Source organism: Meleagris gallopavo, chromosome 1, assembly GCF_905368555.1.
Source record: "Meleagris gallopavo chromosome 1, MGAL_WU_HG_1.1, whole genome shotgun sequence".
In the NCBI taxonomy this organism is placed as follows: Eukaryota; Metazoa; Chordata; class Aves; order Galliformes; family Phasianidae; genus Meleagris; species Meleagris gallopavo.
In genome coordinates this window covers 26,067,253-26,139,341 of record NC_139404.1, presented here as the reverse complement: position 1 = coordinate 26,139,341, position 72,089 = coordinate 26,067,253, and the positions used below count along the sequence as shown (strand labels likewise).

Genomic DNA, 72,089 nt, shown 5'->3' with positions numbered 1-72,089 from the left:
AGAAATACCGAGGGGGGAGGGGAAAGGGAATGCCATACTCTCATTATACTTACCTTATGGTTAGTTTTTTTTACTGGCTAGCATGCCAATCTGCCTTGTGTAGTCTTACCAGTTTGAAGACTTACTTTTTTCTCCCATTGCTCCCTGAGAAAAATAGTCATCTATTTTGAAAATTTGGAGCTGGATCTGTTAAGTAGAGAATGAAAACTGTAACATTTGCTTAAATGTAAGCTATGCTGAATTCTAAAGCACCCAAAAGCATCTCTTCAAACATTTCACTGATATCAATAGCCCAAATACTTATTAATATAACTCCATATAATTTTTGTTGATGTTACAGAATTCCCACATTGCAGAAATGCTCCTTTTGCATGTAAACCTGCATTATTTTGGACTAGATTCTCATTCTTGTTCAAATTAACGTGGATCTGCAATATCACTGGCTAAAACACACAAATTGCTCAAATTTACATGCACCAATTAATAGCAGAACCTTTTTGTTACAAACATACTTGCTGCAAGAGATTTCCTGGCATTGATATGCAGCACATATGCTTCTTCTAAGAATAACTAAGAAACAATCTGCCTAGAAATTATCTACTCCTGGCTCTGTAAAGCACTGTTCATCTCTACTACCAAAAATGACAGCTGGTTTGAGCCTATTTACAGAAAAAAAAACACCAATCCAAGCCCACTATTTTCATTAGTGTTGCTGTCATTGTACAGACACTTAAAAGAATGCAAACGCTATCAAAGAACCAGCTTACCATAACCATCCCTGTAATGAAACATTATAATCTTGGATAATTTTATGTAAACTACATGATGAATCTGTATAACAAAACCAGTACTTATGTCCATTGCTGACTTTATAAATAAGTACTTCATACTCATCTCTCGCATGTGTGCTTTACAACAAAAATGCCACCTGCCACCTGTAACAAAAAACTGTCATGTATTTTCAGATCTATAGTGACACCCACATGTTTACTTGCCATTACATTTGCCTCCATATTTTCAATATACTATGTGGGCCTTTTTACACATTTGCTGTCTTATCTAAAGACCCTAATTTTCCACCAGCAAAATTCTCTTTACAAGTAAATTACTGACTCTGGAATGACATACACACCAATCATATCATCATTGTACCAGTCTGTTTCCTGCCAGCACATCTCAATAACTGTAGTTAGATAAGGCATAAAACAAAAGTGCCTGTGGAGACCCCAGCTCACTTTTCTTCTTTGCCTAAGCTGAAAGAGAATCCATTTTAATATCAGCTTTCTACTTTCAAAAGAATGATGCTAAGAAATACATCTAGTTATTTCTCCTGCTTGTACCTCAAAGAAAGAAACGTTAATTGATCCAGGGAGACAAATGAGGAATTTGACATAATGGAGCATTTTTGTCAGATGGAGGCATCTTAGATTTGAGTCCCCACTCTGGTAATTTTTATACAAAAGGAAACCACTTCTACAAGAACAACAAAGATAGATTTTCTTTATATGTATTATAGCTCCCAGGAGATTTTCAAAGAAGCAAATTCTAATCTTTTCTCCAAAGCAGACAAGTTAGGATGTGAGCATGATTTTCTATTATCATACATAAGCAGACAACTGGGTAAAAGGCAAAAGACAGGAGCAAGTAAAACCTTCTGTCTGTGTTTGAGGTGAAAAAGGATGGATATAGATTAGAGGTTATGGTGTGGGATCTGAGGACTTCACTGATGCCATGTTGAGTTGCTTCTTCCCCTTGGCTATCTAGTGTCACAGCACCTTACTGAGGCACGTAAATTAAGCATGTAAAGAAATACTGCTCAGCTAAGAGAAGTACAAGGCAGTATGACATCCTTAGAGAGAGATGTAGCAAACCCACAGGCAATGTTGAAAAAGAAAAATTTTGCTCATAACATCTTTTATCTTCTTCTCTCACCTTTTTTCCATAAATCTGAAAATAGATGCTGTACCAGTTTCTTGAAGAACTATATTTATCCCCTCATTAACTCAGACTAAGTTCTGCTGTGGTTAACTCATTTTGGAGAGCCACCCAAGGAAATTACATTGTGTAGATTCGCTTGATATGAATTATCTTGAAGCCAAGAAAATGAAGGCAAGTATAAAGCAGAGAAAGATCTGTTTCTCTGTGTGCATGAAGAATTGTCCAGACTATTAGTAGAAAGAATGTTAGCATAAAAGGTGGGACCCAATTAAAGTATCTAAAAGCTTACAGTTTGCATTTAAGCCACAACCCTAGACTCCCTTTGTAGTTAGGAGAATGGAATGGAGCCCTTTAGAGAGTGACTTCTACACTGGATGCTCAGGGAAAGATTCACTTCTTGTAACGCGATCATCTACTGTCACTTCTGGCACTTCAGGTAACAAGGATGCACAGCAGAGGCATGGGTCTCCTAACTATCCTGCACTACATCTGCCAATCAAATGGAAATATTTGGATCTCAAAAGACTTTATCTATTTGGTGGATCCTGATTCTTTTTTTTTTCTGACAACGAGATGAAATGTCTGATGAAGGGACTTATTTGTTTCTTCTGATTATAAAATAAATTTATGATAATCTATGGCTTTGAGCTAGATGCCCAAATTTCAGAAGCCTAAGTGGAGGCAGATGAATCTCAACTCCCAAAACCTTAGCCATGAAATAATGATGTCAAATGAGTATAGACATGCACAAAGTTTGCTGGTTTTTTTTTTGTTTTTTTTTTTTTTGGTATACGCAATACAAGAAGATAATATTTTGACCAATAATGTGGCATTTTATTTTATTTTATTTTATTTTATTTTATTTTATCTAAGATGTGCTTGCAACATCTTAAGAGATCATAACAATCTTCTTTCCCAGTACCTTCTACAGTCATTTTCAGAACCCTAGTTTGGTGTTCTGTGATGTATTCTGACATGACCTGGATGTGGAAATGAATGAAGAGTTTTTACCTTATCCCTGTTTAAAATATAGAGGACTAGGATAGTGTTATACTTCTATTTGAAAGTCATAGAATATTACAATACTTTATTCAGCACTGATTGCAAGCAACAACCTTAGAATCATGCAATTTTCAATTTATGTCACTATGTGACAGAAAAATCTTTTCTGTGTTAACTTTGCTTTTTCAGTCTCAATATCACATGTTTCTTAACCTTGGACTGTATCTCAGCAGTATTGATTACTTTAGTGAATACTTCATTGCCACTTGCATAGATATTCTGTTCATTATAGCACTTTCACACTATAGGCAGGTCAAAGAAACATTTATTACATATGCACAGATAGTGAGAAATGAAGTTGTCAGCATCATTCAGTACGTCACATAAATATTTCCCTTAAGAATTATCTTCTTCTTTGTGGAGTTCTTTATTTGTATTCATAAGTATGTCTTCCTTCTGATAAAAAACAAGATTATATAAATTCTGTTTTCCCCCAGTGTCTGCAAAACATTCTAATACACAGTGCTCTGCAGTTTCTCTATTATGTACTTCCTTTACTGCTTTCTGATTCTCACCAATGTTTATTCCCACTTTTAAATTACTTTTTCCCACTCTGATGCACAAACCTTGGATTGCCACATTTTTTTGTTGTCTGCTTCTGTTCTTTCAGTCTCTGCAGAATTGCAAGTTTAATTAAAGTAAAAAGAAAAAAAGTCAATATTTAAAAAATGGTCTAAGTTCTGGATGTGTTGATTTCAAGATTGATACCACATTAATTACATTAAGCAAACTATCATTTTATTGGCTGTTCTGACTCCACATTTTTAAGTATTTAAGTCGTAGGTTAATGTTTGTTCATAAAATATGTGCTTAAAATAGAGAGCAAATAAATTGCTCCAATTTTGCAATCCGTCCTCTTAAGAACACCTTAAGATTTTTTGTCCTTTGTTAAGATGGCCACATGAATTGGATTTGACTCAAAAGAAGCTTTCAAGGAGGCTTTATCTGCTACAAACAATGTTCCTGATGGCATATTGTGGTCTCCTCCCTTATCTCTGAAGAGCAAAGGTAATTTGGATCAATTTATTGGAATATTCCCATATGTTTATACTTATCTGAAAGCTAAGATATGACAAAACCAATTGGTCAATTCCCCGCCCATATTTTATGTAAAGAAAAACATTCAAAAAATAAAGTGAACAAGCATGAGTGAAAAATAATAGCCTCTTTTCTTTCTTGTATGTTAATTTCCCTGCATGAACTACTTCTCTTCAGTCTTTTGGGAACTTAGGTAGCCAAAAACATAATGTGATCGGAATACCTTGCTTCCATTCCTTGCTGGTTTTGCAGCCTGCCATTTGAAGCTTACTAGTTTCTGCAGGTGTCTGTCATTTGGTTTGTTCATATCTTTTAGAAACAGAAAAAGAGCCGAATGGTTCCTGCATCAGGAACATTAATGCAGAAATAAAGTTAAAAAGCTCATCACATTGCCGTAGCAACAAGGCTTGGAGTTCCTGAACTGTCCTGTAGCAGGATAAATACAATTTGTAAATGAAGAGGCTTCAAAATTAAATACTCCGGAGCTCAAGTAAAGAAAAATGAAATAATAATTTAAAAAGCTAGACTGGGAAGAGATGGCAGCTGTGGGAAGTTGTACCTTGTCAGTACCTTATATCCCTGCCCAAAACCCGCTGTCACACAGTGAGGCTATTCAAAAGTACTGTGCAGAGGAATGCCCTAGCTTACCCAAAATACACTCTGCTTTTAAAATAAGTTTCTGTTGTTATCTGGGAGATCATGGTCACCAAATTGATGTCCACAGAGGTTCATACCACACTGTTTCAGAGCACTCTCATTACAGAGTGCTGCATTATTAGGCGTATATAAAGGATACAGCTGAATATCTACCGGCTACTTAGATTAATTATTGTTACTTAGCAAACAGCTGCTAGATAATCTAGACAGTATAAAGAGCAATGCTGGACCACTTTCAGTGTGGGAGATGGATCTATTTGCATTTGGCTCCTGTTGTGGTTTCTTAGTATGGTTCTTGCTTGCTTGCTTGCTTGCTTGCTTGGAGTGTAGGTTTATGTTTCCTCTGAGAACAACAAATTATGCTTCTAATAGGTAAATCTGGAAGTGTAATTTTTAGACCCACTGAGTGAAATACTCACTTGTGTGCAGAGGCACTTGGCCTTCTTTACAGAAAGAGAATCAAGCATTTCAGAAAAGGATGTAAACAGCAAGGAGTTCCTAAAGCATAGCACGATATTTGTAGTGGTGTGCTTGAAAACCTGTTTCTCTCCAGAGCCCAAGTTCCCTAGAGAGGCCTAAGGCTAAGGAACCATCACTCGGGTTTTGGAATTGAAAAAAACCCACTATTTTTTCAGTAGCACATTAATAGTATTATCCTTTTAAAAAGCCTAAACAGGCTGATTTTTTATTTTTTTTTTTTTGAAAGGGGTGGTGTGCACCATTTATGATAACCTTGTGGCTGAACCTAGGAAAGGTGAGTTTGATTTCCCCCTCCTTTCTTCTGAAAGACTACCTCAGCCACTAGAGTTTCTCACATATTCCGACAAAGAGGCATTCAATTCTAGCACTAGAAAATTAATGTATAAATGGCCTTATATGCATTGTTATAGTCAGAAATGCTTCTTGGAATGCCAGGACATTATGCCGTTGTGAGTGTTTGACTTCATCCTGCATCAGATAAACAGAACTTATCTGCTGCAAAATAGTGATCAACCTTAATTTTGTCATGTGGCTTTTATGTTGGGATGTAAAAATTGTGCTCCAAGAACTCAGCTTTTCCTCCTTAAATATAGTGTCATGGGACAGAAAATCTTAGTAAAACCTTAGTAAAAACCTCCTCCCACTTAAACAGAGATTTTTTTCTGTATTTTTTAACTGTGAAGCAGCTAGGATGCTGCAGATGTCACAGGATAAATGATTAATAATAATCATCATGAGTAAGAGCAAAAGGGCAAATGATGGCCCCAGATCAGTTCTGGATCCTATTTTTGGCTGACAAAAGCAAGTCATATGTCTGACAGGTTTAATAAACTGGTATTGGTGTTGAAGATTTTTTTTCAAGATTGTTTCAGCTGGATAGAGAAGTATATGTATTTTACAAAAAAATAGCCAATAAAAGGCAATAGACAATAAAACTCAGTGTCTGCAGGCTTTATTGGAATCTACATACTCAAAAGGAATCAAAGCAGGATTAGAGATTAAAATTGGTATTAATAAAGTCTGTATTGTGCTAGAAAAAAAAAATGGAACATTAGACTGCTTCAGGACTGGTATGAAGCATACTTGTGTTCAGCACGAGCAGCCAACAAGAAAGCGGAGTTCCCACAGCTTCATTTTTCTCTTCTTCCTGAGTGTAAGTAAGGCCTTTCACAACCCACATTTATTTTTAATTTCTGATTATTAAAAGCCTTAAATATGTGATCACTGGGCACTGTGTCTGGCTAATGGCAACACTATGATGCCAGACTGCAAGGTATTGTGGAACAGGTACAAGAAATGCATAAAGTCACTGAAGGAAAAGGTTAGATATTCAAACACCTGAGGAGAAGCTCTCTTTATGTTGGCTTTTTTGCCTTCCAAAGTCACTCCAGTCATAGTCATAATCCAATATGTAGCACCTCATTAAATCAACTATACTGATCTGGAGGACATCCTAGAATTTTCCACTTGATTCCTCACAGTATATCACGTGTTTCATTAGTTAAATTTTAATTACAATGCTTATCAAGACAAAAATAACATATTATGTGTAGATTTAAGATTTAATTGATGGCTTTCACAAACAGTAGAAAACAACTTTTCACATCCAAACTGATAATTTAAACAAGCTCCATCTAACCAGGACATTGCATTAATCTTCTCTGTATAAGTATAAACCAGCAGTACCAATTTTCAGGTATGTAATTATGTGTTTGTCACTAGCTTCTGTTCAAACACCTGGAAATACAGACCTGAATTTAAAAACTGAAAAACAGAAAAGTGGTTTGTAATAAACAAGTAATTGAAAACTCAACTATTCAAATCAATACTTCTTGTTCCAACATAATCTGCATTATTGAATATCAATATAGACGTGCAGAAAAGGACCCAAAAAGTGCTGTTTAATTATGAACAAACTTTTTTTTTTCTAAAGTTCCATACACAGCAATAATATTCTTAAGCCACATTTCTCAGAACATTTTAAAATTGAAAATTCCTGCTAACAGTCACTTTTAACCTACATCACTCATGTTCAAGCACATAATCATTCTATACAAAATATATGGCAATGCATCCATCTTCATGGATATATGTACACATTTAAAGGATCCTGAGCTTGTACAGAGCCAACAGAGCCGCTCCTGTATTATCTCCACCTTTGAGGCTGCTGGAGAAGAGAGCACTTAGAAGAAAGGATAATGGCTCAGGAAATTCAGGGTCCAGGAATTGTCAGAACACAAGGGGTCAGACAGTGGGCTAAAGTTAGAGCAGCTCTCATACTGCTTTATATAACGTTTTACATTTTGTCCAATGATAAAAACTTTCCCTGATTACAGGATCTTCTGGCTTTTTCAGTCTTCAGTATTCTAGAATAATGAACATTTATGTAAGTCTCAGAATGATGATGAATATATTCCCTTCTGTTATCAGAACTGGCTGAAAAAAAGCATCTTTGATTAGCCTGCTGGGTTGGACAATGAAGCTTCTGTGAGAATCATTAGTGGCCAGGTAAGTGGAGGCTTTTTCTGAGCTGTCTGCCAAGCAAAGAGAGTAAGAATTTTACCCTTCCAAATTGGAACATTTTTCATTAAGATTGATACAACTTAAATTTTGGTGTTTTTTTCCAGCCACAGCCTCTAAAGCAGAATGAATTTTTCAGTCACACTTTTAATGTATGGCACAGTTCAGAAATGGATATAAATCAGAGCCAAGGCCATAGTGCAGTTGGTTTTAGATGAGTGAACAAAGAGAAGAGGCAGCATCTGGGACATGTCTGTCTCAGTATCGAGTATAACACTCTGTAGTATGGGTTATACTTAAAATTATTAACACAACTACAACGAACCAGAACATTCTCTTGTACTGTCTGGGACTCAGCCCTTTTCATTTTTTTTCCTTCAGAGCAGTTTTGTGGTTTTAAGGGGTGTCTCACCTTGTCCCTGTGGCCTGCACAGGCCTGCGTTTCTGTAGTCAACACAAGGAAGAATTAAAAGCTTATATAACAAGCAAAACGGAACAGATGAATAATTTGAATGCTACACTCTCCAGAGCATTAGCTGCCTAGAAGAAATTTCCTCCAGTCTAAACATTTTTATACCTCTTTGAAACTGAAGAGATTCTACAGGTGCTGTTAGCTGATAATTGTTTATAAAAATCTAACTTAAGGTGATAACTTGAACCAACAATGTCTCATATTGCTTAGATACAGAAAGAAAATATTAACATAAACATATGTGGTCTGATCAAGACATGATCCTTATTAATGGCTTCTCAATTTCTCTTCTGCCTCATTGAGTAACACACTTCACTACAATGACTGTGCAACAATTTGGAATGGCAGTAGTATAGTGAACCATGCCTATTTTTGGATGCATGTCTGTAAGTGTCATTCTTATGCAAATCTAGTAGACACATACCAACAGTTAATAATGTTTAATCAAAAGGGATTCACCAACACATGAAGTTTGTGCTTTGTTGTACACAATAAAAATACGTATCTTTTGCAGTGATAATGTTGAATCCATCATTATTAAACATTTCAAATAATAATGTTTTAATGAATTTCTAGAAGCTCAACTGAATCAATAATTCAAGTATTTAGCCAGCTAAAAGTATATTCTATGTGCTTGCATCAAACATAAATCTACTGATCACAAAACGATAATCAGTTCCAACACTGGTATTGTTTTCCAGTGTCATCCAGCACTCTTTTCTTTTACTTGGTTTTATATTATGTTACATAGTCTGCTACATGCTTGTATTTTGATATTCCCTTGAAAACTCCACACTGTAAAATTATTTGCTTTAGAGATGTAATATGCAGAGCCCATCCATATTCTGCCAGATGAAAATCTGGGATCCCTGGTGTGGTGCTGGAACGAGGCTGAAGCTAGGTCACATTTTAATAGCTGAGCGAGTGCATGTGTAACTGAGTGTGTGGGTGGGTATGCCATTCCCTGCCTGCACTGTTGAAGGTCATTTCTCAATGTTAAAATATATTTTAAAAAATATCAAACTTCAACATTAGGAATATTACGGAGCCAATTTTTCATCTAGATGGTTAAAATCAATGAAACAATGACAATTTACTCCAGCTAAGAATTTTATCTTTTGAAATTAAGATGATTTCACCTAGAAATTCCTCTTACCTTTTTCAGTTTGGTTTTGTATTGAAATAATCATGTTGGAAACAACAATTAGAAATTCTTTTTTTTTTTTTTTTAATGAGCAGCCCAGCAGTTATGTAGACCAAAACAAACAAACAAACAAACAAACAAACAAATTCCCAATTTTATAATTTGACTTCTTCATCTTCCAATCTGTTTTTTGTGAAATGTGCATTTATGTCAAGCACTTTTTGGATCTTATCCCAATATTTTTACTTCAGTTCACATGAAGACCTGAGGAGATGTAACAGCAATATAAATATATTTGCAAAGACAGTCTTTCTTATAGCAGAAATGCTTGGAAGTTCTATTTTTATACTCCACGGTGAAGAAGATTTCTGATTCTGACTGTTTTGGGGAAAATTCTTTTAGCCATAAACATCAAAAGAATGCTTTGGCACATGCATGGAATCAAAGTCACTACCAGATGTGAGCAAAGTAACAATATTGTAGTGATGAAACTGAAGTTAGAGCAAATAATTGCACAGTACTGCAAAATTACTGGAAGGAAAGAAGAAAAAGTTCTTTGTAAGATCTGGAAGCAGCTATATCCTCCTCCTGGTTTGATCGATCAGCCTCCTGTTTGTCCAGGTGATGTATAGTAGTATTTGTCCTATTAGATTTAGATCTGTTCATAGACAGTCTCTTAGCCAATAGGATTTATGTTTGAACAAAGACTTTTTGGTGAAGACTTCTTTTACTCTTTGGCATCTAATATATTTGGACTGCACTGTGCCTTTATATGAAATGTAGACTATTAACACAAACTGAAAACAGCTATTATTGTATTCTGTCTTTGCAGCTTTTATCTCACTTTGACATCAGTTTATCATCCAGACAATATCCACTGCAAAACATTTCCATGATATGCTCTTCATGTGCTCTTTCCCTCTCTTCTCTGCAGTATTGATTCCTTTTTCCTTTCTTGGAAGCACAGCTCGACAGGTCATTCTTCTGAATCCCAGTGCTGCAGTACTGAGGCTATTTTTTATTGGTGGTCAGGGAGCATGAGTTACTGCTTCTCACTGGACAGACCTCTGCTGAAGAATCTTTTGGAGTACTATACTACACTCATACAATACAGTAAAGACTGTGCATTGATTTCTGAAATAACACTTGAAGCAAATTACTCACAAATTCCTTAGCCAGTATGAAGGTTTCCAGGTTAATATCCTCACACCTGGAACTGAGGTGTGAACACCCAACATTTATTAGCATCTAATAAAAAGTTTCCACTTACTTACCAGAGGGATTTGACATTAGTAGCTTACAATGGAGAAAATAATCCTGAGTATCAGCACATTGCTTGATCCAACTTGAAATATGATGGGGGGTCTACAGATGAGCCCTTAATGATCTGTTCAGGTTCTAATTATTAATTGTTATAGACTACAGTTTATAACCCATTGAGATGATGGGGTGTTCCTGCTTTGCTACTTTTAAAGACTCTCGGGTTTAAATTTCCACACAGAAAGAGTTTTGAAGTCATCATCATCATCCCTTCCTGAGACTTACTTATTCTTACTTTTACTTAGTTACACCTAGGTTTATCTTTTTCAGCAGACCTTTTGTAATTTTGTTATAAACAAACAAATATACAAAGCCATAATTCAATTCTGAAGAAAATGCTACTAATAACAGTGGTCTTCTTTACCATACGCTAGATCAACATCTACCCATTTTATACAGTTTTCAGTTTCCAGAGAAACTGCATTTAACTTGTGAAGTACTCCATCATGTACTGATGAGCTTAGGCAGGAGAATATGAACCTGTCATCTTCCAATCCAGTATGCTCTCCAGCCTTTCCAGAAGTCAGCTTATTATTTGCTGATTCTGCATGCTTGACTGAAATTCAGTTTCTGTAGCTTTCTTGGGCTTATGCAGACCCCAGCATTACATGAAAGACTGAAAAATAATACAGGAATGAATGCTTAGAAAAAAAGCTCTAGAGCATAATAAAGAGAATACAGAAGTGTCAACTTTATTAATCTTACATTTGTCAACAAATTTAGCTGTACATAGCAATAAATGATATAGTCGTTTTAAGTACTGTGATTCATTGGCTGACAAAGATCAAAGATTCAGAAAGAAATCAATCCCTCTAAGAACCATCAAACCAATTACAGCTGCAACTGCAAAATCTTAAGGGAGTCTAAAGCTTGATTTATCTCACTATTTCTATACCTTAGATGAAATGCTTGTACTGTCACATGCAATGCTATTTCAACTGTACACATTTCACAACCAAATCTTTCTTCTATGCTGATGACATTAAAATGATTGCTCCTCAGTGAAAGATTACCAGTTGATTTTCTACTGCTTTTTTCAATTCTAAAAAGGCGATTACTTTTCCTTAGGAAGGACTAAATTTTATTTATGGTCTGTAGAGCCATAATATTCTCTTTGTAGCATACTGAGTGATAACCTAAAAGATTTTTACATGGTCACAATAAGATTTCATTCTTTTGGTTATCTGTGAAAAAGATTATCTTGAAGCAGATGTCTGAATACATCTTTGTGAATATGAAAGAATAATACATCTGAGGGTCCATTTAGAAGAGTTTAGAATACTTAATATGAACAAATTTTTGTCAAGACCTTATGTAACACAAGCACAGTATGTAAATTCATTGAAGGATGAAATGGAAATACTTAGGTGCAAGTCAAAGCAGCTTGATAATACATAATCAAATTCTAATCAAAATAGGTACTGAATTGTTAAATAAGATTCAGTCGTTTATATTGGGATCACTCCATTTTATTTTGGGGCAAAAATTTTGTGCAAGGTAGGCAAACAGCAGTTTGCTATTCCTTTAAAATAACGTTTGTTATTCCTTTAAAAGATTATTTTTGCATGGGTTCAAATTTGTTCTTACCATGCTGAGTGAACGTAGTATAATACTAAAAATGGGAAAGCTGTGATTTGATGCTTCAGAGATGCACTAAAACAAAGTTCAAATATAGTACTGAACTAAGAATGACAACTTTTTATTAAGAATCAGACTGGAGGCAACCGTTAATGGAAAGGCACTGTGGAACAGAGTCCATCTCTTATGGCCTTATGATTAGGTTATCACTAAATTTCATCATCCTTCGTGTTAAAATCCTCTGTTCGTTATCTCTATTTTAACAGAAGACAAAAGCAGAAACAACTTGTAATCTGTAAATTAACCTGTTTTTCAGACACATGGCTTCAGTCACATGGCTTTGAATCCTGCTTGTAGAAGGAGCTCTGCAGGACACTCTCCAGGACACAAGAAGGTTAATTCCAAGACTGTCTGTTCTCTGTAAAGCACTGACAATTTCAATTTTAATAGAGAGCTGGCGTGTATACTCTTTGAAAGTAATTTCTTACTGTATTTGTATTATACTAACACACAAATACAATTAGAAGCCAGTAATTTGCATCAGTAACCACACGTGGACTGTGCAATTAGCAGTCTGATGAGCCATTTTACATTCCAAATGAAGCAAAGTTATTGTGTCCTAAAATGTGTAAGCTCAGGTCTATAAGCATTTTATAAATGGTTGATAAAACAAAGCTGTTGGACAATAAATTCTGAAAATACGCAAGTGGAATGAGAGATATTCCTAGACTGCACAATTAGATGGCAAATATGGTGTAGTAGGCATTCTTTGATTTGGTTTATATTTCTGTTTGTCTTATTTCTGCAGTTTATGCTACTTCATTTGCACTTACCTGTTAGAATCATGTTTTGACAAGTGTCTGTGTGTGGGGTTTTTTCCAATCAGAACTAAGAGGATAGGGGAGGCTCTCATGGGTGCAAATGAAGAGCACTCAAATCCTCAGAGATCATTCTAGGATTTCTGTGCTCTATCTGTCCTTTCAGATGAGGATAACCTGATACTCATTAAGTGCTTAAAAATACAGATCTTCCCTTTATAATTCAGGACCTAAAAGATGTATCTCAATTGAAAGAGAAAACTTATCTTCAGAGAAGACCTTAGAATGGCTGTCAGTTATGATCTAAGATGTGCCAAACTACCACTCAAACAAAAGATACAGAACACTTAGAATGCATTCTGAAGCTTGGCAGTGAGGCAAAGGTCTCCAAATCCTATTCATAAAGACTAGTACAGAATCACAGAAACACACAGAATCACAGAATGGCCAGGGTTGGAAGTGATCTCAAGGATCATGAATCTCCAACCCCCCTGCCATATGCAGGGCCACCAACCTCCCCATTTAATACTAGACCAGGTTGCCCAGGGCCTCATCCAGTCTGGCCTTGAACACCTCTAGGGATGGGGCATCCACAACCTCTCTGGGCAGCCTGTTCCAGCACCTCACCACTCTCTCTGTAAAGAACTTCCCCCTGATATCCAACCTAAATCTTCCCTCCCTCAACTTAAAACCATTTCCCCTTGTCCTGCAGTTATCTACCCTTTCAAAGAGTTGATTCCTTTCCTGTTTGTAGGCTCACTTTAGGTACTGAAAGGCTGCAATGAGGTCACCCCGCAGCCTTCTCTTCTCCAGGCTGAACAAGCCCAGCTCCCTCAGCCTGTCTTCATAGGGGAGGTGCTCCAGTCCCCTGATCACCTTCGTGGCTCTCCTCTGGACCCTCTCCAACAGCTCCCTGTCTTTTTTGTACTGGGGGCTCCAGACCTGGATACAGTACTCCAGATGGGGCCTCACAGGAGCAGAGTAGAGGGGGGACAATCACCTTCCTGTCCCTTCTGGTCACCCCTCTTCTGATGGAGCCCAGGATACCATTTGCTTTCCGAGCTGCAAGAGCACACTGCTGGCTCGTGTTAAGCTTTTAATTCATCAAGACCTCCAGGTCCATCTCTGCAGGGCTGCTCTCAAGGACCGCTCCTTTCAGTCTGTATGAATGCCTGGGATTCCTCCAGCCCAAGTGTAAAACCTTGCACTTTGCTGTGTTGAATCTCATCAGGTTCACCCTGGCCCACCTTTCAAGCCTGTTGAGGTCCCTCTGAATGGCATCCCTTCCTTCCATTGTGTCAACCGCACCACTCAGCTTGGTGTCATCAGCAAACTTGCTGAGGGTGCACTCGATTCCATCATTGATGTCATTGATAAAGATGTTAAAGAGCACTGGTCCCAAGACAGACCCCTGGGGGACGCCGCTCATTACCAGCCTCCACCTGGACATAGAACCATTAATCACCACCCTCTGCCTGCGGCCTTTCAACCAATTTCTTATCCATTGAGTGGTCCATCCATCAAATCCAATCCCTCCAATTTGGAGATAAGGATGTGGTCGGGGACCATGTCAAAGGCCTTGCTCAAGTCCTCAAGACATCGGTCTCCTTTCCCTTGTCCAGCAATGCCATCACTCCATCATAGAAGGCCACAAGATTGGTTAATCTTGTGACTCTGTGTGATAGCCTTGATGGCTTGGTCCTTTGGCCTTACTGAGTAGGTCACTGTGGGTTCCTCCAACACCTGAACATCTGAAACACGAACTTCACATGTAACTATAAAACCTTCACTAATATGAAGATGTCATGTAAGATGACATGTACATAAGATATAAATTTCTTTACCTCTTCTTCAAACTACCTATCCAAAACTACCAATCCAAGGTTGCTTAGATGGTACCTTTTTTACTCTGAACAACTGATAACTTGGGCAAAAGACATGTTCTATCATTATCAATTCACATGCAATTTATTGTAATATACTGATGAAATGAACTCATTTTATGTTCACACAGCTGTCACGTGTGTTGCCAGGAGTGTTATGTTCTAATTTAGTACTAGTCAACAGGCGTAATAAAGATGTTACTCACCGTATCTTCAGCGTGCTATATTTGTGTATCCTATGCTGCAATCAAAGCCCAGAAGACATGTAAACATCTTCACATTGATATTAACATGCTATAATTTCATGACACCTTTAATGTCTATGCATCATGAAGATAAACAAGTACAAGAGAATAATTCATTAAATAACATTTTATTGTTAACAGGAGCTGAACTTGGTATTACGCTTTCACTTAAATTGTATCCATCTGATTTGCATTATAGAGAAAATTAGAACTAGAAGTGCTCTAAGAAGAATCAGCTTCATGTCTTTAGCTTCTGTATGCTTCTTGTTTCTATGAATTACCTAGTTATCCTGAAAACTTTTTAAAATGTAACACATATGGACAAAGATTGCTTAGCTCTTCTTTAATAAAATAACTAGTGAAGGAGGAACATAATCAATTAAAAATATGTTAAACAATTCTCGCAGTTCTATGGTTTACCACAAAGACTGGCTTTGCAGTATGCCCTTATGGCACCAAATTCAATCTATTTCATATCCAGGAACAATTAACAAATTTGGGAGTCAGGCAGTCCCTGAAGCACACTGACATTGTTCTAGACCTCTGGTTCAGATATAGCACTTGGTTGTGACTGATGATGAAAACACAGCAGAAAAGCCATCCAAGACCTGACAGTCCATGTGTGATTGTAAAGTGGAGGTGTGATGGAGCTTATTAAATTAAGATTAAGACACAAACTGAATTCATATCTATCACTGATTTATCAGATATGAAGTGAATATCAGATTACCCAAAGAATGGTTTATGCTGTTATACACATAACTCTGAATAACCTGATGGATATAAAATTAGTATTATTCATGTAAAATAAATCATTGGTTGTCTTTAGCTGTGAATTCTAAGCAGAAAAGAGAGACAAATCACTAGTCTGAATTGCAAAATGGTCCTTGTGAAAAATGTTGGATGTTTTTGGCATAAGAAAATGAAGTATCCCACATAAATTAATTGTATTTGTTAATTTTGAAATAATAGATCCCTGAGGGGAAGATGTTAATATAGTTATGCCATTATGTATTATTAAATATTTAAATGTAGTTTGGTATACGAGGATACAGTGTCCCCTGAGAAGTCTGTAGTCAATCACCCCAAGCTCAGTACTAAAGCAAAATACAGTAGAAAATGAATGCCAACGTTTGGAAATGAATTCTTTACAGCCCGCAACTGAGAAGGGGTAAAAAAAAAAAAGTACATAGTATTTTTAAGTGAGACAAATGATTATAAAGACTTGATTAAAACCTACCGCAATGCATTGTCCATAGAGAGCATTCAGAGAAAGATGTAAACCCAGACAAAACTGGTGGAGCTTAAGTCTCTCCATCCAGCTGAGCAATCAAAAATGCCTTTTCTGCAGCACTGTCCAGCTAGTCAAGTACCTGTCAAAACTCATTAACCATGTCATTGAACATAGCATGGAGGTTTCTGCTAGGAACCATTCTGGACAACTGAACACCAGCCACAAGCTGCCTGGGTAGGGCTGGGACAGGCCCGCTCAGGGCTAACACAGCAGGGACAGTGGAGCAGTGCAAAACACAGGAACTCTGGCCTCCTTCACCTAGCTGAGCATTGAGGTCTGGACTCTTTATGTCAGAAATCTTGCCAGAGCCCTGCCTGCAGATGAAGTTAGAGAGGAGCAATTTCGAACCAGTTCACAGATATGTGCTTGACTAGGCTACTAGCTAATATACACCATGAGAGCTCTCCTCTGGAAGCTGTGCTACTGTACTGCTGCAAATGCAAATAGCCTTGAGAAAAATTGAGAGCAAACAAATAGTTGTAGGACTCTGTAACCTAACAGTCACTGTGCTTTGCACTGTGGGATCAGAGTCATGTCCCTTGTCATAGTTTGCCTATGTTGTAAAAAGTAGCTCAAAAAGTGGAAAAAAAATACAAGAAGATTCACCCTTAACCTACAGAGTCAGAATGACTTTCTCTCCTTCGTTCTTGTCTACGGAATGGCTCAGGTTGAGAAAAACAGTGAAGTGTTGCTCATGCTTCACAGGTTATGCCAGAAGACTATTCCAGGACTTTTACCAACACCAACTATGTTAACAGCAAGCAGACTCTGTGGATCAAAACTTGGAATTCTCCACATTCCCCTCTGCCGTTTGGGTTAATTGCCCTTCTCATCCCAATTACATGCATACTCATTAATTTTCTGTCAGACTGCAGTGAACAAGATAATTCTTTCTGAGAACTGATGTCAATGAGTTCTATTCTCTAGAGAAACTCCTGGATGTGGACCATGCCATGTCTCCTTTATACAAGGCTGGGCAAACCTTTACTACCATTCTATCAAAGCACCCTTGGACACGCTGTCTGTGTGCTGCACCTTTGCACACATGCTAATTGCTCATGGCACATTAGTAAGACAAAACATAGTGCACGGAAAAAGTAACCTCATTATCTCTTTTAAGTTTCTCTTACTTTTTTTGTTGGTGGTTTTCAACAACAAGAATAATGATGCAAAACGTAGAGGGATTCATTTGGGATTGCAGAGAGCAGGGCACAGACCCTGTCATAACATAAATAATGGTATGTCATATTCATAACATCACACACTTCCAGTCTCCTTTCCTGTAGGTGTTTATTTGCAGTGATTTCCTCCTGAGATAGCAGAGATGGTTTCAAACAGTGCAGTCTGAATGAAAACAAAAAGCCAATACCCTCTGACCAGTGAAGATGGGAAAAAGGCATCCTAATTAATGCTGTTACTTGTTTCCCTAAAAGCAGATGGGAATTTAATTAGTTCTGTAACTTGTTAGTTTTGATGGATATCTCCCCTTTGCCACAAAGCAGCTGTTATCTCACCTCCAGCTGCTTCTTGCATATCAGCAACTCCCAGTCTTTTCTGGAGCAAGCTTCACTGCTGCCTGACTTGCCTTCTCCTTCTGACTGAAGCTCAGCAGCTTTTACCAGTCTGGATGCTGATCCCTTCATCCCTCTAACATCCCCACTTCTCCCTTACTCCAAAGGCCTGTTCAGCCTTGCATTGCCGTGCCCCTTCTTTCTGCTGATACTCTGGTCTCTCCCAGTTGACTTTTCACTCCTTTTCCACTGATATTTAATGCAGTGATGGTAACACAGTGACCCTGCCAACAAGCCCAGCCTGGCTTATGAAACCAGGGTCAATTCTGTTTTTTTTTCCCTTACCCTGCTGCTGCAGAGCAGACAAGGAAAAGCCAGAGAATTGGGCTTGATCAGCTTATGCAGAGTGATTCACCACACACACACACACACACACACACACACACACACACAAGTATACTTAGAGAGATATATATATATATAAACTAGATTAATTTGAGAAAGTGAAAGACAAAATATTTGCTTTATCTCACTGTAATGAAAACAAAAGGGGAAGAAAAAAAAGAATTCAATTAAATACTTAATTCAGTCCAAACCAAAGTTTTCATTTCATTTGGCTGTGTAATCCTTTTAAAAGTGTTTGACTAAATTCAAAACAAAAATTATTTAAGCTGTTCTATTTTCAAAAGTTTTTAATCTTTCTTTTTTTGGACCTATCAAAGCTGTTCATGTTCTAGTCATTATAATTGTCTCTAAAGTGCAGTTTTCTGGAAATAAGTCATTCACATTAACTCTACTCAAATCTGTCCTTAACCATTTTACCTCCTTCCTTGTCCTTTGGTGTACTCCTAAAATAGGTAGTCTTGGAAATGAACATGATTTTTCACTAAACTGGGACACTGCTTGGAGCTTGGGTAAGAAATGTTTTTTTCTATATCAGTACAAGAAATGGAAACTATAACAAAAGGATTGTCCTGATTTTTATATTTCTTGTTCTGATGTTTATATTTCTGTAAAATTTTTAAAAAATCAAGAGATTTCATGTATGGTCAAACAAGCCTGTGCTTTCTCGTCTAACTCTGTTAACATTACTAAAGTTTTGTTCTTATGACTAGCATTAAATTTGAGTTGATTTTGCTTAGGTGCTTGAGATTTTCATATAACAGGCACAAAAACTTTCTCAAGAATAAAAGAGAATTTTCTTGTAAGACTATATCTAGAATGGAAATAGTATTAGTCCCTTTTTCTCAAATGTTTTATTTCTTTTTTTTTTTAATGATCCAAAATCTGCCCTTGTCAACCACAGCACAGAGGAAAGCATTTTAAGTTGTTTTACTGGGGTGACTGTGCTCACAAAGTCATTTTTCACAGATTTTATCAGACCACATACTAATAACATATGCATACTCACTACCAGCTTGTCTGGGACAAATGATAATTTTGACACTCTCTAATGCATCACTTTCACTGTGTTTAAAGATTTATTATCCTCAAAATGTTCATGGGCACTGTAAGGAAATCAGATCCTACAGCTTTTTCGTAATTTTCTGAAATCTCTTCTTTAATCAACACTTCTGTTCTTCAGAAGTTAGAGGGAATCTCGAAGTTAAAAACAAAGCAATAAGGAACACTCATATGCAGACTTTTTGATGAATGTTTTTGCTGAATATCTTTTTCTTCTTGTGTATATTTCTATATCTCACCTTCAAAAAAGTAGAAGTCCATGAGGATCCAAATACTGCTCATATGGGCACCTGTGACCCAAATACAATATTTTCTGGGGTAATGAGATCTGACGTCAGGTGGCCAAGAGGCTGTTGTCAGCCATTTGAATATTTCACATTTAGCCTCAGCACATTTTGTAATGCTCAGTCTAATCCAGTTGCTACTAAAAAAATGTATTATCCTTAGTAAGTCCCATGATGATGAAATTTATGAACTGTTCTTTCACATTGCTGTAAACTACGTCAGTAGAAATAGCCATTTTTTCCTTGAATTTTTGATATTTTGGTTAAAATGAACTTCTTAAGAGATACCGGTGAGGGCTGGATCAAACCTCTCTCCAAAACTGGAAGGCTGGCTTATTTTTCTGCAAAACAAAACTTCACTCTTCATTCTTCAATCTTGGAAAATCAGTAGTGTGTGGATGCTGTTTGAGAAGGGACGTAGCCTGCACAGTCTGAGGGGCAGAGAAGGGCATACAGAAACCTGGAGCTACATCTACAGAACACAGTATGATGCCCTACCTCATCTCTTCATCTCCAAAGTGTATGGACATCAAACTGTTTTTACTATGTAGCTCTCCTCTTTAAAAGAGGTTAGTTACCTGTGCCTAGCTACTGGGTATTGCCTGGATGGCCACTATGAAAAGCAGGAAACCTCAGTCCAGCCTGAGCAGACACTAGCATATGAAATCTAGTGGGAATCTTGTCTTGCATGCTCATGGAAAATAATTTTTTGGTCAGAGAACCTTTCTTTGTTTGCCTGATTACCCAGAGAAGAGGTTTTTTAACTTCTTACTAGCCTGAAATGGATGATTAATATCACTTCCTATATCCATGAAAATCAGATTTCATCAAAGCTCTGGGTGGTAAAGATACAGGTCTTGGTCTGAAATTTGTTCTCAGACAGAATGTCACGTGTAGTTACAGATCAGAAATTGTTAAGTCTTACAGGCTGCAGCAGCTTCTGAGCATGTCTAGCGTTCTCCATCAGAAATCAGATTTGCAAGTGTTAGAATTTTATAACTGAATCCTCTGGCTCTGGTAAGAGGTAAAAACTCCTAAGAAAACTGGCATAAGTGGAATAAAGTATAGAAGTTGTAACATGCATGGGTATCGATTTCAAAGCTAAGGCCTCAGTATGCAGCAGGCCAGAATTTTCCAGAATTATTCATTCTGCAAGATAACTTTTCTCATTCTGTTGTTTCTTTCTGTCTCTTCTGGTACTCAGTCCCAATCTGGAAGAAGAAAAACAGGAACGTAACCTCCAGCTCATACAGAGAATGAAAAATCTGGAGTGGCATTTTTACTGGTCTCATTTAAAGAGAAACCTTTGGGACATCTTTCACAGTCCACACATCAATGGGAAATGACAACGAAGAACTGGTACAGCTGTAATTGCAAAATGAATTTCTCCCACATTCAAATTCCTTTAGGCATTTTGTGGCTACCTCCACCACATTAAACCATCTCAACAATTTTATGTTTTCAGACTCTTTGTTTTACATTCTAGACTTTAAATATAACAGATACAAGGCTGAAATACTTTTATAATTTATAAAACAAAGAGATTAATAATGGGGTTTTTTTGGAAGAAAGTTCTGTGTTTCTACAGAAACGCTTTTTAAAAATGAAGACTCATCAGTATGTTTTAAAATAGGCTTCAGATTACAAAGTGAATTTTAAGAATAATTTAAAGAAAAGCCAATCCTTTGAAATAATTTATTTAAAAAAAAAAAAGAATAAAAATTAATTCTGCAAAGGAGAGGAAGAAAACATGTATTTCAGAATTAATCTCTCTGTACATGTGTGCATGCATATACATTTTGTTTCTTTTTTTTCACATACCCAATACTTCTAATTAAAAAAAAAAAAACATTAGACACAACCTCAGAAATGTTTTGTAACATTAAAATGGTCTATCTTCTTTCTTTTATATTTTCCTGTCAGTGGTGAAAATTCAAGAATATCTGTGGAAGAGAAGCACAAGCTTCAGCACTTCTCTGCTGCAGTGAAGACGAAAACTCATGTATGGAGTGAGAAGTCAATGTTCTTCAAGCCACAGGCTTCATTTGGCCTGCAAGAAGTTTTATACAGCTAGTTACCTTTTTTCAAGGAAAAATAAAGAAGAAAAGTTGCAGCAAAATCAGTCTGAATAGATAAATGCTGTTCTATGGTGGTTCACAGACAGACCAAAAGGAGCCTGCTCTTTGCCCAAGAGCTAGTAAGAGATATTCTCAGAAAGCATCTGGCTAAACAGAGATTATTACTGGGATAGTGTGGGAAATCCAGGCCATGAAGGGTCTTCAGCACATTATCTTCCCCTTCCAGATGTCAAGGTTGGACCATGAGGAATTACTACAGTATGAATAATATGGCAGTGGTATTGTGATTACTGTTGCAGATTTATTTATTTTTATTTTTTTGTATCCACCAAGGCAACATAGAAATTTACATATCTGAAAAACTGTACTGCAGAAATTTATCTGTTTCTAACTCTATAACCATTCCTCAAGTCTGTTCCTTGACCAAGTCCAGTAACTGAGGTGGCTAAGAGAAAGAAGGCAGAAAGAGACAGCTTTAAAAACAAAGGACTTTGTAGGAGAATTTTAGCAACACCTGATATTTTCTTGGGAAATGAAGATGGATCAGATGACTCTCACTGTTTCTTCCTTATTATATCTTCTTCCATATTCTGCAAACTGCTTAAATGTAAAATTTTTCTTGCTCACTTTAAGTATAGCTGGATTTTTTATCAGAACTTCTTGCATATCTAAGCTTAAAATTGCAGAGAGATGTATGTCCATCAGAAAACTAAATTGTCCATAGTATTTGATTATATTGAATTCCAGTGATTTTATTACAATAAATATCATTCCTTAAAATAATTTAATCTGAGTTTTCGAATGTTGATATTTGAATTTTAATAATCTAATTACTGAATGATCCTAATGGTAGACAGAACTAACAGTGTCTTTCATGCTTTAATATGTGGACCCAACATTCTGGCTTGCCTGGGACACACTAGATGAAGAGGAATTGTTGTGGGCCACATATAAAATACATAATATATTTTAAATATCAATAACAGAACAACTTTTTTAAATATAGTTTTTATTAAAACATCAAAAAGAAAGCAACTAAAACATAAAACAAGCAGGTTGGAAACATACACTTTAATGTTAATACATTTATTACATTAGCATATCTAGGTATAAAAGTAATCTCAAGGCTTCCTAAGTTTGCAATGTCTCATCCATTGAAAGGTGGAGTGTTATATGCTTTCAAACACACACTCTCAAAACTCTTCCAACTTAACACAATGCAATGTTTATCAGAGAATGTTGAAAGATTGTTGCTGGATATGTTAGTTATAAGGTTATCACAGAATCATAGAACGGCCTGGGTTGAAAAGGATCATAATATCGTCTAGTATGAGACACTTTTTAGGTAAACTTCATGTCACAGTAGTTATTTTCCATCAACAGCAGCAATCTTCACTTTAAAAAACTACCTTTTGTTCCCAAGGTCAAGAAAAGACATTCTATTGAGTAGCCTAGTCTGGTACAATGCTTACCATGAGTTATGGTATCATGTAACTAAGAGAAAAAGCATGACAAATATGCTGAAATTACAATTGCAGGTGCAATTTCTCATGATACGCTGGGACTTCTATAAGTTAAGGAAAGCAATGATAAGTAATGAAAAATAACCTCCTCCTTAAAGAGATGACAGAGAATACTACCATCTTAAATGATGGTAAAATTTTAGTGAAATAATAGCAGCATCCATGTAAGTACCCCTCAGTTTCATTGGAAACAATGGAAAATTGTCATTAAATTCAATCTGTTTTCTGTTGTCTATGGAGAATATCAACAATACCACAGAAATGCCTCCTGTAAACAACATCTACTTGCTTCAATATTGTAGTTCTGAAGTTCTGTAGCTAGAAGAGTTCAGAAGAGTTGTTTTCTTTCCCTACATTACTATGCTAGCCTCAAATATATTAGACAATTAGTTAATAGAAAGGGTCTCAAAGTCCTTAGGAAAAGAGCAATCAATTAATGTCTAAGATTTGGAATATTCGTGTTATCTTAAAGCTGTGAGGGAGTGCGTGAGAAGATCTCTCACTTCCCATTACCTTTTATCCTCCTCAGTCCTAACACAGATTTTTCCACGTATGACTGCAGACACGTACAGCATGCTCATTACTTTAATTATAGTGGAATAGGAATCTTTTCCTCTTTTCTTCTTTTTACTAAATGAGGTGGATCAAGGAGCGCTTCCAGGAATATCTATTTTCTTAGTGATTATATAATGTTATATGATGCGTGTCTTTTTTTCGACACATGCATTCTGACTTTTTGCTTTGCATTTACGGTTCTGAAAGAAGTAAAAGGCAAATATTAACAGCATTCTCACTGGGTATTACCATATGATTCTCTATTAGTTTTGAATTTTTGTTGTGACAATCACAGTTGAGATTTAGAAGACCACACGGATTTGACAGGATCATTTTGATTAAAAAATGCAAGATAAAGCAGTTATGCAAAGGAAATTTAAAAGACACTCTACACACTGAGTTCTATGATATTTAACATGTCAAAGGGCTAAAAGAAGAATGTCAAGTTTGATATTGAAATGCGTACTTTGCCTGACACAAAAACTGTCCTCTCTGTAAAGACAGATACTGATTCATAACCAAACTTCAAAGAACTACCTACTTCCAGGCAGGTCCTTCATGAAGCTTGAACCTCCAAAGCAGATCCAAAGGAAACAAAACCTTTCACTGGAACAACGTGTGCAACAAAAAGTATGTATTTGTTAACTCCTTTACATATTAAGTATTCTTATACTTGCTATTAAGAACATTTCTGGGACTTAAAAAACAGTTCTGAAAAGTTTAGATTCAAATGTGGCATTTGTATTCATGTTGCATGAGATATGTATTGAATGTACTGAAATGTTTGACAACCAGCATTCACCAGTATCTGACAGTTCAATTTTTACTATATGAGACTGTAATGTTTCATACAGAGTTAATAGTAACTGCTGTTAGTTAAACAGGAAAAGAAGATCATAAAATATTAATGCTGAAAATTGTGATGTTGGAAACATTACATAAGATTACAACTACTGCAATTATGAACACTACTCTGGCAAGGAAGCGATATATCTTACTTGGAAAATATTAGATTGGTATCTATATGATTATGACTACAGCTATTTTAGACTCAGTGCAGTTCTATACAGAGGTTTGCTTGCTATTACATGTTACTAGTGACCACGGACTTATTCAATTTTCAGTTATTATTTTTGAATTACCAGAAAAGTTTTCAGTTTTTTATGTAACACAGAATTAAAAATGAGGTATACCTAATCCTAAAGACAATGCTGTGGTTACAGTCAGACCAAGAGGTTCTTCCTAAATTGGAATTCCGTTCTGACTGATATTTATAAGAGTCTTTCCCTCTGCACTCTTTGTATGAAGACTCTAGGAGGCTAAGATTTTCGTTTGGGTACCTTAAACATCAAACTAAGTGTCTGCATTGTGATTACATCCTCTGCATAGGAGACTGTCTTGATATTACAGTGCAAATGACAGCAATATATTAAGCACATGTAGACATGCTCAGAGGAAGGAAGTTAAATTCCACAGGCAATACCAGGAAGCAGTGAAGCACAGTAGCCTACAGCAGAGCAATATTTTACCACACAGCAATGTCATATGATTGACACGCAGTAATGGCTACAATTCCAGTCTTAATGATATTGTGGTAAGAGACACAAAAGGGAGGAGGGCTTTGCTTCAGCAAACTATGCACGTGCATTTTACTGCATGGCTACCCACTGCTTTCTGTCAACAAATGGTTCAGAATCAAAGTTCATTAATACAAAATCTAGAGGAAATTTTGAACTGATAAGTAGCTACAGATGGCTCAAGTCAGTCTGTAGCCTGTCTCTAATAATTCACAAGGTTTGTGTAATTGCTATTCCAAGATGCCTGTGATGCCATCGGAGCTCAGCATGCTTGGTTCTGGCTCTGTCCCCCATTGCCATGGCAGGCATTGTTTCTGAAGGGAAGAGTGATGAGGAACTGAGTTTATGAATTACTTCAGACAATAACAAATTAGTAGCAAGTTCTAGAACAGTGCAAATACAACTAATTACTTTTCTGACCCTTTAAAATTATGAGTAGTGCCAGCTACAAAATATGTGGAGATTTGAAAGAAAACAGTACATTTCATCAAACAAAAAAAAAGCAAATTAATTTTAATTGAACTCACCGTGGTGACTAAAACAAGAATTTGACAAGTATCAATGTATTTATTTTTCGAAAATCTAGTTATATTTAAATATTTCAATGGCTACAGAGAGCAGACAGACATTTATGTTAGTCTAAAGCATATCATATGCAGCCTTCTGAAGAATTTATGTATTCTGACTATTTACAATATGGTCAGTTGTGGACTATCACAGGAATGATCTTTATCTTTATTGCACAAGGATAATTTTTTTCATATCAGGTCTCCTTCCTTTCCCCTTTTACTGGAAAGTCTCACTGCCTTCTACCAGTCTACCTCCCAGACCCTCACTGCCAAGGAACTTATTGTGCATCCTAGTCATACTGAATTTTCTAGGCTTCTTAAATGTACAGTAAAAAAGATGGAGAAAAACCTAATTTAGGTGATCTGTAGAAGTGACTGCTTCTCTCACAATTTACTGGAGCTTCCATTTATCTTACAAGCAATGGAAATTAGCTTAATTACAGGTATTAGATGACATCACTGTGTTGCACACCCATAGTGTTAGTTACATGATGACTACCTCGGTGTATTAGCTTGATTTGATTATTCCTTCTCCACATCCTCAAAACTGAACATCTGTGTTCTCTGTGACAAGCAGTCAGAATCTAATGATCTGCCACTTGAGTGCAGGGACAGAAAAGGACAAAAGCAGATGCCTTTTCATAATACATCTTTAAAATAAATAAACAGAAAAAATAGATAGCAACCCATGTGGAAAAAAAAAAAAAAAAAAGTAATCTTTAACAGTGCTTACTGTTCAGAAGAAAAGAACAATATTTTAATACCTATAAATCAAAATCTCTTTACCTTTAGTAAGAGGCAAATGAAAGTAGGCAATGAATTTGACCTACAATAGTGCCCAGTGTGTGATGGAAGACACCTACATTATTCTTTTGTTTATTTCAGACTATAACACAATCCACTTCCACAAGAGAAAAATATTCAGGGGCTAAGCTAAATTAACCATTAAAATCAAAGAATTAAGAGATCAAATATGTATCATTTAAGAAATCCTATTGTTATATTAATTTTGAGCAACCATACTTATTTTGATTGTTAGTTAAAAACTTGCTTATTGTGAAGTCTTTAAATGGAACAATCTGTGTTTCTCAGAGAATGGAACCATCAAGAAGCAAAGTAGCAAAGTACAACACATGATGTCCTTCTGAAACTGAACTGAGAAATGAGGCTAAGAAAGGAGATTGAGCTGATGAAGTAATTTGTTTGGGACTTAATAAAGAATGGGCTCTAAGAATTTGAAGAACTCTATGAGAACTTTTGTAAACCTTAAGTCCTATGTAATCAAAAGAGCAATGCTATATAAGTGATCATGAAGCATGAGCTGTCTGTCACTCACTGCAGTTGTGACCCAACTCTGAGTTGTCCTGAAAGACCAGCCAACCTACGTGACCCAGTCTGCTGTGATTTCTTCCTTTTAAATTTAAATAGTAAATTTATTAGCAGTTTGAGAACTTTTTGTGGTTGTTCAAGTCTCAAAGCTATGCTCTTTGAAAGAGTATCAGAAATAGAGCATACTGCAGCATTCCAAACTGTCAGTTAGGCAAACTCAGATCATACTTTCAACCTGAGTTCCTTCAGGTGGTATGATTTATTATCTAAATATGAGACCAGCAGATCTGAACATAGCTCCCTGACTAATATAAAAGTTATCTGTGTGGCAGGACACAGAAGTGGGTAAAAGCAACACATCAGCCAACTGAAAGATGAGACAAATAAGGAGTATGCACTTAGTGTATGTGTCATTCCCTTTTCCATGTGAGGTATATAACCAGCAGATTCAACTCTGATGGGAGAGTGTTCTTGTGAAATTAATGGATGCTTCATAGCTTTTTAGTTGGTTGAGACCTTAAGAGAAAATTATATTGCACATGTTTATGTGCATACAGGCACATGGACATATGATTCAGAGTTTCAGAGAAAAAAATATGCAAAATACAAAAAGTGCAGGTTATTCATTATCAAAATAATATAAATATGTGAATTTTAGTTGCTACCTATTAGAAAACAAAAATATATTGTTAAGGATTCTGTAGCTTTCTCATATGCTCCCTCCTTTGTGCTTAGCCCCAATTCCTCCATGCCCATCTCCGCACACCTGAAAGCTCTGAAAGTGTTTTCCCTGGCCTGCTTCTGCTCAGGTATATCAGTGAAAAGTAAAACTGAGATCCAAATTTAAATGTAAAATTCTGATCATCTGCACTAATCATCTAAGCATGTACACTCAAGCTATAGTACATAGCCAAAAACAATCACACATTTGGCATCAAATCTTTTACTTATAGAACATGTTTGTGCAGAAGAAATATAAGACCAGAGTCCAGATAATCAAACACAGTGTAATCTTTCACAACTGGAAATGACATATTGAACCTTTTAAAAATACATCGGTCTTGCTCTTATATTGTCCATTTAAAAAAATATTGTCAAATCATTATTTCAACAACTGAGATTTTTTTTCAAATATCTAAAAACCTACTTGGCACCTCAGTACAGAAAGGACACTGAGCTGCTGGAGCAGGTCCAGAGAAGGACAACAAGGCTTGTGAAGAGCTTGGAGAATATGCCCTATGAGGAGAGACTGAAGGAACTGGGGCTGTTTAGTCTGGGGAAAAGGAGGCTGAGGGGAGACCTTACTGCTCTCTTCCAATACCTGAAAGGTGATTGCAGTGAGAGTGGGGTTGGTCTCTTCTCACTGGTGACAGGTGACAGGACGAGGGGAAATGGCCTCAAGTTGTGCCAGGGTAAGCTTAGGTTGGATATCAGGAAATACTTCTTTACAGAAAGGGTTGTTAAGCACTGGAATAGGCTCCCCAGGGAGGTGGTTGAGTCACCACCCCTGGATGTGTTTAAAAACCATTTGGATGTAGTGCTCAGAGACATGATTTAGTGGAAGGTTGTTAGTTAGGGTTAGATTGCTGTTGGACTTGATGATCTTTAAGGTCTATGATTATATATTTCAATGTGGCAACACTGTCCATTAGTTTTTTCTCATGAATTAATGTCTTCTCTCTCCTTGCTGTTGTTTGTGAAATATTTGTGCAAAGAAATAATTTGCCCTCTTTTATTTTATTTCATACTTAACAGCTTCTTAAGAAGAGAATTAAAGTATTGTTTGGTAGATGCATCAGCATCAGCCAAAACTGTGTCTGTCACTTCAAGTTACATTTCCTTTTCATCTCTGACTGGATAAATTTATCATACATCCCTTGACCTAAACAACGAACAACTGGAAAGAAGGAGTCTTAGCTCAGCCAGACTCTGGAAAAAAAAATGTATTGGCATTTTACTGAAATTGATTGTGCTACTGAGATTAGAATTGTAGAATTCAGAATTTAAGCCATCATTTATCAGACAACAAGCTGGTGAGATGGAAAGGACATAAGTAATTACCTCAGCAACTCATCTGTCAAACCTTTCACAATTCTTCAATAAGGGTTTACTGAATAGAGACTCCAGTGCACAGCAAAGAGCAATTGCAACATGAAAAAGTGATGCCCATTTTGGTGTACCTGCATTTAACAGGACTGCTTTTTTAAGCTGTCATTCCATATTTAGTTTTCTCCTTTATCTTGAATTGTCTTAAAACATCTAATCAAAACTGATTTAAGTACTGCGTGAATCAGTAATCACTCAAAAAACTGTGAGATTATCACCAGCAATCAATGCTGAAAAATAATGATGGTTTAGCTGTTTTCTGACTAATGTTTATATTAAATTGAAATTCTAACTGGGAAGAAAAAAAATCAAAAGAAACTGGGTTAGAATATATGGGAGTGTCTTAAAATAATTCTTCAAAGGAGTTATAAATTTAACTAAGATATTTTTAAAATATTTAATATTTCATTAAAAGAAGTGTGAATTCATTCTAACCACAAATTCACTTCTGAACTAACAAAACTGCTTGAGTACCACCCCCTGAAAAGTTCAACTTATCAATTACAGGCTAAATATTATCAAGGAACTTGATTCTTCAGACCAGAATTCTGGTGGAATCAAAGCACTTAAGTCTCCAACTGTGACCTTGTCCTGGTTTCAGGTGGGATAGTGTTGTTTTTCTTTCATAGTATCCAATATGATGCTATATTTTGGCTTTAGGAGAAAAACAATGTTATAATACAACAATGTTTTAATTGTTGCTTGGTGGTGTTATACAAAGCCAAGGAATTTTCAGTTTCTCAGCTTCTTGTATTGCCCTGTCAGTGAGGGAGGCTGAAGGGGCACAAGGAACTGGGAGGGGCCAGAACTAGGACAGCTGACCCAACCTGGACAAAGGGATATTTTATACCTTATGACATCATGCAAAAATAATCCTTGAAAATTGGTGTGGACTTGTCTGGGGGAGCAGGTGCTGTTTGGGTTGCACTGCTGTGCATCACTTGGTGGGTGGCGAGCAATCGCTTGTTCACTTGTTTGGTACATATATAATTATCATTACTGTCATTCTTTATCCTACTTGCTTTTATGTATTTTTATCTCAATTCATAGTTTATTATCTTTCAGTTCTTTTCCCCATCCGTCTGTGTGTTGAGGGGTGAACAAATGACTGTGTGAAGCTTAGCCACCTGCTGGGCTAAATCACAGCAGTCATTTTGGTGCCCAGTGTGGAGCTGGAAGGGTTGAGATAATGGCAAATCTGACCATAGCGTGGCCTTTTGAACCTAACTTTATTTTGAGAACCACTATAAGTTCTTCTTGATGGCACCCTAATTTATAGTAACATTTGAATGAGAAGTTACTGTGCATGAATGCTTTTTCATTGTACTGAATTAATACCAGGCAGGTGAAAGCATGTGCTAGCAGTTGCATTTAAATAATGGTGATTTTGAAATGCAAATTTTTAAAATGGCAGAAACTGAAGTAATGCAGTATACTAAGGATACAAATTGGGCCAGAATTCATTTCTGCCAATCAACAATTCTTGTCATGTCGTTGGACACTCTCTCACAGCACAGACTTCCTTACCAGTTGGCTCTTACTTACGAAGTTTTCAATGACAAAAAATATTACAAATTTTTACTATCCATTCTTACAATGATACCTGAACAATCCAAGACTGTTTGAAATCTTTTCTTACGTAAAGCAATGAAAGTGATAGATGTAAGGCCCCCTGCAGATGGCCTCAATCATGACTATACAGCCCAAGATCAGAAGAGCGTTTATGCTCTTGTACTTTCCAACATTTTCATTTTAACATTTCACAGAGTTCAGGTTTTGCAGAAACTGATGTGTCTGTCTCTGAGGTCTCATACAGATTGCCTTTTGAAAATCAATCTTATCCCTTCCTTCCTTTACTAATTCTCAAACTATATGGTGACTACTGTTACACATCTCTCCATAATGAGAGGAATGAAAAGCTACAGCCTAAACCTTCTTTTCTGAAGCCAAAAAAGGCATAGACTGTACCTGTAGAAAAAAATAAAGATCAGAAAAGTGAATCCCAGTGTGAAACAACGTCACAGTGCTTGTGGATTCTATCCCTTTTCTCTTTGGTGTTGCAGAGATTGTACTACAGAAAGTTTCCTTTGTTAGGCAGCCTGACTACACTATTACATGTTTGTTGTTTGATGTAAATATCTTCAATACCAATATAAAAGAGCATATTGGACTTTGCTACTGTATTTCTGGTGGGCAAAGGACAACTAAAATTGTACTACACTAAACATTTAAGATGTGCATTTATACAAATTTGTATATTTAATCTTAAGTTTAGTGTACCCTATGGAATTAAATATGCATAGGTTGTTCTGGAAAAAAACACTGAATCCCCATAAATAGAAAATTACCCTCTTGGGCTTTAAATGAGTTTATAACAGTCCCCTGAGTAATTTTAATTCAATTTATAGGTTCATATCTTAATGGATATGTTTAAATTTTGTTTGAAACATAAATCTGCCATGCAACAGGTGCATAAGGCACATGCCTTAATTTTATCATAAGAAAGGTGCCAGAATCTTCATCATGGGTTGAAGATTTTTTCTTAGTCTAAGCTTCTCCTTCAAATATTTTTTCTAACAGTCTGGCTTTTTTTTTTTTTTTTAATGTATAAAAGAACATTCTTCTCCATTGTTTGTGTTAACAGTGCTTCAGTAATATGGAAATTAAATGCTGTTAATGCTTCTGGATCTTACCGAATTATAGAATATCCCAAGTTGAAAAGGACCCATAAGGATCACTGAGTCCAACGCCTAGCTTCACACAGGAACAACCAAAAATCAGGCCATATGCTTGAAAACATGATGGTAATGATTATTTGTAAGTTTTGGACCTGAAAATATCTGAAAAAGATACTAAGTATGACTGAGGCAAAAGGGAAGGGAGGAGAGGTGGGGAGAGAATATATCATTACAAAAAAGTTGTCAAGTATTAAATGGTCTAGTATTAAATGTGGAGGTTGGTGGCCCTGTCTGTGGCAGGGGGGTTGGAACCTGATGATCCTTCAGGTCCCTTCCAAACCAAGCCATTCTATGATTCTGTGACTATGATTCTATGATTGTCAGGTATATGACTGTTAACAATTTCTACATCTAATAATCACAATTCATATCTTATCTGGTCTTAGACTTATAGTTTCTTTAAACATGAGTCTTTTTTTTTTTATTCCCTTTAATATATCAGAAGTCTATTCATGTTTTGATAAAGAGTTATTGATATGCATGGCAAATGTGTAAAACAGTACATCTATAGGCTTTTTTATAGGAACTTGAAGGTATACTACATAAATACTCCCACAGCATAAATCTGAGCCTTCCAGAACTACCAGCTACAAACAGAAAAAACCAAAGGCAGATATGCTATGCTTAGGTTATTCGTGAAATATGTGGTGCTTACTAAGTGATCTGGAGTCATGTTTTTATGCATTAAAGAAAGAACTTTCCTTAGTTGCATGAATCGTTATTCCAGTCCAAGACCTCTTATGCCACTGGTCACAGAGCTCTCCAGGAAGCTGTGTCTCCAGTGATGACTATCTAGTCTGCCTGTGTCTGTCTTCACTATGCTTACATTACACTGACAATACACCATTTAATTTGCACTGCCCGTACCATGAGTTTTGTTTGTATATGTGATGTAAGGGCACATACACTATAGCTGAGCTGTAAACCTCTCCTTCATTAGCAATAATACGTTAACTAAAGCAGTTTGTCCTCCATTTTTCCAATAGCACTGTACCATTCTTAACCCTAGATAGGTGTAAGAGTAGATGCTTGTGGTTTTTCCATTACCTACTGAGATTTTTCTAACATTTCCTTTACCACTATTAGTAAGATGCAATCAGATAATCATAATAAGCAAAACTCTAATGTAAGAGCATGCACCTGGTTCATCAAAACCCAGGAAATGCAGAGATAAAACAAATTGCACAGAGTCATTTTCCATTAGGGAAAAGAAAAGAGGATTTCAGTATACTCAAGAACTGACAATCCTTCTGGCAGCTCTTTTGTAGAAAAAAAAAGAGTAATTGAGAAAAGCATTTACATACTGTACTTTATATAAAGCACTTATATCAAGAGGGTTTTCTTTGAAAATTAAAAAGATTAATCCTCAAGGAAATTTAATTCTGCTACAGAGAAAACATTTTATTTAGTTCTTAATTTTGGAAATAACAATGTAGGTAATTAAGTCAACAATTCCGCACAATTTATTTGTAAGTAAAATTGAGATGTTTACTCTCCAAGCTAATTTTTGTTTGAAAGAGAAACAGTGTTGAGTGCTTCTTCCTACAGAATATGAGATGGATCTATTAGAAGACCAAATCATTTGGATTTTCCAACACCTACAGGATCGCAGAGAAAATTATCTCCTATATAGGAATGCACCAAATCCAGGTGGAGTTGAGCTGTTCAGAGCCCCAGAACACACATACTTTGTGATGGGATTCACAGACAATGCATTTTCCACCCACTATCTACAGGGCTTACTCTATGAAATGTTTCCCAATATTCAAAATTGAAGGCAGTGGAAAGACAAGATATTAGCATCTTATGTCTATGCCATCAATTATTATGTACTATAGTTCAACAAGTATGTAGAAAACATACTTTCAAAACATTGCTTCAGATACTGCTATGCTCCTCCAAAAAATTTGTTTCTGGTCCAGTTGACCAACCACATGGGTTACTGGGTGATATGGATAAATGTCTGTTTTGTGTTTTCTTTAATGAAGAGCTTTCCTTGATTAGTGTACTTAGTACTTAGTTTCTCTGTCTTTTACTACACTTTTCCTATTGGTTACTGGAACAGACTTTATGCTCACCCTTTCTCTTATGAAACTCCTTGATAGGCATGTAATTTCCTCCTCCTCATGTTTTGGTTACTTGTGCCGCTCACTTGGACTTGGAGTTACTTTATAAAAGAAAATATACTCTTTAGTGGAGAGTAGTTTTCTACTTTCAAAAAAGTTTACTCTCTTTCATAGGACAATTTCATTTATTTATTTATTTATTTATTTCAGAGTAGTGAGGGGCAAGCAAAAGCTTGAGAAAATGTGAATTGTGATAAATCGCTCCTTTTGTTCTCAAGACATAGAGTAAACAACTTATAATTGAAACTGATGAGGTATTGAAGTTCAGAGATTATATAATTAAGAGCAAAACATGGGTCATCACATCTAAGAAAGTCTCACATTTCTCCTGAAGCATCTTCGCAAAGTACTGACACTAGTTCTCTGTACACTGAACAGAAACGTGAGGAGCTAACTGATGATACAGTTTTTACCATTTCATTGTTTTATTTTTTTGACTGTTTTTTCTGTCATACTATGGGTTATTCCTTAGAATTATTTATCAGTTCAATAGCAGACATGCCTTTGCATATCAATCACCTGCTATATCAGCAAATTTTACTTTGCACAAGGAGGCTTTTCAAGCAGGATATAGTTAATTTAAAAGTACAGTGTAATTATTTATTGGCTAATACACATGATATATATCTAAGATAAATAAATTGCTGAACTAGATATTAGTATTCTCACCTATCTTTATGAGACACTCAATGAATATTTGGTGGCCAGGCAACCATCAGTCACATCATGTAGGTCTGGTCTCCAGTCCTCCTTGGAATGAGCTGATCATCATGATTGCTGAAATTTCATATAATTTTCTGCTATATTTTAGGGATTTTATACATCTTAAGGCAGTGTTTTTCCCCATTTAATCCCTCGCCATTAACTTTTGTAGTATCAAACATTTTACTTCTGTGTGTTTATTTTCTTGTGCAGTTTTTGATCAAGATAGTTTTCTCAGTAAAACCAAGTCAAGGTTACAGAACTCTGTTGCACCAGACCAAACTAGGCCTTGCAGTCCAACAACTGAATCCCTCCTCTGTGAAAGAATCCTACCTTGTTCCCTAGTTTTTCCAAGTTATCCCCACACTGTTCCTCCTGTGTTTTATTTAGGGAGTTAGTGTTCCTAGTTAGCTAGTGGGCATCGCCTTTCATCCTATATGCCAATCCCACTGACTCAATGGCAAAACTTTTTTGGGGGGAAAAAGGGGAGAAGAAAGGGAAAGGTGTATTTGAAAGGTCACAGCTGGTAAGTTTTCTTCTTATTTTGCATACAAATTGTGAAGTTTGCATTCCAGAGCCTAGCTAATGAATCTGGTTCCCTAAAAATGGCTGGCTTCAGCAATATTTCAAAGTAGGCCAGAAAGAAGAATTGCTCAGTGAAGTGACCTGGACAGCTTTGTCCTACTTGAGCAAGAGGAAAGTTGCTTCTATCTGAAGTGGCTATATTTTAGTTTTTGCTTGAATTAACCTGAATTCTAGCTTCTTCATGGTGACAAGGCCTTTCAGGAACAACCTGGGGCAGCCAAACCCTGCCAGGATAACCTGGCCTTTCTCTCAGGAAAACACGGGTCTGGAGCAAAAAGTGCTACAGAATAAAAGAAAGGGAGTAAAGAAAAAGTAGAAGGTCATCTTTCACATTCCATCACTCTTTCACTCAATCATGCAGCACAACAGCAGTTTTATAAATGACTTCCTGTGAGAACTAAGTCAACTCCATCGTATCAACAAACAGTCCATCTTCCTTAAAATATTTCCAATCAGAATTGCACGTATTCCATAACTTCTTCTAGAACATTCACCACTTAAGTTCTCATTTAAGTCCTAAAAATAGGGATGGAAATAAACATGAAACCTAGATGTATACAAACATAGAGAGAGATATATATTGTCAGTTTCAATTATTATCTCATTAATTCACTTTCTCTGATACTCAGTAGTGATATTTGTTCTTCTGATATAATCTCAGATTTCTAGGCTGATGGGATTTTGATTACATAGGAGCATGGAGTATTTTACAAAGTCTCTCTGGGACCTCATTTACTCTATATACATAGAAAAAAAAAAACAATATTGAAAACTGCCTTTTACCTCAAGTGTAGTTTTAACATTGATCAGTTTAAGAAACAAAATCTCTTTCCCAAAATCTCATATAGAATCTTTATTTTGAAATATTTGCACCACTTACACTTACAAAGAAGCAATTTTCTATGTTTTCAATCAATGCGTAGTTCTCCTAGAGTGCCTAGTGTTTTTTATGGTATACGTATGGATTTAAAAGTTAAGAATATGATGGTAGCTTCAAAGTTTAAAATATGTGTTGTTGGGTTTTTTTTTCTAATAAACTTTGAATAGACTATTAAGGAAATGTAATCTTTAGTACACTTATTTTTCCAGTGTCTTTTGTTAGGAAAATTGCAATAATTCAATTATTATTTTCAAGTATTTTTTTCTGACTATGTAACTTCCAATAATATAAAATCTACAGAAATTGAATTATATTTAGTATATTTAATATTTATTAAAGACATGCTTCAATAATTCAGGAGCTGTCACTGTGGTAATCGTGAGTGCTAGTTAGATTTCAGGTGCTTTTCTCCTATGCCCTGTAACTCTTCTTGTTTTCTACCTCATTCATCTTTCACTCGGAAGGCAGGGCAATGCTGTCACAGGCTGATGATAAAAACTATCAGCATCTGAAAAGACCTAACTTTGGCTGAGCATCTTACCTCCAAGATAAAACCTATTTTCACCCTGCAATGAGTTGAAGGTTGAAGAGGGGAACAAATATTTCAGAAAATGCAGAATCTTTGAACTACGCTGATACTATATCTATAGAGTTTATGTTCACGTCTGTGAGCTGAAGTCATACAGGTAAAGAAAAAAACAGACATACAGATTTTTGTACCTTTGTAAGTGTAGGAATAGTAGAAAGCATAATATAAAAAGATCCATTCTTAGTGATAACGAAGTCCCAAATGCTTTCTCCAACAGCATCTGAGAGCAATTGCACAGAGAAATGCATCAGAAGACAGTAGCCTTGCAATGATGATGCCTTCCCAGAGTATTCCCTCAGATTTAACTATACATGGCTTGGAGGTTTCCTGAAGATAGCAGCAAACTGACCATACAAGAGAATGAGAGGAGAGAAAGACATAGAAGAACTTGTATATGTCTGTGAGGACGATCCTGAACTTCTGTGAAAGCACACAAGAGAGGTTTTGGTCAAGAATATCAGCATGCCATGAAAGAAAGCTTGATCCTTTGCTGCTCCTTACCAAGGACTCAGTGTATGTTGGGACAGTGTTTGGGATAGGTTCTCTTCAGAGAACCATTAATTATCTGAGAATTTGGTGCCAGAATTAAATGAATTTGACTCATTGTCCTTAGGGTTCTTACTGAAAGGGCCCAAACACTGTTACAAAAGCAAATGGAATGCAAGAGGACTGAATTATATGAGCTTTGTGTGGGCTTCCATGGACAAATCCAGGGCATTGCGCAGGTGACAATGTAGTGGGTGGACCACTGACCATGCTGGGCTTTAGATGCTGAAAATCTCTATGACCTCCGTGTTACCATGGAGATCAACAAAGGCTTCCACAGAAGACTTCTGGAAGATTGCCAACAAAGATATTTTGAGTTGGAAGGGACCTTTAAACTCCATCTAGTCCAATCTCCATGCAGTGAACAGGGACACCTACAGCTAGATCAGGTTGCTCAAAGCCTGGTCCAGCCTGACATTTAGTGTCTCCAGAGGCAAGGCATTCACCACCTCCCCAGGCAACCTGTTCCAGTGCCTCACCACCCTTATTGTAAAGAACCTCTTCCTTATATTCAGTCTAAATCTCCTCAGGGTCTCTATTGAGTGGGTACCATGACTAGGGTCTCTATTCCTGGCAGGTAATAACCCTATACTTAGAGGGTGATGACCCTGTATTTAGTGGGGAATGAGCACCTGTCAAACTAACCTACTAACTTACTTATTTACGTGACAGATTATGTTACAGGAACAAGCAGGTTCCTAGCATTTGCCTTATCTCTACCTCTTGACATTGCTCCACAATGCATAATAAGAAACCAGAGACCCAATCTTCAAGCAATAAGTATTTTGTTCAATGCTTGAAAAACAGAATGAAAGATTTTCAAATGTCCTGAGTCATTCCTGACCTAATCAACCTTGAATCCTTTTCTGAGCAAAATCTCAGAAAAATTATCTTCTCCCTTAACAAAATATACAATAAACTTGTAGATGATACACACTTCAGGGAACTGGGAGTCAAATTTCCTCAGCAACAGAGGAAACTGTACATTACTTGTATCCAATGGGAGATGCTGCTATTCTCAGAAAAGGTAGGATGCCTCCAAGTCCAGCTGTGTTACGAAAAATCTGCTGCTCCTGTAATTCCCAATTTGGTAAAGTTCCAAAGGGAATTGTACAACACATCCATAGGGACACAGAAAAAATATCTAAATGCAGAAGCAGGTGCAAGCTTGGCACTGTATAGGTCTATGGTATGGAAAATGAGCTGAAGTCTCTGGTTTGTATGGGTAGCAGATGAAGAAGAAATGGGGTGCTGCAGTAGGGTTTGCAGAATCACAAGAAAGCTTTGTCTCAAGAGAATTGCAATCATGTGATGGTATCATACAGCATTGTTGTTTGAAATGAAACAGTTGCTAGTCTAGAAAAATAGTTTGATAAAGTAAGGTGAAGTACTGGATGAATTTGGAGAAATCTGAGATGATGTTGGAAACCTGTTACAATATACTAACCTTTCATTTTAAACCACATTTTCTGTGGTGATTTATATATTCTGTACATACTATACAGGTTAGTATAGTATGTGTTCTTCCATGCTTAGCTACTCAAATACTTGCCTTTGGTTAAGAATTCATAGTATTCTTTGAACTATATTATAATGTGTACATGTGAAAATTTCCTTCTCACGTGACAACTCCCATTTAATGCTTCAGCTTCTGAAGTCACATGGAACACACATAAAACTGAAAATGTGCAAATAGAACTAACAACGCTTCCAATCTTATGGAAAAAAACCTTCTTCTGTATCTGATCTTTTATCACAAGATCTTATACGTAACTTTCCTATGAATTCTCTTTACATCACACTTTTTAAGACAGATCTCTTTGCAAGTACTGTGGCAGCTGCTAGATGGCTTGAATTCCAAATGAAACTTGATATGACAGCTTTGCACATACAAGTGCAGTCTCTAAATCTAGTTTGTAGTTAGAACTCAACAGCAGTAGAGAACTTTGATAGTTTTTTGGAGAACAATGAAGTGCTCCAAAAACAGCAATGTCTACAGAAGACAGTTTACTTGTATTAAACCCATGGCCATCTAAACTGTAGATATAATTTTTCAAACAGTTATTCTGAAAAATACATAACCAAAAACTTATTTCTTAAAAGTTTCTGTGTTATCTTTGCAATTACTAAGCCAAATCATATTGCACACAGAGGTTTTATGCTGTTCCATAATACTTGTGGAAATAGTGCTGCATGGACTAGAAAACTCTCTGGGACTCCAGAGACATTTTGAACACTTGTGTTTCTTATAGTGTAATACTACATATGCATAATACAAATAGAAGAACAATGTTTTAATTGAGTAAGTATTTAATTTGAGTAAGTACAAAGATGCAACTCTTGGAAGACTTACAAGAACAATATGTAAACATCACTCGTACTTTGCAGGCGTGCGACAGATAGGTGTACTTACTTTGCCCATGCACATTTAAATACTACAAAAGCATTATTATATGGATTACTCATTTTTTTCAATTAGTCTGGCAAGTCATGAGACCTAATATGAGCTGCTGAATGTTATGCAGCCATATCCTTCAGCAATGTGCATCATTTTACTAGGTGAAGTAGTTGACCTATTGACAGTTGCCCACTATATTTCAACTGAGGGACATCTGCATGATGAGAGAGGTTTATTTAGTCTCCCCATATACGTAGTCTCCCCACATAGATAGCAGGACTGTGGCACACCAACTAGAATTTTAATGCAGTGATTTAGTGTTTTTCAGCTGGTTGCCATTTCACGGTAAGTGCTGTAATAAACCTAGACTGACAAAGGTTGGGAAAGAAGGCTAATTTTGCTGTGATATCTTTTTCACAAAATGATTTATTTTAGTATTTATATTTGCTGTCACAGTAAGTTTAAGAAACCTATTGGTGGCCAAATCTCTTTGAGGTCAGTCATTTGAGATCTGAAGGCAATTTTCTAGGATGCCAAGATTATGTTTTTTCCAGAGCTGACTTCATTAGTGATGTCATGACATAAAGCATTTAAGACTGCTGCAACTAGTAAAACGTATCATTGGTGAATGTTCTGAGTCAAACATGTAGACTGACCCAACACAGCAGAGCTCACACATACATATTCTACAGAGGTTTGTTAGATTTCTAGCAGACAGGAAGAGAGAAGCTCTGTCATTTATTAAATGAAAAAGATAATTTAATTTTTGCTAAATGTCAGACATACCTCAGGAAACAATCCTCTTGTATAGCCTATTCTTTTTTTGGTATGTTTATTCACCTCTCTAGTTACTAATCTGATTTGGTTTTTCATTAGATCTTCTCAGTCTAACCTTGTTGATATTAGAGCTGATTTAAAGAATTAAAAAATGAAAGCAAATACGAGAAATTAAAAATAATCTGGGAAACTGCACCACATTTCATGATTTTTTAATTTTTGAAAAATGACAAGTTCACTCACTAAGAAACAACGCTTTGATTATACTATATCAAGTATTTATTCATCCAGAACAATTTTTCATAGCATAACAGAAAATAACTAAAAGAAACATTCTATAATACCTCTAATAAAAACACAGGGCTTCCACCTAAGCCTTCCTAGTAACAAAAGAGCTCATTTTGCTGTTGCTTGCTATTTCTATTGAGACTAAATTCTAATCTCAGATAAACCAAAACTAGGTATTGTGGAGAGGCTGTATTTTGCCAGCAGAAACAATCCTGATTCACATTCATGAACACGAAAATGGAATTGGACCTATTTTGCTTACAGTGCAACAGAGTGCAACAGGAAAAAAAAGTAAACAAAGAAAAGTGGATTCACCTCATGGAGTACATTGCTATTGGTGTTCTTTAGAGCCCCAAGTTCCCTTCCCCATGCATTTCTTCCTTTCTGTATCTCCAGCTGTAAGGGGCTTGAGCAACTGAGTGCCATTTCTTACCTGTTGACAGCTCCTTAGTGACATTTCAGAGTGATACTGAAAACTCCATAGCTTGTCTTGAGTTTAAATGCAGCTGATTCTAGTTTACCCAAAACCAACTTATGAAGGCATCCTGAGACACCTAAGAATGTGTCTCTTGCTATTCACTAATGAATACTAAAAATTTTTTACAAATCTTGTTTAAACCCAATTATTTTAACAATTACTTATTTCTTTAGCAAGAAAACTAAATAATATTTGAAACATAGCCAGGTATTGCCAGGTATGTTTCTAATCATGTCTAATTTTAAAATATCTTTATTACTACATTATGCTACTAACTTTTTCTCTCTAATGAATGTCACTGCAGAAAATGACTTGTCAGCTTGTCACAGTGAATGAGAAAACTCCTTCCTGTGTCCCTCACCTTCAATGTTGCATTATGATAGCAACAGTCCAAATATTTTGTGACTCCTTCTGAAACAGGAAGTACCAGCATCACTGCAAACCCAAAACCAAGGGCTAATTGCCCAAAAGAACTCAGTCTCATGAGATGCCTTTTATTAGAGCTTCAGTTCGTTAACTGTGTTTCTGCTCATTTTCAGCAATCTTCCCCTTCATCTAATGCTTAACCCATGACTGCCCTATGTCCCTCAGCACCTTCTTGATAGGAATATCTAATATCTAGTTGATAGCATTAGGAAGCTCTGAGGCTGACCAAGGTTACTTGACTCCCTCTCTCCTTGAACTGACCTCATGTCAATCATTGCAGACACCTCCTGCTGCTGCCTGTAGCCCTTGCCGGGCCTGACCCTGAGCTTCCCAGCTGGCCTTCTAGTGGGCAGGGTGCAGGCCAATGGGGAAGGCAGCACTGCATCTCCTTGGTTACAGTTGGCACCATGTCCTCTCTGCCATCTTCACCATCTTCCTAAATGACTTGGAAGGCAAGGCATTGAGCCATCCTGCTGCTTGAAATGGGCTGCTCTGTCAGCTCAGTCCTGGCAGGATGGCTTGGTCAGACTGGCATTTCCACCATGATTCTGTGACAAATAGAGGGCCTGAGGACTGAGATCAAAGGTTAAATGGCTTTCTGCTGCCATCTCTTGATAAACCAGAGGAAAAAGCAGGAGAAGCTGATACACTGTCTGGGCAGCACCCATGAGGCCTGGGCAGGCACTCACTGTCTGCTTACAAGGATGAATTTACCTTCTGGGTGGACAGAGCACTAATGAGTTGTCAGGAGTATTTGACAGATGAGCATCAGAGCTGCACTGGTAGAGAGGTTTTATTATAAATAACCCTTGCTACCTCTCCCCTGAGCCAGGGCTGCAAGAGGCTAGAAGAGAAAAGTGGTTTCTGCCTCTAAGGGAATGAGTAGTTTTGTAACGGCCCATACTCTGGCATGCTGTGAAGAAAGCTTGCTATTGTAAAAACACGTTTGACATACAGGCTCCATAGTCATAAGAGGCTGTAGGTGTGCCCCCTGGAGTGTTCTAGGAACAGTGGCTGCAAAGCTCCATAGGGAACCTGAGTCCCTGCCAAAGCTCAGTGACATTTCTGTGACTATTTTGCTCACTTAGCTCCCCTTGATTTCACATGTCCCACAGCTTCCTTCCAGCACCTATATACAGCTCCCATTTTGTAGACTAGCTAAATCTTTGCTGATCGTACACATATAGATTACCTACAGCAGTGAATATCCATCACTGTACATCAAACAATTTTGTACGCCAGGCCTCAAAATGAATGCAATCTAAATAAGCACATTTTATTTGTCTTTATCTTTTTAAAATTTATTGTGAAAAAAGATAGAAATAAATAATATAAAAATAAGAGTGGATTTATTCTCAGTTAGAGACTCTGGAAAAAAACTGAGTCCATGAACACTGCTTTCATGAGATTCAGGAGCTCTGATTAGCCGACTGATTCTCCAGGATGGGGAAAGAAATGAAAGCAGCATAAATACAAGTCAGCAGAAGACTTGCTGAGAAATTCCCTAATCAGGCATTGCATAAAATGCAGCTGTAGTCCCTCAACAGAACCCAGGATCACTACAGAAAATTTTGATAGCCCTGTGATTACAAGTTGCATTCTTGGTTGCTCTCTCTTTTCTACACCTTAGCCAGCAACCATGCATTGGTACTCTCCCTGGTGAAGCAGGGTTGAGGAGGCAACTGAATTAATCTACATTAGATGGTGGGTTCTGAAATGTGTAGTTCATACAAGCAGTTCAAAAAATAGTTTTCCTATGAAGTTCTCTAGTGAGACCTTGAGTGAGATGGTATGCATCGTTTGGTGGCAGTAAAGCAAAGGGGGATTTTAGACTGAAGTTTTGATCTTAGATACCTTCATTCTACCTGAATCCTTCTTTAGAGATGCAATATTTTTATTGGATCTGCCCCTGAGAGAAGAGAGTGAAATAGCAGGGAGATTATAAATAAATTAGCAATCCGAGAGGATTTAAATTGTGATACACCTAAACTAGTGAAAAATCAATAGATTTGCTGCTTTTTAATTCATTTATTTGTCCTTAACTTTTCCCTGGAAATTGTTTTCCTACTTTTACACTGTAGGGTACTTTGTTACACACCCAGGGTAATAATAATGTTTATTTTAATAGACAGAAGTAAGTTTCACTTGTGTTGTTTTTTTTTTACAAAAGTGTCTAGTGTAAGTATAGTGAAGAGTAGTGCACACTTATTGAAGGAGAAGGCTGAAAAAGTCCAGCTATTCCCTGTCCTTATATTAAGTAAGTCTGTTTTAGTGGAAGTAGAAAATGACCTTTCCTTCCCAGTTTTAAATTTTATATATTATGTATATATTATATAGTATCTCAATGTTGTGGCCTCAACTGTACTGCCTTTGAGTTACCCTAGACCATCTAGTATAGCTACTGGTTGCATAGGGGAGAGTTAGACCAATGGCTTTCTAGTATGAATTGCTTAATCCCTGCAGGATGCTTGCAGAAAATAATCGTTTTGAACAGGAACATGAATCCTGTACATGTATTTAAAGCCATACTGCAATGCCCTGCTGTATCCTCTAGGAAATTCTAATTGTGTTTAGCTGTCATCTTAAGTTCTTATGTGATTTAATGATATGGGATAAGAAGATTATTCTGATAGGATATTAAGGGGAAATATCAATTTGAGTTAGTCCCCTGTTCCTGTATCTGCATCCTCAAATGACCTGTGCTGCTGAGCCACTGTATTTTCTAGAGTACTGAAACTTCAGTCACTGCTCCTCTAAAACTTTCAACTGGAAGTGCCATTCCAAGAGCTTATTCAACAGTGGTCTGAGGCAGGCAGATAAATGTACAAATATAAAAGCTTTTTTTTTTCTTTCTTTTTTTAAGAATGAAACAAGCATCACACTAAGGAATTAAATATAAAAGCTTTCTGACCATGTATAAACTGTCCAACTGCATGGCCTGCAAGCAATCATAACTGAAGTTTTCATACTGAAGACTTGAAAGTACCTGCTTTCTTAGGGGTCGCTTATGTTCTCTCCATTTTCTCCAACAGCTAACCAGAAAATGAAAATCCTGTTGAATCTTGGGAAATTATACAAAGATAAAAAGAAGAACAATCTAGAGATTCTGTCTTCTATTTATGACAATCTAGATAACCTCAGATAGATTACTTTATTGCAGGAAAATATAACGGCTGTCAAAAAAAAAGAAAACTTTCATTTTCTTGATTTTTACTCAAGTCAGGCCATGATCCAATATAATTCATAGGTTAATAAACATATTTACTGAATCAGACTAACATACATTCTAGTGCCCAGTCCAGCAGCAGTTTGTTCTTCCTCCTCATTCTCATCCCCAGATAACGACTTCAGTGTTATGTAAGGCAATGAAATTTCCTTCCAAGTATGTCTAGACTCTCCACATCTGCAGGTTAGAACATTACTTCCTATCAATTCATTAGACAACAAACCATAAGATAAAAATAGCGTAGCAAGCTCCATTGAAGACAATCAATAAGTGAGGTAGTAACAATGTTAGCTGCAAATAAAACTCATCCTGCTCTATTCTTATCTTTGATTCGTAGAATGGCTTGGTCTGGAAGGAATGTTACCATCCAGTTCCAATGCTGTGTGCAAGGCTGGGATCAGCTCAGGCTGTCCAGGGCCTCATCCAACCTGGCACTGAACACCTGCAGGGATGGGGCATCCCCAGCTTCTCAGAGCAGCCTGTGTTAGTGCTTCACCACCATCTGAGTAAAGAGTTTTTCCTAACATTTGACCTAAATTTCCCCTCTTTCAGTTTAAAACTATCACCTCCTGTCCCATCTCTATCAAATCATGTAAAAAGTCAGTCTCCATCTTGTTCATAAGCTCCCTTTAACTACTGGCAAGCTACAATGAGTACAATCTTTTCCAGACTGAATGAATCCAACTCTCTCAGTCTGTATTTGTAGGAGAAGTGAGCTATCCTATTTGTGACCCTTCTCTGGGACCACTCCAACAGCTCTGCTTCTCTTTCTTGTGCTGGGGGCCCCAGGACTGGACACAGTACTCCAGATGGAGCCCCATGGGGACAGAGTAGAGGGGGACAATAGCCCTGCTGGCCATCCCTCTTTTGATGAAGCCCAGAATACAGTTGGCCTTCTAGCCTAACGGCTCCTTAGCTTTTAATGCAGTGTTTTCATTTTGTATTACAGTATATTACTGTGTGAAACAGGCATACAGCTTTGTCAAAAACATGATGATTAAAATTTTAAGTTCAATGATTGGATTTCTTTTCAGAGCAGAAAACCCAGCTTTTCAAGTACATCACAGCATCCTAAACGTCACATAAATCATGTAAATGGAAATACACTTTCTTGTTTCAGTGCTCTGAGAATCACTATTCCTTTTTTCTCTTCAAATAACATACGAGCTTCAGTATAAAAATGGAAGAGAATTTAAATTGCAATCTTAACATGATTTCACAGAAAAATCTGAAATTTTCATCATTCAAATTCAAAAATGAATCAGAAGTTTGCAAATTAATCCTACAGATGCAAGGTAATGCACAATTAAGTAATGTAATGTAACATATGTCCTACATACTTAGGTACAGTGGAGGCCAGCCATAGAATTAGAGCACCAATCTATGTATTGTAGACCATATGTCACATTTGTAGACCACTTGGAAGCTGCAGCTGGTGCAAAATGAAGCTCCTATTTGCTTAGCAGATTTGGCAGTAGGAGAGTACCTTATGCTAGTGTTGTTTTTACTGTATGTTCCCACAGTACAAATTCACGTTGTTGATGCTGATTGCTAAACTCATCTACGCTTTTCATCTTTGTTAACTGAAAAAAATTCCCCCTTTTTTTTTTTTTTTTGTGGATCTTTTGCAATTGCTCTTATATCTGAAGTGTCGTCTGTTTTTGTTTAGATCTTAGCTCTCTTAATTATGGTGCTAAAACCCTTTCTCACTCTCTTGCTATTCATTTTCATTCTTTGAAACATTTTAAATCCTCATTCTCACCCCACTAAAATTTTAACTTCAAAAATCAGTAGATTTTTCTGGAAAACGTTTCTCCAATGATCGTTTTCTTAAAGAACCATTAATTTCTGAAATACTAGGAAATATCGACAATTTATGCTTCTCAGATATTAAGAACAAGGTCTAAAAAAAAGGTTTAAATCTCATCACAACTTGTTTAAACAGATAACTATATCATTCTCGAGAGACAAAAAAAGATTTGTTTTTGATTTTGATCTTTACAATTCTGTTTATTTATCTAGAGATACATTTGTTTTTACTGTCGATTCTATTTTTTTATTTTCTAGTAGGGGATATGTGAGAGGCTTCCCAGTATCTCCTCAAACACAAAAAACAAGTGCCATCCAGTCTCCTCTGAAGTACACCGTGCAATCAATCTATCTTATTAAAATACAGTATCAAACCTGTACAGGCTGATTAATTACTCATGTATCATTTGCTACCAGAAAGAAAGAAGTTTCCTCCCCAACATAGCCCTGTAATGTATGTAAAGCATTTCTTTCTTTCTGTTTTAGATGATGAATGGTGGGCTCAAGTGGAGACTATGGTAGCCCCATGACTACTTGGCCATTTTTCCTAAGGATACCAAGCCCCATTCTTAGCCTTCATATATCTACTGACTATTCATGTCAGTATAATTGTTGCCCTTCATCAAATTAATGTGTGGGTATCTCTGAATCTGATGCATGCCTTTTAAAACATAACACTTCATAGACTTCATTTTCTTTTTTCTTTTTCTTTTTCTTTTTTTTTCTTTTTAGAAAATGATGATGATGGTGAAGAACTGTGAGAATCACATCTAACAACAGTTTTAAATAGAGAATACATTTCACAGAGCTGCTGGGTTTTTCACCCTGACTTTTTAATAGCCAACCATCATAATCAAATGATGCCCAAGAACAACACCAAAATGTACTGAAGGTGCCTTTTGACTCTCAAAATTGAAGTAGGAAATCTCAGGGTCTTTTGGTGCCCTTCTTTCTCAAACTCCAAACTGTCACTTCTACACAGGAATAAACAGGAATAAACCTTTTCTTCCACCGATGATATCACCATCAGCTCCCTGACAAGAAGAGCTGTATGATGTGCATTTATCCAAGCAGGTGCTGCTCACAGCCAGTATGGTCCCTAAAGTACCGAGCTTGGTGACAATTACCGCAAAACCAAAATGCTCTCATTAAGGAGGAAGTCTGTGCCCCAGGCTGACATTTTTGTGCATCCACAGCCACAAGAGCAGCAAAGCCTTTCAGAAGTATTTATCTTTAAATGTTTTCCTAAGCCTCTCCTTGTGTCTGGAAATCATTTAAGCTTTCATGTCAATGCTGTACTAAATCAGACTGCTGCTCAAGAGCCGATCTTTGTCTGAGATGTTAGACTGAAGCTCCTTCTGCCTGTACTCTTTGACCAGCAACTGGGAAAGAAGATCATTTGAGAGGGATATGCTGGCATTGGTTTTCTTTGGTTTTGTTTTCATAATAGGAAATATGTGACAGGGTGTCTGCTGAGCGCATACAGTTCCTGCACTGCTTGTGCCTTTGCAGAAAGCAATCAGTTTTGAAGCTGAGCGTAAAAAATAAAAATAAAAATCAAGCAGTAAAATCATACGATGTTCTCTGACATCGTTTCACAAGTGTGACACTCCCTTGTTTCCTTTAACACGCAAGCATTCAACTTGCAATAGAAGCGTTCCCACTGATTGACACCACAATCGTGCGTCTTCCTTCATAGCTGGAGAAAGACTCGGCTGTGTGCAGGGTGGCTTTCACTACCCAGTTCGCGCTTTATAAAAAATTGTTTTGGAAGAGTAGAAAGCAGTCAGCGGCCCAAACTGCGGCCCCCCGCTGGCACTTCCCCCGGGTCGCCGGCCGCGCCACTACCCACTCAGCCGCGCACGGCGCGGGCGGTGCCTGAGAGCGCCGCGGCTCTGCGGCTGTGTTACAGCGCCCCCTGCAGGAGGAGCGCCCGCACCGCCGGCTGCTCCGGCAGCGTCAGCTGCTGAAATCGTACTCACTAAGCTCGCTGAGTTACGATGTATGTGGCGGCATATATTCAGCTGCAGCGTAAGCATAGCAAGATATTTCAGTGATCAGGCAAATGTAGCTTGTTTTCTTTTCTCTTTTTTTTCATGGATCAAAAAGAATTGGATTTTCAAGATGCTCTAAAAGTTTTAGAAGGGTTTCCCTCTTGTTTCCATAGAATAAGTAATATTAAATGCTTTAATTAATTCAACTACTCACTTTATTCCACTACTTTCTGCTGATAAACTTCCCTGTTTTCAGAAAGGCTGTGTCTGTGTTTTCATAGCATGAAACTAGCACAAAGTACTACATCGCTTATGAGGAGCAGATTGCATGCAGACTATGTGTGTCTGTGGCTGTGGAGGATTACAGGTTATGATTTTTTGTTGCATGGTTTGGGGTTTTTGCCCTATTTGTATTGATGACAGGCTTTACACTGTTACTGTGATATTGCTCAGCTCTAAATGACAAAAATACTGAAATTAAAGTTGGCAATAATGCTGCCATATCCTGTGGTTCTTGTCTCTGAACACTTCTTACTTCTTCTACTGCCAGTTCTTTGTCTTGCAATGGGGTGGTGGTATCTGCAATAATGGGAAAAGAGCAGGAAGGAAGAAAAGTTACATTCACTACCTGGTGAAAAATTTCTTTCGTAAAAGCTGGATCAGACATTGAATGAAGGAGTATCTTGGAGTCCCACAGAGAAGTCAATGAGTCAAGGAGAGAGATCCTGACAACCAGTGTTGTGGAAGAAGTAGTAAGGGAAATTTAGGCCCCTTGAGATCTCATTGTCCAAAGGTATGGAATGCAGTCAGAGACAATTACAGAAGTGATATTACATGAGTGGTGTTACCCAGAGCCAGCTGTATGACTTCTGATATGGGGATCTTTGTACACTGAGTCAGTAGGCATTCAGTTAATGTTCGTGGAACTTCTTACTGTGACTTCACCTTGTGCTTTTTCTGAGTTACCAATAGCCTACATTCATGACTATTGCTCCTCTCCAGTTTGTGTAGAGAAACATATAAACCCAGAGCTCAGTACATAATGCAGACCTTTTCATCACAGATGAAAGATTGGCTTCAGACAGCTCTACTTTGTGAGTACTAAAGACATTGCTTCCCAATTCACAATAAGCTCCTGCTAGCTTGGCACATATATCAAGTAGATGTACAAGACAAAAGCCTATTTAGGTTGTGAAACTTCGCCTTAGAGGAATATTAAATTGTTCAAAATCCACCATTTGTTAGGATAGTTGCATTTATTGAATTCCTTTGAACAACACTAGTTTGCTCTGGCATTTACGGTGTGGTACTTGAGCAGACAGGAAAGAACTCTTTTAGGCTGGGGAGAAGCAACTAAAGACATTAAAGCAGTAGGCTGACCTTCCTGTATGCTTGTTTCTTCTGCTTTCCTGTACTCCACTGGCAGCCAGTCCCACATGATGCATGGTGATTGCTGAAACCTGCTACCTGCTGTGTAAGTCTGCTGCTTTCCAAAGGCTGATTGTAACTAAGAAATAGATGGCCCTTGCTCTCAGTCACACACACAGTGTGAATAGTATTTCTTGGGTAGGGGCAAGATGGGGCTTTCTTTTCCTCTTCTTCAATCCATATGGGGAAGGCATTGCCTATTGTTGATTTACCTTGGTTATGGACTGGATTATTTTGACACAGAGCATAGCATTTTGCAGTCTGTCACATCTGTTATTACGCTGCCTGTTTTTCCCTTGATGTGAGTGCCTGCCATGCAAATGCCTGCACACAAAATGCCTGCACACAGTATGTATGCAAGCAGTTTTTTACACACAGTAGCACATAAAGTGCTTTGCTTTTACGTCCTGTAGTATGACTTATTGTGCAGGCAGTTGGAATGGTCCTTACTGTGGAGCTCACATGTTCTCTCTCCAGTGTTTGTGTTCGCTTTTTATTATATGCCTACAGCAGCAGTGAAAAAGAATAAGGAGATGTGTGATGATAATGCCTTACAGATGTCTGGACTCAACATGTTCCACTGGCTGTCCAGGTAAAAGATGAACTGTCTTTAAGTGTTGCCAATCTTGTTGTGGAGGAAGATACTTCATAACAGGTGAGTTACATAGGTTTATGAACTGCAAACAGACTGGGTACGATGAATGAGATCCTACTTTCAGCAACAAATCTGATTTAAAGAGTTCCTCCTCACTTCTGTTGTGCTCATCCCTCATCTCACTGTTTCTTGGCTGTACACCTCCAATGGTGCAAACTGCAACATCCATCACCACCTCTGCCTCTAAAAATAATAAGTTGTTTTAAAAAAATAACCTAAGCAGTGTAATTAGCACAGAGAAGGTGTGTGTATGTTAACTTCTTGGGGAAGGACTAGAAATAATAACCAGTGAGTGAGAAACTGGGAAGAGACATCTTAAACCCGATATGCTGCAAACAGGATAGCAGGGTGTAAGCATATTCTTACACAGTGGCAATGCCTGAAGCACATTGTGAGCTAACAATCTATAATCCTGAAACTGAACTGCGTAAGCCCAATTCAGAGGATACAGTCTACAGACATGAATAACAGTGGGAAAAGAGATGCTGCTTGCAATTAATCAAGCCACTTGTGAAATCTTATGCTTGATTAGATGCACCATGATTTTAAAGCAACCTTAAGGTATTTTAGGGTATATTTTAAGAATATATTCAGTATCATTTTTTCACCTACCCTCCTTTGCTCGAATCCATTCAAAGAAATTCTTAACCAATCTTCCAAAAACTGAAAGTACTGAGGTTGTCCTTTCAGATGAAAAGCGTCATCTAAGAGTAAAGGAATGTTGTAACATTATTGACAGAGTTGAGAATGTGAAGAAATCCCATAACTGCTTCAGATTCCTGTTCCTAGTAAGTTTTGATTATCCAGTCCGGGGGAGAAGAAATCTATATGAATTCATGCAAGTTTTAAATCCAGCTTTTTTTAATTACTATTTTGCAGCAAGTCAACTTTTGCTCTTACAAAATGATGAGCATTTCAAGAAGAAAGCATACATTTTCATAAAGTGCACAAGATAGCTCAGCAAATGTTACTCACAACGTTCCAAAACACACAGGGAGCGACCGCTTCTCTCTGATCGTGGCATTAGTCACGCTGCTCTCCCTCGTCTAAGTCACCAGTTATTTTTGCCTCGCAGTAAGAGAAGCAGCCATCTAATTCAGGCCACAGGAGGCCCCCACAGAGCAGGCAAAAAGCAAACTCCCACAACCTCCCTGGATTCCCTGTGAGTAGATCTGCAGAAAGTCTGCTCTGTGGTCACAGCATGCAGAAGAGACTCACAGCTGATGAGACAGATAGAACGTAAGCAGTTCTGTCATGGGATAGACAAGAATGCTATATTTAGAATGCTGGTAAACAACAAAGCTCAGTAAAATAGAGACAGTCACTTCAGGTTTGTTATTAGAGTGCTAAGTACAGTATCTTTCACTCTTTGAAATTTTTTCTATTGTAATAACAGTCACTATGACAATATAGTTCCACTGCTGCAAATTTCATCTTTTCCTGTGTTGTTTATAAGCCCCACTGTAATAATACTTTGCCCATCAGAATTCATTGAAATGCATTTCATTATCCCAATCAGCCCCCTGAGTCACTGCTTTATTGTATTACATTTCCTTCCTACTGTATTTGAACTTTCTTCTAAAGCTGATTCCAAACCCATTACAACCAGTTGCAAATTAGCTTTTATTCTGCTCTGACTGCTGAAGTGTGTTTTAATAAATTCATGCCAATAATTTTATAACCTAATATTCATGCACTTTATCTTTTAATTACTCTACCCTGAATTAATCCAGTTATATTCCTGATTTATTTCATGCTTTTTCTTGGTGGCTAGCATTATTCTTATTCTCATGAGGAAAAGCAGCTGTAGCAGTACTTTGTCCCTGATCTTAAGATAAGAAATGGGCATAACTTACCAGCATTTTCTAAGAAGAAAGGAATGTGTTGTATATTAAAGACAAGTTTCTTTGGAAACACACTTTTGAAATGAACTGTAAACATTTTGCAAGTTAGGTGTTACATATAGAGAAGCGCATATATATATATATATATATATACGTCTATATATATGTATATACATGTATATATACATATAAAAGTAGAAAAAATACTCCTGAAAAATATGTTGACTGCAAGAGGGAAGATCCAGCTTCCTAATTAGCACAAACTAATATGCTACGTTCTGCATGCATACATACACTCACAGTATCTTCGCAGCTTAGATTTTGTTCTCACTATCCATACAGATACCACAGATTTGAATATACTCGTAAAACAACTGTACCTTTAAACCAGGGAGTGGCAGGGCCAAAGAATATTTTAGAACTCTTTCAGCAAAGCAATTTGAAAAATTTAAATTCTACTGTTTCCAGTAGTGTTTTCTTTTTCTTCCAGAAAAATTAATTCATGTTACAATTTTATTTGCTGATTAAAGCCCTGTTCTGGATAAGAAAGCTAAGAAATGCAGTGCTTGATTGTTTTACAAATGTCTGTTTGATGCTGAAGTATGAAAATGAATATGTCCTCATCTGACCAGAGTAGTCATCCATCAAGAGAGAAACAACAGGAGAGGCATCAGCAAGCCCTGACTTTCAGCTGACTCACACTTCCCAATGTGAAACCTTCTTCCCACACCTCTGAGCCTGACAGTGATGCTGAGACTTACTTAACTGGGATATGCTTCTAGTCTGGGGAGCATTCTTTCTTTATCACAAAACTCTCTCTATGTTTGCTGAGATAGAAGTTGCTAGCACCTTTTTCTGTCTTTGCCTACATTTTCCAAATTAACTCTGTAGCATATTACCAGTAATGAAACAGATCTTGCAACTCAAGTAGTAGCAGCCACTTGTACAGCAAGTACATACAGGTGCTACAAGTGGGAGCAGAAATGGGGCCCACATTTGCTTACTTGATTTTTTTTTTTCTTAATCATTCACATGGATTGAGACTGTCAAGTGGAAGCAATGCGTAAATAATACATAAATTATTAAAAAATAACGGGCTGATTTCACTACGTCAACAAGTGTACAACCGCTTCCTCTGTGCCAGCAGAACAGACTTAGACTCAGTCATACAAGGCCGTAGAGGATCTGCTGAACTTTGGCTGACATATTGTTATCCTGACTGAAATTTCTTTTGCAGGAACTTGAGTATCTTAGTTCATTCTGCTTTAAGTGGCAGCAAATTTTCTCCTGCCTGATCTCAGAAGAAAAGATTTTGCTGGATGGAAAACTTGCCCCAGCATGTGGTACACACAAAGGGCACTGCTGCTGTGTCCTGGCTCCGTGGAGAGGACTCGCCTGACTTGACTGACTTACTCATATTCGACAAGCTTCTAGTTCAGTATGAACTGCTGCTATGACTTCAGTGCCTCTGATGAGGATTGCTGCAGGAACTGCTTGGTGAGTGATACAGTTAAACTAGTTCTGCAGTCACAGTCTTACTCTGAACTGTAAGAAAGTGAGAATGGGGTAAGAAGAAGAACAGCTCTAAGCAAATCCTAAAGAAAGGAAAGACTCTTCTTTTCCACTTTTATCTTTTATGTTTGTATCCATGTCCTTATCCAGATTATATTTATGGAATCAAGACTAATAACTAAAATTAGAATAACAACTTAGTCTATCCCTCAGACAGTATTGTTTTCTATTATGTTAAAAATTCTATTATGTTAATGCTGGAAATAATTTTCCTAATAATTTCAAACCGTCAAGCATTATGCTATGTCACTTACATATGCATTCAGTAATGTGCTGTTCTTCAGATGAAAAAATTCCCTTCTCCTCAGTATGTTTTTCCTTTTTGTTTTTCTTTATAAGCTCTCCTAGCTCAGATTCAGACAGTATTTTTTAAAGGTTGACCTTTTCCACTAGATGGCACATGGGGCCATGTGAGTGGCAGGAAAAAAGCATGTTGCTGGACTGTGATTTAAAAGGCATGCACCGTTTATATGAGAAATATACCATGTAAAAGCAATATATACCTTCAGTACTGCTAACTGGAGTATATTGATTTCACTGATGTATGCTGATCTGTATTAGGCAAAACTTAATGAGTACTGTATATAAAATTCTTTTATAAGCTTCCCATCCTGGAAATTGAGAAGTTCTGTGTTTAATAAGAAAAGTGTCCCATACATTATATGCTGATATCTCCATAGATCTTTAGACAGCTTTGATAAAAAGATCTGAGCATCAGATAGAAATGTACCTGGTTACCATATCAAAATGCTAGTAAAGGGGTGAGCAGGCACAGTGCAGTGGATAAAAAGACACAAATAGCTGTTTGGTGAAAAGAAATAAAAATGAAACATATCACTGATTCATTGGAGAGCTAGTATCCCTTCAAAACTGACCCGAATTTTGGTGCTTGTATTTTGTTCCTCCAGTCCCTTCAGTGATAATTACTGAAGCCTACACTATATCAGAATTTCGAAGCCAGAATTTGTATATCTTTCTTTGCTGCCAGAGGACTGGTTCCCAACAACCTCTGACTGCCCATCTGCTGTTGGAAGAGGCAGTTAATCAAGCTTATCTGTTAGACAATTTTAAAAACTTGCCTGATATAGAGAGTGAGAACCTCAAAGGTAGCACTTCTGGGTCAATTTCAAGCCTGTCATTTGTCTGGGGGGCACAGAAATCACCCCTGTAAAGAACCCCTTGTTGCTCTAATGGCTCGGATTATATTTGGCATATACCAAATATAGCGACTTCTGTCTTCCATTTCTTGTCTCAGCCAGGGTGGAATTGCTGGTAGCTGGGAAGCCATCCAGCTCACCAAATGAAGTCCATGACTACATTCCACAGGATCCATGGCACTTACCCAGATCCTCCCAAATGACATTTTCCCCATATGGAAAGTCCTTACAGAGATTTATGCTTAAGAACCCTTCGGCAACATTTGTTGCCACTGGTGTGATTTGTTTTTTGTCCCAGAGCCAGCTCCAGGCTATCTTTTAAAAATGGGCTTTTAATTATTACTTTTTATTTTTTTATTGTCACACTGACCATTGTGTCATTGGTGACTTCAGCAGTTATCAAGACTCTAAAATAATGGTTATCAAAAACTGGCACAAACCAAACCATACTGGTGGTATCTTTCTTTCTTTGGCTGTTTGCCCAGGCTAATGAAAACTTAGAGCAGGTAAGTGTGACAAAACTGCAAATCTGAGCTACAGAGGAGATGTCAGTTTTCAAGGCAAGAACTCTCCATGAAAAGTTCACTTATTTTTTTTTTCCTGAAAACAGCTGATACAAGTGGTCAACAAGATATTTCAAATACTGTGCAGAAATAAAGATGCATGGCAAAAATGTTAGCCATTCCCACATAAAAAACAGGAACTGCTTAGATAAGTTGGATTTCTTAAGTGGCTCACCTTTGTGATATGGAGGCAAAGTCACTAGATCTGCCCTCAGAACATGACGTGAAATAACTGAACATAGTATAGTCATCTCCTGAGGACAATACCTAAGGCATATCTCCAGATTATATCATGTCACTGGCGCCTACTGTGTCTCATCTAACTATAAACCTTGTGTCCTTATAGTTGGCTGCCACCCACCATTATTGAGCTTTTCCTTCCTACAGACTCTAGATGGGCATCCAGAGCTGAAAGGGATGGGCCTAAAGAACATTAACATCATGAATACTGTTTTTCATCAAGAGGAAAAGTTCCACTTGGAAGCTGCATGAACAGAAGTGGAAATATCACCTTTGCTGAGCAGTAGAGGTGAAATGCTCTTTAACAGCTGTTTATGAACAACCATTCATTTTTGTCTTGCACAACTCTGTGACCTCACTTCAACTGTTCTAAAAAAAAGAAAAAACAAATTGTCCTGTGAGTCAGTAAATAAGCCAATGCTGTGAAAATATGGAAAGAAAAACACTGATAGAAATGAAATTGTTGATATGTTAATTAATTAATTAAATCAAGAGAAAAAATGTCATCATGAACTAAGAAACAGTTAAAAACCTGGAGATGCCAGGAGGATCAAGAAACAACAGTTTCTAATTTCTCTTATCCACCCAGTGGGCTACCTAGCCATTGTGATGATGGGAATGCTAATGTTTAGCTTTAATATCATGTGAATCACATCTATCTATACCTCTGTCTGAATTACACAGTGAAAAATTGCTGACTAATCTTTGATTTTGTATGAGAGCACTTGCATGACAAAAGGTACAAGAGGGAGAAAAAAAGATCTAGGGACCATAAAGACTTCTCTGTGTTCATTGCTTCATAGTGAGTGATCCTTGGTGATCATTGCTTTTTTTTCTTTTTTTTTTTTTTTTCCCTGAAAGAGCATCTTAAGGAGACTATGGACCAAAAGCCTTCTCTCAAAGCTAGTCATCAGCTTTTGTGTGCAAGGACTAAACACCTTCCCTTAATTAGAATTCCATGCTAGCTCCTCCTTATTTGCACAGGATCAGCATCTAAAGTGAAATATCTTAAAAAGTCATATCCTTCTTATCCTTCTCTTCAACTGCTGTACTCAACACCTGTTCTACTAGCCAACTCCTGCTTGCTTAGTGTAACCACAGCTTTTATCCCCGCACTTAAATCAGTACTAGAGAGGACCAGAGAGGTCTTTATTTCTGATTCTGGCCCCTTATACCACCTCCCATCCCATTCTGTCATCAGTGCCTTCAGTTTCTGGATGTGTGCCCCATACAGATTCTGACTAAGTATTAAATGTTCTGTCCAGGTCCAAGTCAGTACATACTCTGTTGTCTGGTAGTCAGGTTCTCACAGATGGAAAAAAAATCACTTTGTTGCAGTTCAGTTGTATCTGTGACTAATCATTGTCAATAGTTTTCATATGCTCAAAAAAACCGGTTTTGCACTTGCTAACACAACTTGTTTTCACTTGATTCATTGGATTCTGGAAACAAAACTCATGCTTTGCAGTCCTCGTCTCCCCATGAAAATGGGATGAAAACAGCTTCTTAGTCAATTCATAGAAAGTACTGATTATTCTCAGCAGACTTGTAACTCATAAAAGATAGAGAGAACATTATGATGGGAAAATGCAGGGTGGTTCAGTGGATTCTGACTCTGGGTAGGTGAATTCTGTAAGGCCTATTTTGTAGATGGCAGGTGAAATCTATGGAGAGCTTCTTGGTTTTCCAATTTCTTGCTTGATAAATGGAAGGTGATTAGTGTGTCCCATGAGAAGAGGTGCAAGGCAGAAACTCCTGAGAAACAAGACCTGACCCTAGGCATAGCAAGGACAAAGTACCAGCAGCTGAGGTAGGGAAGAAAATAATTTTGAACAGGAAGGAGAGGAGAGGCCGGAGCAAACATTTTTCTCAACAAAATCAAAATACTAAAGGCAACTCTCACAAAGGGAACTGTTACCATTCTCAGAGTACCAGCTCAGCTGGTATCAAGTTCAGGCTGTTAATGAGTGTTAAGGAAGCAAAACCTGGGTTTTCTCTGCTGTCTGAAAAGGCAGTCTGGAAGAGAGCCTGAAAAGAGAGGCCAGGAATAATCAAAACGAGAGGCTTCATTAGAAAGGTTCTGTGTTTTCTGACACAGCAGTTACTGCACAGCCTAGTGGAAGCACCTTGAAACCATCTTCCACAGCTCTGACCATTAACCTTTGCAACACTGGCTTAAACAGAACTGGACATGCCAATAGGTATTTGCTTAGAGATACATACCTCTCCATTATCACTAATGTGGACGTTCAAATGTTAGTCAGATGTTATGATTATATCTAGTGATCGCTGATTCATAATGTCCATGATACACCCCCTTAGGCCACATATATTGAGAAAGAGAAAATGGCAAAATGCAACTGTAAAGGACCTGATAGGACATCCTCGAACTGGACAGCCAATAACCTACAACTGTTTCACAAAAAAAAAAAAAAAAAAAAGACCTAAAAAATAAATTCCTGCCACTGCTGCTAGACCTTGCAGTTTATAATCATCTGCAAGAACAACTGCCAAAAGACTTAATGAAACTGGTATGAGCAGTCGATCACACTCCCAAGAAAAGTATGTCAACAAAATAAACGTACTTAGTCCCCACAGTAGGTATGATAGAATAGTTTGTTAATAATGATCCTGAAAATCAGATAAAATTGCATATTACTGCAATTGGAACAGTTCTTGCTTTTTTCCAGATGTTAAAAGTAACACGAAACTTGATAAGCACAAATAGACCTATGCATCAACAGCTTCTGATGTCATTTAGTAGTGATATTAGTTATGTGGAGTATTTAATAAAAAATAAATTACAAGAGCCATAGAAAGAGGTAAAAAGCTGCTTACTCAGCAAATCTTGAATCTTCCTTTGTGAGCATGAATGAAATTTGACCAGGTTAGTCAGGATTTTATTTTTATCCTGACTGCTCAGTCACTGTTTCAGCGTAGACTAAGTGCAGTGTCATAGTTTGCAGAGAGCTGTTCAGTACTTTCAGGACTTTTTCATTTCTGGATAATTGCTTTTAAACAAAAACAGGCAGGTAAAACAGCGTGCATTTTTGGTAGACCTCTTCAGAGATACAGACTTCTCATGCAAAACCTGCTGTGCTTCCTAGACCTTTATTTCATAGCTCATGGAAGACAAGAGACACCCAGACAGTCTTTTGCTGAAGGAAACCAAGGGTTGTATAGACAGCAGCAGTGTTCCTGAGTGTCCAAGGAGATTCCATTACCATCTTTACAACTAGAGAACAGAACTTCTAAAGTTGAGAAGTGCACCAACAGCCCAGCAGACCAGGAAGACATGCAAAGAGATTGTAGCAACCTTTTCATCACAGTTTTCTTTCTCAAGTTGATTCTAGTATGTGTATAATGAGAGATCTGTAGCAGTTGTGGCAGCTAGCTTCTGTGTTGTTCTTTCTAATAGGAAAAAAACCAACAATGTTACTGAAGAAATGAGGTCAAGTATTTACATCTTTTTCATGTAGAATGCATATAGGTTCATGCATCGTGTGAAAGCTTTCAATATTTCCTTGAAAACAGCCATGCAAAATTTAATGACTAGTAATGTAAAATTCTGTCTGTTTTTATATTTTATTTTTAAGCTGATGAAAAATGTGCTAAGAGAGACCATGCACTGCATTTTTAATGGTTTAGAAATTGATCTTATAAGCTTCGCAATCCTGCTAAAACTGCAACAGCACTGTTGTATAGCTTAGAGTTCCTTGATTATGTGAAAGTATGTAATGATTTGTTATAAAGGTCCTTTATTTGACCATCAAGTCCTAAATACACCTGGGCTAAGTTATTGTCTATTAAGCTTTTTGTTGCTAGAAAATCTGCCACTGAATACTTGCCAGTAATTCCTTCAGTCTGAGTGCTGATGAGTCCTGAGAGGTTCCACTAGGAATATTGCTCTCAGATGCTCAAGGTGTGAATTCTCCCTTAAGTTTTCCACAGCAGTTGTTGCCTGTCATAGACAGAGGTGCAAATTTATGTTCCTTGCTTGCTCCAAGAATCTTGTATCAGAAAATATAGCAAAATAAAAACAAAGGAAACGGCAGTAGGGCAAATACAAAGTTATAGTATCTTGCGCATCATATGTATGAGGTGATTTTTGCTTGCTTGGCTTAGGTTTCCTTACTGTTTTTCAAGTTGCTGACATTCAGAGTTTGCAAGAACCTTGCTTGACACATTTCCTCAGTATTAACTTGATTTCCATTTTTTTCTCTTCTTTTCGCCCTCCATATTTTATTCACTGAATAGAGCATTAATCATTAAAGTATAACTAACATGACAAATAAGATTTTTATAAATTTGTTTAGAAATTTCATCTCAAACCACACAGTAGATGAGCTCAAATGTTGTTATGGGTACCAATGTAGCAGAGAGGACTGCCACATCTCAACCAATTAATCTATTGTCTCAGAGCTCCCAACAGATTTACTGGGAAAAGTGAAACTCTTCTGGAAAGTGATTCAGAGCAGAAACCTATCTTAACTGTACTCTATGTCCCCCCGAAGAGAAATATTTCTTTTCATTGAAGAGGAGTTAAAGATTGACTTTGTAAATGCTCCTGCTTTGCCCCATCTGTTGCAGCTTCAGAGTGTAGGAGGTGGTCCAGCCCCGCAAGCATGCAGGAGCATTCCACACACCCTCCCAAAGATAAAAGGCTCCTCTAAGGATCACCCACTTTCAATAAGAAGAGCGAAGAACTGAGGAACCCTTCCTTCTATTAAAGCAGGCAGACAGAAGAGCAGATCTGGTGGCCAGCTCTGACTCTTTCTGCCAGTCTGGTGGGCTCAGCTTACCAACAATTTGTGGTCATTCTTATATTCTTTCCTGCATTTTCCACATTTTCACAGCCTGGACCTAAGATTCTTAATGATGCTTTTCAAGGTCACTTCCAAGAAAATACTAAACCCTCTGAGAGTAAAATGTGCGGTAATAAATTGTTTTTGTCATGCTATGCTTCGTGTATGAAAGTATATTTCCTTATATTTTAAAACATACTGCTACATCATAAGAGTGTTTGGTGTCCATCTGTATGGCAATAATGATATGTGCAGCAATAGCAATAAGATAAATATTGCACTGCAGATGTTTGTTTTCTTTTTGTATTATTGCTTTTTTTTCACTGCCTATCTGCAGTAGTGCTGTCAATAAACCTAGAGTCCCCAGGGGCAGCAAGTCAAGTGATACGCAGGCGATGTGTTTTTTCTCACACAGCCAGTAACAAAGTGTCTCAAGAAAAAACTCCCACATAAGTATGTAGAAGATATGCCACTGTAAAGACCATAGATCTGATAACCCTGAGACACAGCAGTTTGTGTTCACATCTTCAGCGACAGCATCATAACTGTTTCCACTCCCAAATCATTTATTATTTAACTAAAAACTTCAAGAAAACAATTAACTTGCAAATAACTTCTATGACTTAATTAACAATGCTTTCTCTGTGTTTATTTTATATGCGTCTGTGTATATATATATATATATATATATATAATACATGTACATATAAGAAGGCTGAAGTTATAGTGGATTATGCACAGAACAAGTAAGAGTGACCCACAGAGGGGAAGAAACTGGTGAGTCACCATTTTGAGTCACGTATTCTATGAAGTGACATAAACCTGCAGAGCATTTGAGGGAGCGCTCAGATGTTGGGCAAATTCTTGAAAGATGTCAATTTTAGATTACAGAGAGGTCTGTTACCTTGAGACCTTCAGGATCCTCTCTGGACTTACACACCATCTGAAGCAGTAAATCACTCAGTGCAACTGTTATGTCAGTGGTGGAGAATGGATCCTAGCCACTAATTTCAACCTACCTCCTCCTGAATACTAACAATTTAAACTTCTTGCTTAGCTTCATCAGAGAGATCACATCACTTCCTTTGTCTTATAAATCTAATGTGTTCTCCAGTGTTTACATACTGCTAAGCAAGCATATATATAATCTGAACATACATCTTCAAACTGTCCAATAATATGAAATCTGATGGACTATGGAAAATGGTACTTGTGAAAGACACAGGAAGATAAGGAAGATTTCTCTAGAAAAAGAAAAAAAATCACAAAAAACAGGAAGACAAGAACAGTGAGTAATATCTTTGTCAATAGCTACTGGGCATATAACAAATGAAGTGAGTCTGCTTGCACTTTAAGATTAGCTCTGAGAATGTAAATGAGTTTGGCTTAGGAAGTGTGAAGTTGACTGAAAATTTTTTCAGTTTTTGAATTCATTGGTTAAAACTTTGCACTGAACAGAATGCTTGCCTGCTCTAGAGTTCAAGTCATTTGGGTCTCTAGGCGTGTTGCATACTACAGCTTCCAAGGTTTGGGATAGAGTTACAAATGCCTCAGAAAAATAGGAAGGGCAGAGTGTTTATAACCCTCCCTCGGGCCTCTATTCAAATGCACATGCTGATCATCCAGTTGTCCTCTAATAAACCCTCTCTTGAAATGAAAAACTGGAGAGATCAGCAAACAAGTTCAAGGGGAAATCAAGAAAAGAGGAGGGCCCACAATCACCACAAAAACTCTGTCTCCAACTCCATCTTGGAAGAGGCTGCAGACAAGGCATTGGCTCCCTGCTACGCTTGTGGGGGTCCTGCTGCACCCTGCTCTCTCCACACACACTCACACACACACACAGACCTGTGTACTTCCACCAGTCCCCCTCAGTGATCATCTGATGGTAGCCAATTTACTTGAAAAAAAAACTAAGAAAACAAATCTTGCCAAAAAGGAAAAAAAAATACAAAAGAAAAAGCACTATTTTTGCCAGGTTAGTAGATTGACCCAGCTTACCGTATGAACAGATGAGTACCACAGTGACGCAAAGGAGGAAAAGATCAAGCAGCTGGGAACAGAGGCACGGGGAAGAAGAACAGAGTAGGCAGGAGAGTGACTGACACCTCCTGCTTTTACTGGAACCAAGCCCCTAGTTTAATTTAGCTGTAACATGAAATCATACCCTGGGTACATATACCCTGACTAAGGGTTGCTGCTACATAAGAGCAGCATTCAAGAATAATTCTTGAAGTGAATGAGCAATGCACACTTCATAAGGGCAGCTTTTCAAGCCTTCTGCTCGTTCAAATGGGCATCACCAAAACAAATTCTATTAATAGATGATTTATTGATCCATATTTTCAAAATGGTACCGAGTAAAATAAGAACTGATGAGGGCTATTGGAACGGAAGGAAAAGATTATTGTCATTATCTGTATACCCAGAAAGCAGCCATGGTCCTGTGCCTAAGAAAATTTGTTCTAAAAATACATTAAGAAGAGAGGAGATTTAGGCTGAATATAAAAAAAAAAAAAGTTCTTATGATACAGATAGTGAAGCATTGGAACAGATTGTCCAGAGATGTGGGGGTTGTCCATCCCTGGAGACATTCAAGGTCAAGCTAGTCAGGGCTTTGAGCAACCTGATCTAGCTGTAGGTGTCCCTGTTCTTTGGAAATGGTAACATCAAGAAGATGCTACTTGTGACATATCTGCAGTGTAAATCTGATGGCACTGACTGGATTTAACATAGCCCATAAAATCACTAGCTGATGATACTAGAGGTAATTGTCCTTCACAATACATTTGATTTTTTTTTTCTTTTTAATGTTAGAAGAGAAAAGAGTACAGAGGGATAATGAGAGGGTCAGACTATATGACTGTAGTATACTTGTTAGAAATGAAGAATTTTACATATTTTAAAATAGTGCTACAATCAATAAAAGTTAATAGTTCTACTAGTGAGTTCTACTTACTGCTTGTATAAAGTATTAACTAAAAACTGCAAATGTACTGAATAATCTAGAATGTAAAAACATCGTAGTGTTTGCTTACAGATCCATACCTAACCTGAAAAACCCTTGACTGAGTACTAATAGCCTACATTGATTTAAATCTGGATATATGTAGTAATAAAATAAACCTCTGATTTTATTATATATTATGAGGGCATTAGGGTTAAATTCTCAAGATGGGCAAAGGGGACAGAGCACTGAGTGCTGCAAAGCCCAGCTGCTATGCATCGTGCCTTGAAGTGATCTATTAGGATCTTATGGCACATGGGAGAAGTAAACTGATAAAAAATGAAATAACCCATAGTCAACAAGCAGACTGGGAGCTGTGTAAACTGCCCAGTACTAAATACTGATTAAAATCAATATTCATTGACTCATATGACAGTAACTTAATAATACATTCACTGGGAACTTATCTAGGGTCTGTGTGCTAATGCTAACAACCATTTTGCATGGACACTTGTAGCACTGGTAGACATGCCAGATCTCTGCTCCAGGACACCCAAAGGCCTGGCACTGTTCTCCTATCTGTGTTTAAACGTCAGAGACATAAACTAATGAGCGCATGAATAAACTACAAAATCATATATTTTGTTTTGTGCCATCCCACTGTAACATTTTGAATTAAAAACAAACTTTAAACCACTAATCTATTTCACCTTGTAAAAACAGTTCTCTAACACATAGAAAACATTAAGGAGCTATTTCTTAAATTTTTTAAAACTAATTTCTGAGATAATATGAAAGTTATTACTTGAAGCTTAATATTATCATATGCACCTGTAAAGGTTGGTCAATTACAAGTTACCCATAAACCCTTTTTTGTTATTTTAACATCATAAATAGTAATCTGGCATTAAATATTTGTGATCTGGGCCAGTAACCTTTTTCAGTCTCACAGGACATTTTTTAATTAAACTATATCTTTGTCCCATGTCTATAATCCTCTCTTTGACATTTTATATACAAGACACCTTGCTGCAAAAAGGTCAAGCAGTACAGTTATAAATGGAAAAGAGATTAAAAGTATTCTCAAGCCACAGTGATCTAAAAGAGAGTTAAATATGGAGTGTTCTTCACAGCCTTCCTTAGATGAGTTAAGAGGAAACCCTGTTGGCAGATTTTTATTATAAGAACGGCAAAGCAAATGAAAATTATTTAACAAAAAATGAATAATGCACAATTTAAATTTGCATATTGGAATAATTATTTTTAAAATAAACCTATAGGGTTTTGTCTCCGTAAAACTTTTATGTAGACTACTGCAAAATGTGGCTTACGTGTTTATTTAATTTTTCTTTCTAACATGGTTTCATTATAAAAATAAAAGCTACAGTTAATTCATTTTTATTCCGACAAAAGAAACATCTGAGGAACAAAGCACGCCTTAGTGGTTTAAATGTCTGAGAAATCCAAGAATTGGGAATGGCAACAGATATTACAGGAGTTGGTGTAAGTCAGGAAGGGTAGTTATACAGTACTGTAAGTAAACACATCCACAGCACAAGTGACTGAGTTCTTTATTTTCATCAGAACATTAAGCAGAAATGGAAGGAACATTTTTCCCTAATATTCTCCAGCTGGCATATTACAACCTCAGCTTGCACAGAGTCTATGCCACACTGGAATAGCTTTAATGGTGTACACGGGTACTTGTAATGTCTTAAGTAACCTAGTAAAGCATGGTACCAATTGCCAAAATGCTGTTGTGTATCTTTCAGGGTCTTCTTTGTTATCCCCAGGAGGCTAAATCCTGATCTGAAAACTCTTTACTGCTAATGTCTTTCTATCAATTTTATATAGTCCAGTGATAGAAGGATGTTTTTCTAACTCTGTGTCACCAGACAGCCTGTTGTTTGGATGCAAATGCTCAAGATAGCATGCTTTACAATGACCCCACTTCTCCATTTCACTTTCCAATGGTTTGTGAGTATGTGTGTTTTCAATTGTTCCACTGACTGACTACGAAGAGGTGTTTTACACCATCTACTTAATACTGTCTCAGTCATCTAACTGAGGTGTGACAGAAAGCACCTAAGTTCAGGAGCTAAGTTCCCTGGAGCTTTTGTAAGGGGATAGATGCTTCCAGACAACTATTTGATGTGCTTAAATTAGTTGAGCTGATGGGGATATCCAAAAACTCCCAGCGCAAACATACTATTAACAGGAACAGCAAAACCCCCCTCAATGTAGTTGCATTACAGACCTAAATTTACACTAGAGAGCTATATAATATGTTTTTGACCTTGTTTCTTCTCTCCTTTTTGCAATTTTAAGCTTTGTCTGCCCTAAATAAAAGGTTCCTTAACTGTTTTCAATTTCTTTCATCTGTTAGGAGGTTGTATAAAGCAACCAAGCTGTTGGTATCCAGCAAATCCAGCTTCTGTCCAATGAAACCAGACACCCTGTTTGTATAACGTCATATCTGACAGGGCTGGATTAGCAGCCCTGAGTCTGTTGACTCAGTCTTATTAGATCTGTGTGCTAAATGAAATAAACATTCAAAAGAGAATCCATAGCAATTTATAAGGTACTAACTTGCTAGCAGTGCAAAGGCAAAGCGTAGCAAATATCGAAGCTCAACTATACATTAGTGTGAAGAAGCACAACGGTAAGTTGGATACACACCCCCATGCACACACGCAGGCACAACTTCATTCATTATGTGAAGACCTATCTGATTATTTGTGCGTAGAGTTTTCTATGGCCTTTTCAGATGCTTTTCAAAATAAAAGTAGGCTTGTGACAGACACATTCCACATACCTCTGAGATGGTTCTTGCTCCATCAGACAAGGGAGCTCCATTACAAAGGAAGCACTGCAGAGCCTGGGCTTTGGGCTCGGCCCCCTTAACTTCTCTCTCTACCACTCACATACTCTGGCATTCCTACAATTCAGGATTTAAGCAACCACCACAAAGCACTGTACATTAAAAATCCACAAGAGGAAAGCAAATACAATTAATTATTTTTCTATTATTTAAGATATTTTTCCACTGGAAAAGAGAAATCTAATTTAAACAATATTTTTGACATTGTAATGATCCAGAATCGCTTTAAAAACAGTAGATCCACCCATCTGAGAACAATCTTACCTTGGAGTCAACCTGGCAACTACCTGTCACAGAAAGGGTCTGATTTTACTGTTCTTTCAATCTTATTTCTTTCTTCTGGCTTTGACACTTGACCAGCTCACAATGAACTGATTCACCTCACAAAACTGCCAAAAGAAGTTTGATTATTTAGTTGTTGTTATTCACCTCTTTTCAAGTTTAAGTTTTCTCTTTTCAAGTTTAAGTAACGGAAAGAGCTTCTCTAATCTGATTTTACATAAAAGTTATGTAAAAAAATGGTCCAGGAATGCATGGCATTGCCTTTCTCCCTCACTTTCTACAACCATGCCGAATACGCCTTGATTTCCTTGTGAATATTTCTTTAGCAATACTGAGAGTAGTAATATTATTTTTATAAGATGTTAAAGAATACTATACAGAAAAATGTTATAAAACATTACGTTTTGTGAAAATGCTGAAATGATGTTTTAGGAATACTGCATAATTTCAGTATTCACTAAATACTGAAAAGTATTCACCATTCAGTTCCCTAAACAAAATTCTGTTTTGGCATTTCTGACATGTAAGGAGTCCCACCTGTCCTTCAGCTTCCACTCTTAAAGGTCTCAGGTCTGTGCCATGTCTGCCAGCCCCATGTAGATGTCTCAGATATCCCCAGGGTATCTCAAATGGCACTCTGTTTTGGCAATTGAGTTCAGTCTCATGGTCTATTACTGGGATTTAGGCATTCAGGTCCTGTGTCAAGAGCTACATGTAGATATCTGTATCCAGGTGACTTACTTCAAACCAAATCCCATCCTGAAACCTCAGCTTGTTTCTGAAACATTGGTGTCTATTGCCATTTTAGAGGTCCCGAAGTATCTCAGCTATCCAGATGAGAGTGGCAGAAATAACATAGGATGTGTGAAAGAGATCTGTATCCTCATTCAATGACAGCTGCAGGCAAAGCAGGTTACAATAGGATCACTGAGATGGTATTAAAACGCTAATACTAATATTTAGACAAGGGAATTGAGTCCTGAGCTGTTTAGTTACAAAAAAGCTGTCTGAAAGGAAATTAGTTAGTTAGTTTTGTGTCTCTCTTTTATTCAATTAAATATTTTGGACATCCCTTTTTCACAGGTCCATGCCCTCAAATGCACAAATGCTCATACTTCTCCAGTCTGCATCAAATTCCTGCAATCCCAGCTAGTAGACCATCATCTCCATATGCACATATGTAATGCTCAAGGCAAATCTGTCGGTGGGCTGTGGCCAGAGAGCTCCAGGAAAGCATCTTCCAACCTCAAGCTCCAGGAAATCCAGGACCTCATCTTCTTTGCCCATGATCCCTGAAAGCAAACCTTCTGCTTTCACATGACTTCGAAGGAGGACATGAAGAAAATGCGAGGGGAAAGGACAAGCATATGCCACACAATGATCTCTTAAGGCTTCAAAGATACACTGCGCTCACATTTAACTCAAGGATGCTCACCCTCACAGATGCAAATCAGCAATTTAGAACTAGAAATATAAAAATGCTGCAGGAAGCACAATAGGGAAACAAAGAGTATATCAGTTTTTTAATCACTGTTGTGTCTTATTTGAAACTAAGGAATGTATGAAACTGCATATATGTTTTTCCCTCCACAGAATTCAAACTGTATTGCATATGAGATAAAAATGACTTTTCCATAGTAATTTATTTTCCCATTCACATCAATATTCATACCCTAGTGTACGGCTTTAGACAGATTTTTCCATTGCATCTGTCCACAGAGCAAACAAATCTTTATGCATGTTCTTCAATTAACTTAACGTGGAGCTGACTCCATTAACATGCAAATGAAAAAGTCACTCTGGCCTGGTCTACTGACAAAGTGCCTGAGAAAGTTTTCACTGGCATATTTGGTTACAATTAAGAAGAAATCATGCCTTTAACGAAACCAGCAAAACTGGTAAAAGCCCTCATGTAATACAGTTACATTAAGAATTATTATTTTTGTCTACCCTCTTGGAAAGTAGCAGCACCTCATTAGTTACAGCTACAAGGGCAATTTAAAGAATAGTTGCCTATACCTTGCCAGCTCAGCAACAAAAAGAATAGTCTATAAATGTAAGAAAGACACAAAGCCACAATTCTTCTTTTTAAACATTAGCTGAAGCTATAAAGATTCACTTTTTGTCAACACTGAGGTTGTTAGGATGTCAAAAGCTATATTGCTCTACTCTTACTGTTGTCAATAACCATTGTGAGAACTATAGCTACTGCTTTACTAAACAGTATTCCCAATTTTTACTGTGATTCACTAAGCAAGTTAGTGCCTGCCAGAACTTATTTATAGTCCTGCTAAAGAAAAAAACCAGTAAGTGCTGGATTTGGATGGAAACTGCTTTTTGGCATCAATCTACTTTCTCCCCCCTTTCCCCCCCTCCCCACAGGTGACAATAGATTACAAGAGAACTTGAGATACAGAATTATTTCTGAAATATTTTCGGTCAAGTCATTTATTTTGTATTATCACCAATGATTTATGCCTGTCTTTATTATTCATAATGACTTTCACCGTTGTTTCTTTCTGTAACTCCCTTCAAAAATTTAATATCCCTAAAAAACTAAAACTTCTCCAAAAATAATTATTTCTTTCATGAATAAAGGACAGAGCCAATGAGCCCTTAACTAACCATAGTACTGAGATAAAATGAGAACCTCTCAGATGTTTGGCTTGAAGAAGTTTCCTGGTAGCTTTGCTTTCTCTATTTCTACACATGAGAAAGTAACCTTTGCCCTCCTTCATCAGGCTTAGTTCTGCAATTTCCATTTTGTTTTTAAATATGAGCCCACAGTTCTGCAGCAGCTCTGCTGCCCTCCTGCACAGCACATCCCACTGTGAGTGCGGAGGACTGCGTAATCACCTCCTCATGCTCTCCAAAAATGTCCATGATGCACGGCTCAGAGGTGCAAGTAGGAATTGGTGGGCTGTCCCAAAGATTGCAGTCTTTTTTTAATGTGATGGCTCAACAGATCTCCTGGCCTCTGCCAAATGAAAATTTGCCTGGGAAAACTGACCACCACCTTCTTGCAAATCACTATGAATTTACTTTCCGTTAAACCTTGAGTCCACTGGACATGAGGAGAAACCACTCAGAAACCACATCCCTTCCCAAACCCCATTTTTGATACACAGTATTTTTTTTTCTTATCAGTCTGCTGCTGTTAGTGTTTGGCAATAGTCTTTAGTAAGGGACAATGTTGGATGGTTTTTGGAAGTCAAGGTAAATTGTGTCTATATCTACTTGTATTCCTAACTGTACCCCTATGGCTTTCTTCCTAGAATTCTGTAAGCTTGGAAAATAAAAATTACCCACATAGAAGCTGTGAAGACCAATTTAAAAATTTATCATATATTTATAGCACTAGTACCTGGGTAGTTTTTAAATGTCCTTTAATGGGTGGTTATGGAAATGGTTTCGGACAATTTCAGTGGTACTAAAGCACTGTTCCCTTTTCTATAATTCCCAAGGTTATCCTTTGTTCTTTCTTTCTTTATAAAAAAATCAATCCTCAGGAATGGCTTCTGCTATTAGAGGTATATTATGTATTTTAGTTAGTAGTTCAGCTACTTTTTGTTTTTCCTTTTTAAAACTCTCAAATGAATACTATCCAGCCCCAGGGATTTTCTGCCATTAACTTTATCTAGTTTCTCTAATGCCTCATCTTCAGAGGCCACTCTCTCTGAAAATGCTTCATCTGTAAAAATTAACCTTGAGTTAGGAATGTCTGCCTCATCCTCATTAGTGAAGACTGATTACAAAGAATTCGTGTAATTTCTCCACAATCTCTTCAACCTTTTTTAATTACAACTTTAGTGGTCCAGGTTGACCTAGACATTATTTAGTGTGTTCTTCCTGATACAGTTAAAGAATTTCTAACTGTTTTAATTTGATTTGACTATTAGGCTTTTTTAAAAACCTTATATTGAAAATAAGTATTCAGCCTGTAAAAAATGATTTTTTTCCTTGTGAGAAGTCTAACTGCTTCTAACAAGATTTACATCTATTTTTCATTTTGCATGATGTGGACTTTCTTAAGAGGAGCATTAAGCAAGAAACCCTGCAGATGCAAAGGGACGTTGCCCACACTCATGTCTGTCATTCACATAAATGTTAGCCAGAATTTTGGGCACTATGAACATAAATGTCACTTGGAGGTAAGAGATCCTCTCTGTTTATGCCATCCCCAGCAAGAGGCACCAGCATTAGGAAACGTGCAGGACCTCAGCTGCCACCAGGCACCACCTGTGGAGCTCTCTGTAAATGTTGTTGTTGTCAGTGTGTAAGCCATGTCTCTGTTTGGTTCACTGTCCTGTCTTCCATTCCTGATTAATATTTGTGAGTATCTTATGAATCAACACTTTTCTCCTTAATTTATGCATTATAACCAAAAATGATAAGCTTTTATCCCCTTTGACTGTTGTACTTTTACCCCCTTTGACTGTTGTATTCATCAGCTAGCCCTTTACCAGAGGAAATGGTGCAAGTGGTATCTGTACAAACCTAGCCACATCTTCATGTCTGACTGGTTTTCAGAGAGCAATTCTGCTTTGTAAATAAACTGCCTAGGGAGTGAGTAAAATATCTTCTATTTACAGTCAACTATCACAGCGTGTTCTAAATAAAGATGTATATTTCATCATTTCCAGCATGAAACTGACTCTCTGAGGTAATCAGCTCAGGTGCAGATGTGTTCTGCAGCAGAGTGAGGGAT

At 37.2% G+C, this 72,089-nt stretch overlaps 2 long non-coding RNA genes across 2 annotated transcripts; both read right to left on the bottom strand.

Moving 5' to 3' along the window:
• Positions 1-46,865: 46,865 nt before the first annotated feature.
• LOC104909604 (uncharacterized) lies at positions 46,866-52,329 on the bottom strand. Its single transcript, XR_004159727.2, has 3 exons — positions 52,066-52,329; positions 51,703-51,794; positions 46,866-49,586 (listed from the first exon to the last, which is right to left on the bottom strand). It is a non-coding gene; the product is annotated as an uncharacterized LOC104909604 (long non-coding RNA).
• Positions 52,330-58,580: 6,251 nt separating this feature from the next.
• On the bottom strand, positions 58,581-61,301 carry LOC146545231 (uncharacterized). The gene is made up of 3 exons (XR_014881235.1): positions 61,151-61,301; positions 60,311-60,427; positions 58,581-59,873 (listed from the first exon to the last, which is right to left on the bottom strand). It is a non-coding gene; the product is annotated as an uncharacterized LOC146545231 (long non-coding RNA).
• Between the last annotated feature and the right edge of the window lie 10,788 nt (positions 61,302-72,089).